Source organism: Thalia democratica, chromosome 9 (assembly GCF_965202585.1).
Source record: "Thalia democratica chromosome 9, ktThaDemo2.hap1.1, whole genome shotgun sequence".
Taxonomy (NCBI): domain Eukaryota; kingdom Metazoa; phylum Chordata; class Thaliacea; order Salpida; family Salpidae; genus Thalia; species Thalia democratica.
This window is the reverse complement of record NC_139173.1, coordinates 7714614-7786702: the sequence shown is the minus strand read 5'-3', so window position 1 is coordinate 7786702 and position 72089 is coordinate 7714614. Positions and strand designations below refer to the sequence as shown.

Here is a 72089-nt window from a genome sequence, read left to right as displayed (position 1 = left end):
AATAACTATTAAAAAGTTATGGTTTATATTTTTATAAAGATTAATTTTTTTAACAAAATTGCTCCGATTACATGGTTAGAAATATTTTTAAACTAATTTAAAAAACAGATGATCGTTCTCAAATAGAAGTTGTGACAACACTGGAAAAAGCCAAATCAACAGAAGAGATTTGTGAGAAGAGTGAAAAGATAAAGGACAAAGAACAAATCGGTAGATCTAGTTCCAACAGTCCAATACTCAAAGAGACCATTTCTGAAAGTGCACCATTAAAATTATCAGACTATGAAAACAACAAACCGGAAAATCTAACTGTAGATGACTCGTCGTACTTGGAAAACGATTTTATGACTGAAGATGACATTTTTGAAAATTTCGAGAAAGGGAGATCCCCGGAACCGAAGACGCCAAAGAGCGCCGATAGCTGCTACCACCGGAAGCGGGATCTTTCTAAAATATTCGATAAAACTTGGAACGAAAACGAAAATAGCTTCGAGGTGAGCTTCAACGAGCCGGAACGGATTCCGAGCTCTCCATTGGTCGATTCACCTTCGCCTGATGCAACAGATGAAAATTCTCCCGCGAAATCCGCAGGGTCGTTTGAGGAACCTGTGTGCTCGCCTGAAGAAGATAAGGAGACTGTTACAAAACAAAAACAATCTAAAAGTAAAGAACTTGCACCTCCGGATGCAAGCCAAGCAATTTCGAAATCAAATGAGAAGAAGTCAGTAAAAAACAAACTTACTGATTACGTATCTTCTTCCAATAGTTTAGAAAACTCTGAGGTTGAAGCAGAGAAGCCTGTAGTCCAGAAGAAGCTAAAAAGACAAAGTATCGATTTTGACCAAGGTACCGAAGTAAATGCTGAGAATGAAATTAAACTTGAGACTTCTGTGTCAGCAAGTAAAAACCAAAACATTAATAACTCTAAAAACAGTTCCAGTTCAAAAACAAACGAAAGTAAAAAGTTAGCAGATGTAGTTGAAAATAACCGAATGAATCAAAAAGAAACTAAAAGTACTGCAAAGGAAAAACGCAAAAGTTTTGTGAACAAAAACAACAACAACAGAACTTCTAGTGAAGAACAAAATGATTCGAGAAAGTTGATAGACCGGAGCTTTAGCACGCCCGTGAAGCCGATTGCAAAAATAAAACTGCCACGTTCCGCTGGCATCTCTAATAAGCAGTCGAGTCGGAACTTCAGATCTTCTGAAAATGTTAAAAAGAGCTCCGAGTCTGGCGAGCTTGAAGCAGCTTTCACCAAAGTCAAACTGAGGAGCAAATCTTTGAAACTATCCAGCGAGCTAAGCAAGACTGAAGAAGTATCGATGAAAGATTTAGACAACATTCAGAGTAAAATAGAACACTCTGATTCGGTAAAACCGGCCTTGAAAACGCAGGATGCCTCAAACATAGTTGTGAGAGAAGAAACGAGTTCGGTTGACGCGAAACCAACGAAACCGATCGTCAGGCTGAGGAGCATCAAGAGCAGGAAGAGCAGCAAGATCGTTTCCGGAGAAAGGAGCGGCGAGCCGGAGTGGGTTGCAAGAGCGAAACGACTTTCTCAAAACTTCTCGGCCAAAGTTGCCGAGCTTGAAATAAAAGACGATGAAGAGGTTCAAAAGGTTTGTGTATCAAATAAAAATTATGTATATTTTTAAACATTCGGTGCTTTAAGGGCAGTTTATAAGTTTTAATACTTTTTGTAATACTTTTTTCATACTTAGGAAGACTACTTTTTTAAGTTGTTACGTTTATCAAAAATACCGAAAAGTAATTTGAAAACTTTGAAGATAACTTAAAACAATTGTTTACCTCTAATTTTCAAATACAATAAAGTTAAATTGCACAATAAGTACTTAACAATGATTATTTTGTTTTACCGGAATTCACATAATTATGTTTAAAAAAAACGCTGTCGTAATGAATTTCCTTGTCGTGTTATTTTAAACACAAACTAAAACCAGCATATTCAGATACATTTATAAAAGTTTATTTTTCTCATACATTAACCCAACAAAATTTTAGAGCGAAGAACGAAAAATTGAAACAAGTTCAGCCGAACAAAGAAAGACGAAAAGGCTGTCGGTTCCCATCGTGAAGCTCACAGAGGTGATCAACCTGGACGCCGACGAGATCGTGTTTCAAACCAACGAGGAGCAGAAAGTCAAGAGGAGGAGCACGACTCACTCGAGGAGGAGAAGGAGAAGCGCGAAGTTCGAGGAGAAGTCTTCCGCAGTTCCCGTTTGGATGGAGATGGCGTTGAAGATACAGAGCGACAGGAAGAACGCCGTCGTGTGAAATTTTACGTGAAATTTTTGAACCATGTGCTTTACATCCATTGCGAGTTCAGACTGGTTACTAACTGTACGTTTTGAAACTTTTGTTAAAAGTTTCTTTAAATGTTTTATTCAACGTTTATTAGTCTCTTGAAAAAGTCAATGAGCTTTTTAAGATATTCAGAAGGAAACTATGAAAGCTATACACATTCCTTGATTTTTCAACTGTTTTTTAAATAAATAAACTAAAAAAATTTTAGGAAGTTTTCATATAATTACATTTAATAAAAACGTAACGTTTTTGTTGATATATTTTTCATAAAAACGAACTTTTTTATTAGTTTCTATAAAAAATAACATAATGCTTATTTTATAAATTTACAATTTTAATCATTTACAACAAAAAGATGCAATTTTCCTACTAAAATACTATGATCATTTTTTTAATAAATTTTTTGTGTTTTTAAAAATCTTTTGCAAAACTACAACTTTTATATTGTTTTCAATAAGAACCACTAGCATAGAATTAAACTAATTTCGAAATTTTTATTTATATTCAGAAAACTTATTAAAAACTGCTCATATTTTACTTTTGTTTGTTTTGAAAAAACAATCGTACTAACAATTTTATTCTATATTTGCTTATAAATGTTTTATTTTCAAATAAAGCAAGATACATAAAAAATAACCTAAGTTTGTTGTTTAATTAAGTCAAACTGTTTATCTATCTCATAACTTATAACAATTAGTTAAAAAAAAGTTAACAAAATAAAATTCAAGAACATGTTTTATACTTCATTATATAAATTTTAGAACTTAATTTATAAAAACATTTGTATACACACAACTTAAAATGAATAAGTATACAAAATTTTAAAACCTTGTTTAGAAAAAAATCAACAACTTTAGTGATCAGAAATTAATTAGACTAAAACTTCAGTGCTAAGAATAAAAATATTATTCAAATATAGTTGTTTTTAAGGTTTTGTACATATTATTTAAATTAGAAGTATTAACGTTCATGCCTTGCAGAATTTTTGTTAGTTTCAAATAGAAAGATTAATGCTTAATTAATCTATCGATTAAATACGCAACAGTGTTGATTTATTTTGTTATTAGTTTTGAATTCTTTTCTGAATGTCAATATTTGAAAGCTATTAAGAACTTAAATATAGTTTTTTTTTTCTTTTAACACATTTTATTAATAGCTACTTATTACATTTTAGTTTAAGCAAAGTACTTTTATTCGTAAGAGCAAGTACTAAACATACCCAATAAATTAAAATATGAAATGGAGTATTATCATAGAATTTTTAATATTTCTTATTTCTACACAGTACGGTTTTGACAAACTTTTTTTTATTCCTTTTGCTTATTTTTGTTTTCGAACTATATTAAATTGGTTAGTGAGTGATTTATTTCAAAAAATACACAAGACTCAAGTTTCATAACAATATATATTTCATGCTTAACTCATCAGTTGTTTAACTAAGTAATTAAAATAAAGTTTCAAATCTAGCTTATATAGTGAAAATGTAATCAACGTAAAAGTAATAATTATAAAGCAAAGGGTAATTAACAATACATAAGTACTTCTAATTACAATGCAACTAAAAAATAAATAAAACATACGTAACAACTTATAAAATGATTTATGAAAACAAAGAAAAGGTACAATCAAAGTATTTATGGTTGCACAATTTAGGTTTCTTACAAAAATACATATAGCCTCAAGTTTAATTAAATCAAAAATCTTAAATTTTCTTATATAATTTTAAATATTTTCAAGTTATAATTACTTGCACAATCAAAGCTATTAGCTAGGTGTTCTGCAATAGCAGATCTTTTTGAATCATTTACTACTCTGATAGATTTATTTTCCTTATTACTCGTTTTACAAAACTCATCAATACTTTTTTGAATATGCTCCTTAATCCTTTTTCTCCTTGTACTATAGTGAATGATTAGCAAAGCACTAAAATTTCAAAATAGTGCATTATACTGATTTTATAAATAAAATCATTAAGTATTCTGTAAGTTTTGATCAGTGGATACTGGGTATATTAAAAATATGCAATTTTTTTATTATTATAATTTTAATTAGCAAAACCAAACAGTACTAGTGTTTTAAAAACAAATATGTAATATGTAAGTATTCACAATTGTAGGTCGATCTGTTTCTTGAAAAATTATTTCAAACAAAAACTTAGTTAACTTCAACTAAATTAACCTGTAACATAAAACAAGCGAAAGAACATTCAAATGTTTGTATAAAGGTTTCTTAAAAACATGATAACTAAAACTGGTAGGCAAAAGCGGCAAACGAATAAATACTTTTGGTTATCATTAACAACTGTCAGCTTTTTAAAAAAAAAAAAAAATTGTTTAAGAAAAATATATTTACTTAGTATCTAATTTGCAACGACGTTTACTTCGTATTTATCAGCTAATAGAAGTTGACAAAAGCGCAATTAAACAACATTCAACATATAAATTTGATGATTAAAGTATCTTGTATATGAATTTGGCTTTAGTTACTTAGCTATTTAGTACTTAAATGTAATTTATAAATCTACAAAAAACTTTATTTTCTATATAATTTAATAGTAAAAACGTTTTCAATACAATAAAGTTAAAACAGAAGGCTAAGAAAAAACTTTAATGGTTTAACAACGAAAAAATTTTCTAACAAAACCTTATTCTATAAGTAAGACGCAGAAATAAATAAAATTGTCTAAATATCTGTTCAAAAGATAAAAATTTTTAACTGATCAAATTAATTTCTTGGTCTTAGTTCTATAACATCTACTTCAACTTCCCGAGTCAGTGACTCTCTCAGGATTTTTTTTTCTAAATGAAAAAAGGTGTGCTTTGTAATCTAAAAAGACAGCAAAGAGTCAAAGTAGTCACAAAAAAGCTGAATTGAGTAACTAGCCACTTTCTGTTTGTGCGTACGAAAAACGTAATTATAAGCCAAAGGTCAAAAATCATAAAAATAAAGTATAAAACAGTGATTCCTCTCAGTGTTTGTTTAAGTTTTTTTTATTCTGAGTGGCTTGACACAGTTGAGTCTGTTTGTATGCAGGCAAATTGGTTTCAAAATGTTTCCAACTACAATCGTTTGCAGCAGAAAGTTCATAAAAGAAATTAAAAACATTAATGTAAACGGAATTGTGTCTTGGATAAGATTGTAAAACGTTTTTTTGCAAACATCTTCTTTTATGAAAATATAAACGTACATGAAAATTTGATGTAAAACTTGAACAATAGAAGTCAGTATGGTGGCAACAAACACATATTTGATAACAAATTCGAGTTAATTTCGTTCAATTTTTTGTAACGCATAAGCTGCACGGCATTAAAAAAGTACTTGTTAATAAACAGGACTGTTATATTAATTAACAATAAAACAAAACAACTGTGTATTCTCAAGTCCACAACCTTTGAAACGTGAAGCCACGCCATAGTCTGGCTCATCACCAAGTCCATCGAAGTTATGAAGAAAATTAAATTTTCTTTCCGCTGGATGCCGCTCTTCCATTTTTTGCAAAGGTAGAACAGGCTTACTACAGCCAGGTACAATGAGACGCAGAAAAGTGTCACGACCACAGACCACGCCCTGTCTTCATTGAAAGGTTTCAGGGGGTCAGATTGTGTTGTTTCACGATCGAGGCGAAATTCGGTGACATTCATTTTAATAATATGAAAATATACAAGCTTTGTATTTTTAATCTTGGTTGTTAGTCTTTTAGTTATTGCTGCGTGTTTTAAAGGTCTTTTTCGGGTTAACTTTACACTTCGTTTTAGCTTTATATTTTATATAAAAATAACACTTTAAAACCTATACTTTTAGGTTATTGTATATACAGTGCTTATTCACTTATCTGGACATGTTGGGCAAGACTTTTCTGAAAACATGTCCGGATAACCAAAATTCCGGATAAGTACAAAAAATCATTTTTTTTATAAAATAATATAACTGCTGCATATGATGCAATGCATAATAAAAGTGTTATGGTAAAAACAAACACATAGTAATTGTGAGTAATATATAATAAAATGATAAAAATAAAAGCTAAACTTAAGGTTAATTAATTTATTTATTCAAAGGTAGAAAAACATCAGACTTACTAACCCTCTGCAACTATATACGCTTTTTGAGGGTCAAGCAAGTAAAATTCATCATTTACAATTCCACCTGCCCTCACTATTAATTTGAAAAAAAAATTTAATTTTTTTTTAAGAGAATATATAAATTAAATTTATCTTTAAAAACAAAAAATAATGTAAAACTATCTCTTTAAATAAAAAAAAAAACTTTTTAAAAAAAGAAAACGAGAAACTTTGACTAAAATTAAAGTCAATTTAACGGAAACATATCACTCCTAACAAACTAGTTTTTATTGGAAGTTTTATTAAAATAAGAAATAATAGACGTTTGTCTTATAGTTTTTCCACTTTTTTCAGCAGGAAACTCATGGAATTTTAAAAGTTGTGAAACTTTTTGAATGAATTTCTGTGTTCACTAATGAAAGTTTTTTGAATCTTCTTCTGACCGAAACTGTCCGGATAAGTGAATATGCACTGTACTTGATAAAATATTATTTCATTATAACCGAAATAAGAGTTATACTTAAAAATAAATAAAAGCAGTAACTAAAACTTTAACAACAAATAATTTAGTTTAATTGATAAAAATGGTAATAGACGAAAAGATAATACAAACCATATTTCAAACAAATATATTATACGTTGTAATAGTGATTTTTTATAAATTTAGATAGAAATTAAAAAAACACAATTAAATTGATTTCTGAACTAAATAAAACTTTAAAAAAAGGCTTTTTTTGCTTGTTTATCTAAAAACGTATACAAAAACAATTTTAAAATATTTTAGTATACGATTGGGTAATGAAATTTTATTTTAAAAAACAGCTAATAAATCTGTTTTAAGTCACATTTAGCAACTGTATAAATTAACGGACTTTTAAAAATAAAATTTTAAACCACAAACCTTAGACAATTTTTCCAACACACAAAACGGTTTCAAATTAAATTAACTGCTTGATAAAATAATTTTAACCGTAATAAATTTATGTAATGTTAGTTAAGCTTTATCATCAAAAAGAGCAGATTTACACAAAAGCTATTGGATCAGTTACCAATAAAAATATATTTTATGCCTTTAAATATAAACTAAACAGTTTTATTCTAAAAATTTATTGAATTTTATTCGTTTCAAAACTTAGCACTTTATTTGTTTCAAAATTTTAGAAATTTTATTTAAATTACTAATTTTTAAACTTTGATATTGTTGCATTTTTGTTAGATAAAGATTTTTGTGTTTAAAATAAAAGATTGCTTTTAATTATTTACTAAAAACAACACCTAAAACCAAATAATTCAAGTATTCTTGGTTAAGAATCAGTTTTAAATGTTTTGAAAATGCCATATTTGCACAATGAAAGCGTTGTAATACAAAAAACTTTAACAATATTTTAATTTAATTAAATAAAATGATTTAAAAAAATCAGAACTAAGTTAATACTTGGATGGTGTTATTTAGTTTTAAGTTTGAAATTACACATTTTTTGAAAGGTCAAGAATGTTTTTATGCATTTTGTTTTTATGTTTTAAAGAGGCTGGACAAGACATTAAACTGCATTTAAGTGGTGTTCGACTCGATAGCCGAAAGGTTTTTTCGTACACCAAGTCCTAGAACCAGTTATTTTAAGCTTTTTTCTTTTGTCTTTCAATAAACATTTAAATATTTTTTTTATTGAACGATAAAAAGTTTTGTCTATGGACCTGGTGTACAAAGGAACCTTTCCGTTGTCGAGTGTACACCACATATAGTTATATAAATTTTTCTAAAATTTTTGAATGGTATTTACTCCTTATCGTTTTATTTGATAATAAAACTACACAAAAAGCATTATTTTTTATCCAAAAAATATACTGTTTTTGTTAAATTAACATTTTTTCAAATAAATTAAATTACTATTTTAAATTTGAAATGGATAAAGTAATCACTTATCATCAATCTAGGTATCTAGTTTTTAATTTAATAATTAATACTTTTTCTAAGAATTTCTAAGAACATTTTGGTCAGTTTTTTATTTTCAATTACTCCAAGTACGTTTTAAATAAAAAAGGTCTTTTTAAAACAAACAATTACCATTAGTTTACAATAATACCTTATAGTTTTTAATTTTTAGTGTTTTTTTTTTCATTATTTTTATTATTTTTAAACAAACAAACAAACACATTCGTTTTCTTTTAATAAAAAAATACGTTTATGAAACAAAAAATAAACTATTACTTAAACGAAAAAAAAACAACTAAACAATACTTAAATCAGGGTTGCCAAAACGCTAATGAAATGCTATGTCAACTGACCATATAACCGTTAGTTTGTTCTAAATAAAAATAGCAGCCCGAGTAATTTTTGTAAATTTTTTTGTATTGACAAACGGCATGTCTGTCACAAAAAGAAGCAATTATAAAGAAGCATTTTAACATAGCAACTGTTAAGAAGCAAGTCTTAAGTGATTTTCGTTTCGATAAACAGAGTTTTATAAAAAAAATTACTTCTACATTTGCTGAATAAATAAAAGTATATTTGTTATTTTATTTCGCTAAAATAAAATGATGAACAGATTCAGTTGTATTTGACACTATTTGGTTCTATACAAACTTGTTTCTACATGAAAATAGTTAACTCAAATTTAATAAGATAAAAACAAAGCAACTGTTAGACAAGCTGATGTTTTACTTTATGCTAACAGTGTTAAAGAATTTAACTTTATAAAAAATTCTCGTGTTTAAGCTTAAAATCAATGAAAAGATAATTTCTTATGAAATTTTTCAATTGCGTTAGTCGACTTGTAACATAATTTGAAAAAATAAAGTTACGAGTTTAGTTACTCTTTGGTTACTGTTTCGCGTGAGAAAGTAAATAGAAATAATGTAATATGAAAATTTATATTTATTCTAATTGTTTTCATAAGCTTAATGCATATGTTGATATATACTAAACGGAATTGTAAAGTTGTATTAAAAATATTACAACTTGTTTGGTTAAAATTGTCCTTTTGAAATTTGTTTTAGCATTAAAGCTTTTAACAGACTGTTAAAGGGGTTTTCACTACATGACAACTATTCTAATCAAATATGTTTGTTTTAAAAGAATAATGTAACATTCCTGGACAAGATATCAGACTGTATCTCGATGGTGTACGACTCCATGACCGAAAGGTTTTCTTGTTCACCAGGATCTTGAACTAAACTTTTGTCGTTTGACAAAAACTAATATTAAACTTTGATTTTACGATTTAAACTTTGTTAACTTTAAAATCTAACATAATTTTTGAAGTCACTTTTAGTACAAGCAAAACAAACTATTAGTAAAATTGTTTTTAAAAGTCTAATGTTATACAAGGTATTTTGTATTAGATAATAACCTTTAGCTTTAAAATCAAAACTCATTTTGACTATGAAAGCTGTATCACTTTTAAATTACTGTACCTATATGTAAAAACTAGTAAAGTTAAATTTGTTTTCGGTGAAAGTTAACTCAGAAATTATAAATTTCTTACATTTACCTCCTTAAGTTTTTCTTGAGTGCTGAAATTGTTTAATATAAAATAATAAGTATAAAATTTACTAATTACGTAAAATTAAATTAAACGAAATATAAAAATACAATCAAAAATTACAAAAAAGTACCAAAAAATTTTTGCACACTAACAACTTAAAAAAAAATTGAGTTTTTTCATAGTATTGATGTTTTTTCAAACAGCTTTCTATTTTTTATATTTTTACAATAAATAAGATATCAAAATGTCAATACACACTATGTACGTATGTAGTCCTCAAGGGCCTATGGTAGGAACTGCCTTTATTTGGGGGAAGTCACCTTTTTTGTGCTAAACGCTTTGAGCGTTTAGCTCTTACGGCATTTACAGAATTTACCTTACTCATTAGGTTTAACTAAGTAATTAATAAGTATGTAATAAAGTTAATATAAATAATTCCTTTAATGAAGTGAGTTTATTGAATATGTAATTTTAATGTAAATGAAAGTAATAGTGATAAAGCAGCCAATATATCAGTAGAATAAAACTGCGAATAAAAACACAACAAGTAAACACCAAATTCTACAAATTAAAATGCCTTAATAATGTTCTTAAAGTGTCTGAATGTTACAATCTTAAATACAAAATAGGTCTTACTAATAATACTAATAATAATACAGAGTCTTAATATATGTCGTGCTTCATGCACAACGATGGCTAAACTAAGCACAATATAATACGATAATGCAAATAAACATCAAAATCTTATAAAATGAAAATAATAAAAAAGTTCTTATAATCAATTCGTGTGCCTTTTGCACGGTCTTATGGCTTAACTGAGCACATTACAAAACAGTAATACAAATAAACATAAAGTTCTTATAAAATGACAATCATAACTAGTGATGTACCGGACTCACTATCCGGGTCCGGGTCCGGCCGGATATTGCCATTTTTGTCTGATATCCGGATCCGGCCGGATTCTAATTTGAAAAAAAAGTCCAGATCCGGTTCCGGCCGGATTCTAATTTGAAAAAAAAAGTCCGGGTCCGGTTCCGGCCGGATTCTAATTTGAAAAAAAATGTCCGAATCCGGGTCCGGCCGGACCCGGATCTAGTTAGTAAAAAAAAGCATACTAAAAAGTATTTTTTCATAATCAAACCCTGTGTAAATTAATAAGAGTCATTTTCGTCAGTTAAAATTAAACACCTACCGTGATTGGCTCATTTTGTACACGTGACTAATTTACATTTGTTTACATTTAAACTATGAAATAAACATTTCATGAAATGCAACTCTTCACATATGTTGTAAAATTGAAAACTTTGGAATGAATACTTGCATTGTTTATTGTTTAAAGTTGAGCTCACAGAATATTTACAGTTAATACGGTTGAATGTACGAGCCAATGAGAATCATATGACGAAATTTTTCAAAATAAATACTGATGTAACAAAACATCAGAACATGACAGACAGTTTATATGTAAGCAGTTAGTTAGTTCGGTGTGTAGTTTGAAGCAACAAAATATCTTGAACGTTTTTGTGAATGCTTATTGTAAGTAGTGTTTTGTTTTAAAAGTGAATATTTCAACAGGTGTTTAATTGTTTAAATATTTAAGCCAGGTTTATAGTTTAATAGTTTATTAAAAATTTTACAGTTTCTTGTTTACTAAAAGTTTTATTTAATTTTTAGTTTTTTGTTTTAAGTCTATTGATATAGATTAAAATAGCTTCCAGTTTTTAAAGTGTTACCAAAGTAATTAATAATTTTGTATATGCTAGTATTTCTTGTTGTGTTTTATATAAAAGATTCATCACTCAAAACTGTCGTGTCTGATTATAGAAAGTAGTCTCAGTTAGAATTTAGTATTTGTTAGATATTAATTAAATAAGGTAGGATTAAATAATTGGTAGTACTAATAAGTTAAGTGTACCACAATCAGTCCACAACTTTACTACCAAATTGTCAACCTTTGCTAGCTGTTCTACTGATTATTAGATTAAAGTAATTTTTTCAGTTTTTAAAAACCTCATTCTGACTCAGGCTTTTTTATACTCACTCTAGCTAGTTTTATTGACTTAAACAGTGGAAACCCAGCTAGTTTGAAAATTTTTGGGAATTTTAGAAAATCTTGGACTGCCTCAGGCTAGTTTAGTTTTTTATAAAAACTCAGGCTAGTTTTCTTTTAGATTTTGAATGAGTTTGAGCTGATCCAGTTTTCAATATTTTGTAATTTTCTAGTGTATTTTGTTCAAGAACTTGATTTCAGATTTTTATTGTAAATAACACCTAAATTTGTAAACCTTGTGGCTAGCTGTTCTACTTATTATTAGATTAAAATTTTATTTTTTTCAGTTTTTAAAAACCTCATTCTGACTCAGGCTAGTTTATTCTAGTGATGTACCGGACTCACTATCCGGGTCCGGGTCCGGCCGGATATTGCCATTTTTGTCTGATATCCGGATCTGGCCGGATTCTAATTTGAAAAAAAAGTCCGGATCCGGTTCCGGCCGGACTCTAATTTGAAAAAAAAGTCCGGTTCCGGCCGGATTCTAATTTGAAAAAAAAGTCCGGATCCGGTTCTGGCCGGATTCTAATTTGAAAAAAAAGTCCGGATCCGGGTCCGGTACATCACTAATCATAACAAAGTTCTTAAATTCAATCAGTGTCTTAAGTTATTAAAATTAGTGTGCTTTATGCACGATCTTATGGCTTAACTTAGCCAAAAACAAAAATATTTAACAACATAATCGAGCTGCGCGTAGTGCGCGAGCTAGAGGCTAATGAGCGCAATAATAAACATTGATAAAGTTTTATCTTGTGATTTGATAAAAAATCGTCTAACGCCCCTGGCGGTCATTTAAAAACAACAAAATATACATTTTGTAACACGTATATAGTTTTTATTTCTTTTAATACTGTTACGTTCATTGGTTAGGTATAATATTGTTTCAACTTATGACCTCGTATATATTTCTTTAATTTTGTTTTTTTTTAGTATTTTAAAGTTTACGATAGTTTATACTTCAAAATAAAATTGAACTTGATAGCCTTTTTTAAGAATTAAACAGTGAAAAGATAATTATACTCATTTAGCTAGTTGTTTTGTTATACTTTGAACTAAATTTTTAATTAGTGTAGGTTTTATTGAACTTAGTATGACCTATATCGACAAATTATTTTCAAGGTAAGTATTAAAATTCATTAATTTTTACTAATGGGGGACTATGTTTTGTAAAGAAAATATTAAAATACTTAGTTAACTAAACTTTAGATTTGTTAAAAATCATCTTAATTATTTAGTTCTAAATGCTAAATAGTAAAACATTAGACGGTATTGTAAAACAATGTTTAAAGACTTTTAAATATTTTAACGAACTAATGTTTCTAAAATACTTATAAAACTCGTTTTAAGCATACCTCAAAATTTTTTTTTAATTAAAAAAGAAGTTTGTGTAAGTACTAATTTTTTTTTTGTGGTCCTTTAAAATGTTTTTTTTATAACTTACGTTTACAAATGTTTCTTGTTTCAAACATTGTTGCATTGTTTTTTGTCATTTTAACATTCTTTTTTGATATTCATGTTGTTTTATTTACTATAAAGAAGACTAAAAATAAGCAAATTTTTGTAATCCTTAAAATACTCAAATAAAAACACTTTTTCAATTAAAAAGTTTTTCAAGATTAACAATGAGTTCTACAAACTTTATGGTAGTTATAAAAGTTTTTTTTTTTCAATTAATCTTTGAGTTCTTGCATAATGACAACTATAATTTCAAATAAAATAATATGCGATTTTAGATGTTTAAAACCGTGTTTTTGCTTTCATAGTCACTATTTTAAAAAAACATTTTATATGGAAATGAAACTTTTATATTAAATACTCTAAATTTTTCTATCTTGCAAGGATTAAAATGTATAACAATAAACAGTAAACTGACAAAATAAACACAAAGGTTTATGTTTCTGGAAGCAAAGGAAATATTGTGCATGTGCTTTATACAATGTGGTATTCAAACTCTTAAGCTAACCCAAGTGTCGATTTTAAAATGTTTAATGGAGGTACTTTTTGATTTTATGTTTTTTTTTACTTTTTGTAAGTTTTCTTGAAATTCAATTTTTTTTTTCAAAAATCTTTCTTTAAAATATCTTAAATTGTGCACAATGTATTTTGTGATAATTTACATATGTAAAAAAATCCAGCTAAAAGCTCTAAGGTCGCTTTTTTTGGTCTCATACAGTTTATATTGAGGAGGTTTTCAAAAGATTTAATACTGTAAAGGTGAAAACTTATTTAAATTATTTAAAATTTTGCAAATGGTATCTTTGTGGTACTTGCCTAATTTAAGCTAAAAATATAAATATTGTCGTATTTATAAACACCTTAATACGCAATGCAAAGAATGTTATCTCCTTAAAACAATCAAGCTTGTTTATTAATTCGCCAATTCGTTTACAAAAACTTCAGAGACTATTTATTGTTAGAGCTACTTTTAGATTAAATAATTTTTTTTTTAAATACTTTAATACTACACATGCCATGAGGTACAACAATTCTCGTATAATGTATAAACATAAGTACAAATTTTTAAGTTACCAGTGGATTTAAAAAAAATCGCTTGTTCCCAGTAGCTTGCATAAAAATTGTTTTACTTGGCTAAAACAACTTATTAAAATAATTTTAATGTTACATTGCATTGTGTTAGTTAAAAGGTACATTTGATTGTTTTAAATTTTATTGGTAACGACATTTAAAATGTTTTAAGAATAAAATTATTATAAAGTATTTACTTTTTGATCTAGTGTGCTCAGATTTTGTATTCACTTGTCTTTTAAAGATTTAAACTGCTTCGACTATTGAATATATAGAACTAAAAAAAATATATTGGAAAATACTGAAAGCTCCTAAAATTTAACTAAGTGTATTTTAAATATTGAGAAAAAATTTATATAAAACCTTTTCTAACAAATAAAATAATAGAAATGTAAAAAAAAAACAGTTAAGTTTAAAACAGACAAAGAAATGTTCAAAATTAACACAAACTAAATTAAAACAAACATAAGTACAAGCTTACGTAGTACGTATTTGAAACTAATAACTTTTGTAAATAAACATTTTATAAGTTTTAATGAATATAAAATAAGTTATTTTAAACAGGTTTTACTGAATAGCAATTTGAAATTGATTTCAATTTATTGACAATAATGTTAATTTAATTATTTGTGAGTTGTTTTATTTTTTTATAAAAACTCTATATGTTGTTAAATTTCGAGAATTAACAATTGCTAAGAAAATTAGAAAACTTTAGCAATCCAAATGTCACTTAGCAAGAAAAAATATTTCTAAAATGCATTTGTGAGTTCAAAAATGAGTTCAATCATGCTTTCAAATAGTAACACAAAAAGCTCTAATCATTTGCTCAATGCTCAGTTGAGCAAACATGAAAAGAAAATCACATCTGATACCAATTGTTTGAATTAACTTACAGGTTTTATTAAATTTCTTATAAGACTATTTATTTACTTAGTTAGTCAGACACTTTAGTACCTGGACTAACTACCATAAAACAATTCAAGTTTTTTCATAAGTGTTACAAAGCTTCAAAATTACAAAAGTGTATTTTAGGTATAATTTTTTCAACTTTAACAACTGTGTATCTTAAATATAACACATGAGCTTCATATAGCTATGAAAGTTTGTTTAATGAATAATGATGAAATATTTAAATAAACTAGATACAATTTTTTTTAAGTATATTTTTGTTTGTTAAGTTTGTTGTTTTATATACAATGCTGGTGAAATCCCAATGAATAAACTGTAAACAATAAACAATTTTTTGTTTTTAGACTACAAGTTTGCCACTTGGTCTTTTTAACCTTAAAAATGTATCAAAATTACAGTTAATAAATGATTTTTAACTCTATCTAAAAAAATCAATTTATCTCTGCTATAGTGTTTTTGGTAGGACAACAAATATACAATAATAAAGTTCATGAAAAAATTATAAAATTACTCTAACTGTTTTAGAAACCCTTTGAAAAACTAGGTAGTACACTCAACAATGAATTGTAAACAAAGATATGTTTTATTACATTAGTAAATTATTTGGTAATTACCTAGGATGATGTTACACCAATATCAAACTGAAACTATACTATATTCGATGTCTTTTTTAACCATAATTTTAGGCTAAAAATCAATGTTGTAAGCCTACTGTGTTAAATGTAAAAAGCTATTTTTTTCAAACAAGCTGTATAAATCTAGGTAAGAATTAAACTTGTTTATTATATAGTAAATTATTTAATCAATTTTATTTTACAATATCATTTTCAATATAGATTATTGTATTATATAATTGCTTTATATTGTAAAATTAAATCGATTAAATATTTAAGTTTTATTAGTTTGTGATAAATAAGTTAATTTTTATTTCTGTTTCTATAAAGTATAAATTTTTAGCCTAAAGTTATGGTTAAAAAAGACATCAGATATAATATAGTTCCAGTTTGATATTGGTGCGACATCATCCTAGGTCAGGGGTTGGCAAACTGCAGCCCACGGGCCAAATGCGACCCTCAAAGGCAAAATCTGCGGCCCTAGAGCTACTTTTTAGACAATTTTTTTTAATAAAACTTAAAAACAAACAATAAGGCTTTTAATTATGTAAATACTCTTTAAAGGTACTATTTCACTTCTTATTTTGTTATAATTTTGGTTTAAAATATTTTTTTATATTAAATAATATATATTTTTTTTAATAATTGTGGCCCTCTAGCAAATTTTCTCTGAGAAAATTGGCCCGCGAGTTACAAAATGCTGCCGACCCCTGTCCTAGGTAGTTACCAATATTTTTTTTTTAATAAACAAATTGTGAGTTTTGTTGTGCTTTTTTGTTAAAGGAAGCATCAATACCAATTCTACGATAGACATTGTGCAAGAGTCAAGCAAGCAAGTTACAGCATGTGTAATATTATCTACCTCTTAAACAGTTTAACACTTAAAAATTTAAAGCTGAAGCAACTAAAAAAATTATACAAGCAGTTTCAATCTGTGACAGGTTTCACTGAAGTGAACCCATAGCCACAAATTTTTAATGATTTAAAATTAAATTAATAATATACTTACGACACAAAATGCTAAACCATTATAAGTATAATTACTTAAAACAGTCTTTTTAATTTTGATATTTTCATATCCACTTAAATATCAAAAAATATTGAAAAGTTATCTGCGACATAAAACTAATTCAGTTATTTAATATTAGAATTTAGAATAAAGTGTATATAAAACCAAGAAAACAAAAAATAACATCCATAGTCCATCATTTTCATATATTGTTAAACTTTTTAAAAGTCCATTGCTTTAACAACTTGACTTTTGAAGGCTGTATTACCACAAAAATAGTCAAATAATTATGAAAGCTAATCTACCACCACTAAACAAATCACCCTTAACATAAAATTTTAATAAAAACACATCAGAACTATTTTAAAGTATTGTAAAAGTTTTAAAGCAAAAATTCTTAATCCATTAATAAAGTATTTTAAACAACCTAATTTTTAAAAATAATAAAATCTTGTAATTGTATAACTAAACAAAGCCTTTAATAGGAGATGTTTGCAAAACTACTTTAGTTACAAACCTTATATAAAAACAGTCAACCAACAATAAATACAAAGGCTAACTAGTACTATAATTAAAGATAGTAACCAGAATCACAAAAGTAGATTTAAAAACAGACAAAAACATCTGGCACAAAATTATTAAACTGGTTATGGAAATGAAAGCTGTGAACACAAAATGTAACTAGAAATAGTGATTACTATTATAAACCATTTCTGTGAACACAAAATGTAACTAGAAATGGTGATTACTATTATAAACCATAAATTAGAAAAACAAAAAAACAAAAAAACTTTTTGCAAATTTAGTTGTATTTTTTACATAATTAAATAAGCTAGTAACTTTTGAGATATAAGCAGTCAAAGTTAGAGCCTTCAATAAGTTTTTTTATGAGAGGCACAAACCAAAAGGACAAAACTGACTATTTCGCTAAAAATTTATCTCCTTCTTTCAATTTTTGAGCAATTGTTTTGAAACTTTTTCAGAGTAGCATTTAATAAATTTTAAACAACTTGAAGGAAACAGATTTTTTTAATTAGAAAAAAAATAATAAATAAGAAATAATGTACAAAAACTAATTTTTGTTCGTAAATGTTTTTGTGACTTTTTTCAAAAATCTGCTTACTATAATTTGTTTGTAGTATATATTTTTTATTTTATGGTTTACTATTGACAAAACAATGTTTCACTTCTATATTGGGTTATAGGAGATCATCTCTTCTCATAAGTCCTTTTCAATTGGAAACAAAACCTAATTTTGTTTATTTTTTTTTATAAAATTTAACATTTTATTTATTTATTTTTTTCCTTTAGAATTTTTTAAGTATTGCAAAGAACATTTTCTGAAAAATTGAGGTATTTATCTTAAAAAACGTAAAAGAAGATAGATTAAAAAAAAGTTTTTTTTTTATGATGTTTTAGTTTGTGCCTCCCAAAAGGAACCTGTTGCTGCCTTTGACTTTGACTTGCTATAACTCAAAAAATTTTTTGAGCTTTTGAAATCTTTAAAAAGCATCCTGTAGTATAATTAGAACTCTATAAAATAGGATCAAGTTGTGAAAAAAGTGATTTCCACCCCTATACCCTTAAAGTGTTTTAAAGATTTTTTATAACTTAAGCTGTTTCAGGATAGTTTTTTTTAACTCTGGATAGTTTTAAGATTTAAAAAAAATCTTAGAACAAATTTTTATAGATTGTAAAGCAGATATAGTTGCCCCATTTTGTTACTTTGAAACTAATTTTGTTGAAAGACTTGAATTTTATAAACTTTGAAGAAAAAAAAAAGTATTTTAAGGTTTTGAAAAAACTCAAGGTAACTCAGAACAGTTTAAGGTCATCCTTGACAGTTTTTTGGCTCAAAGAGGGGCAACTATGGCTGTGTCTTGCAAAAAACCTACAAAGTTGGAGTGAGCTCTTTGTGCATAAAATTCATATTTTAATTGTTGTAACAATGTTGCCCATTCATCAGGATTAAAAAATATTATATAACTAAATTGTTGTTAATCCAAAAATAGTTATGATATAAAAATGTTTTATCTGAAACAAAATTTTTCATGCAGACAATTATATTTTAAAAATGTAATATAAATACAACACAGCAGTATTTTATAAATATAAGAAATTATAAAAAATATTTATTTAAAATCATTTAGTATTTTCACATGTAACATTGATAAAGTTTATTTGTATATTAAGTATCTTATTTTACAAGAAATAATGAAAAGTCTGCTTAAAAACGTGCTCTTTTTGTATAACTTAAATACGGAAAACCATTTATTTAATAATTTGTAGTTATATAAAAGCATAACATTTTATTAATTTTAAAGATTAAGCTATAATTTTTTGTATGTTAGTATATTAAATAGTATTTTACAAAATAACTTTACTTTATATTTTATCTACATACAAGGTTTTCTTTACACTTGTGAATATTTAAAATTGATAACTGATTTGCCTTAAATTTTACAAATGGGTCCGGAGCTTTTTAAAAGCTGCGCACATAAAACCTGAAAGAAAAAATAAATTTTGTGCACTTCAGATTTTAAAGAGATTACTTTTAGTAAAGTCATAGAGGGGGCTCCACCTTGGTTTTTACATGTTTATCTTAATTTTTATACAATGCCTCCTATGCCCTTATACAAAAACTAAAACTACTAGTGTTGTGTTCTAAATGTTTTTTCTAATACAAAATATTATAAAACTCTACATTTAGTGTCAAAAATAATTATTGAAATTTGTTTAAATTTTCATTTTCAAAATATATTTAAATTTTTCACATCTCAGCAAATACTTTATGCATAGTGAATCTTTTTTGAGAACACTATAATGAACACTGAAAACAACTGATCATTTTAATATTCACAAAAGGCAAAGATTAAAATAAAATTTTATCTTAAAAAATAAGTTAATAATAGTTCAAATACAAAATTTTTGTTTACAATAAACTATCTGTTTTTTACTTGACAATAATTTTATGCTAGTTGAATCCGAATTTGAAATTTTTCTTGAGTTGTTGATGTTTGTTTAAACTAAGTTAGATGACAAACATTCAACAGAAAATAATTTAATCAGCTTGTTTGTTAGTTAATATTTATGTTGAAACCATGCCGACGCTGCCCGAAAGCAAAGACAAAAGAGAACTGAAACTGCAGTTCAACTTGCTGATGCTGGGAAGTTTGGTGGTCAAAACAGGCCTCGATGAAGATGAGTACGTGGCTGAAGAGGCGCAACCAATTGACAAGACTTACTTTTGCTTCACAAAACAAGAGATAAGCTTCAGCTTCAAACTGCGTCACAACAGTTAGTAGTTTTATAAAGTAGTTTTTTATTAAATTTAAATCAAGTTTAAGTTTACAATATGAAAAAATTAGGCAGCTAAACATTTTTTTTTGTAAAAATTTTACATCATTGTGTATAAAAATACTATGGTTTTATAAAGTTAAGTTATGTTTTACTGTTAATATATTTTGTAGATAGTAGTTACTGTATGAAAAATTAAGGTAGTTACACAAAGTTTTTTTGGCATGTTTACATAATTGCTTATAAATTTGTTATAGTTCTAATAAATAATAGAAAGAAGTAAACAAAAAACAAGTGCTCAAATAAAATAATAAAGTTATTAATAAGAAATTTAAGGTCATAAAGGGGTAGAAGATTATCTAAAAAAATATCATTAGCTTTTAGATGTAAGCTATAAGTTATGACTACAAACCAGTTTTTTATAGAATATAAAAACTTTTTTTAATTTGAGATATAGTAGTTTTTGTAAACCGTTACCAATACAAAGGAACAGATTGCAAGTTTTTCATTGTCAATACCCTCTGAAATTTAAAATATCACTAAAAATATATATTCTCCTTCTCTAAGTGAAAAACCTCAAATTTTTAGAAAATTTTATAGATTCTAACACTTAATAAAAGTAAAAAATAAAATACATATTTTGTAAGGATGCTAAGTTTAGCTGCAAATTTTTGTTTTCAAAGCTTTATAAATATTTATGATGTAAAGTATTTTTTTGTGTTTTTAGACTTAAATCATGTTATTGTTTATAATTTATTTTGTTCACATTATCATCAACCTTCGTTGTTGACTATTAAAGGGCATTTATGTAAGGCAATTTTTTCTATCTATTTATTTTGAATATTTTCAACTTATATTACAGTTGCTTTTTACCTTTTTTAATTAATAATGTAACTTGTTTTAAATCAAACAATTTAAAGTTCTCGACTTAAATGTCTTTAAGGAGATTTATATCCAATATTTATTTCAACAGTTTATTACAATCAAAACAATGTTTCACTCCTATACTTGCATATAGGAGATCCTCAGTTGTTGTAAATAGGTCTGAAAAAATTTTTTGAACAAAATAAATGGAAGTGAAACAAAAATAAAAACTAAAAACTAATGTTTTAAGAGCAAAAATAAATCTTAAATATACTAAATTTAAGTAAAAAAATTTTTTAGTTTATGTTACGCTTTTAAGAACTTTGTTGGTAAGATAGATAAAAAAAAAAAAAAATATAGTGCTATATACGTTAAAATAGTAAAACATGACTCAGATTGAAGTTAGTTGCCAGAAAAAACAAATAGAATACTAAACACAACATTTGCAATTGATAATGCTATAAATTGACTGTTTAAACTTAAAGATAAAAATTTCAAAGTTAGGTTTATGACGTAACTGTGTTGGCGCACAATTTGAATTAATATACTTTAGTTACAAAGTTAGAAAATTTTTGTTAAATTGCCTTATTGAATAAAGATTGTGTAATCAAAAGTTTTAATTTGGTATCGTGCTTTGGTGTAAATAAAAAAGGAAACAATTTTTACATGGGCGATAAAAACTCTTTACAATTACAAATAATTTAACTTACTAATCAGCGGGTGCTAGTTTAAGTTTTAAAGCAGAGCTTTTGGAAATGTGGACAGTTTGCAAATAGTTCGTACCTCTTATTTAAGTTGACTTTTTTCTTAGCATTGGCTATCTCTATTTTTTCTAAAATACAGGTTTTGCAGATGCTATGTATGCTTTTAATTTCCCCAATGTGGTGAAGGATGCTCCTTCACCACATTGATTATTTGATTATTTTTTTAATTAAGATTAGTTTTTGAGATCACAGAATCACAGAGTCATTAAGTTCCTTATGAAAAGGCCTAGTTAAAAAGACAAAAAAAATACTTATTCATTATATATTATATAATTATTATATATTATAAAAACAGTTTTTTTTTGTTTTTTTATTATAAAATTTTTATTTTTTAATTTTTTTAAATTCTGTTCCGACAGAAATAAGTAATAATTAAGCACTAGTAAAGATTATTTATTTAACTAAGAGCCTAATTCTAAATTATTATTACAAAACCTTTTATTTTTAATCGTTTAAATGGTATGTAAGCTAAAAAGTACTTCGCTGGCCGCATATTTTTGCTTTTAGGGCCCATGGGCCGCAGTTTGCCGACTGCTGTCTCAGATCAAGTTTGGACCATTCTATTCCAAATATCCGAGCAAAACATCAAGCATATTTTGTTATACTTCTCATGTTTCAGATCAAGTTTACACTGTCGAGCTTCCCAGCAACGGTCAGGTGATCTCCATGAAAATCAAGAAGTCGCACCAGTTCACCCGGGACGACCTCGAGCAGCACAACATGAAGTTCGGCTGGTGCGAGAAGTTCGACTACCTGCAGATAGAAATCACTCCCGAGCACGCGGAAGTCATCAGGAAGCAAATTGGGAGCATAAGGGGAGAGTCCACTTCGTGGTTCAATCCTGAGCTTATAGGTTTGAAATTTTTTTAATTTATTGAATGATTTTTAATAACAAATGAGTTTTTTAAATAAAAATTGATTTGTTGTTAAATGGAATTATTAAAACCGAGTTCAAAAAAAATTTTAAAGCTTTTATTCATAAACAAGTTTTTGTAAGATATCTTAAAGGTATTTTTATTAAACTTTTTTTTTCTGTTACAGAGTTCAAGGAGCGATACATACACGGGTTCTGCCCGCCCGGCTCAACTGACGATTTATTGAACAAAGTTCATTTGCTGAAGAACTACAGCAACGCCACGCACAAAACAAAGTTCCTCACCAACTACTACGAAACCGACGATGATCTTCAGCAGCTGGTAAGCTTTTTACGCATTACAAAATATATTTAACACTATTTTGAAACTTAAAATAACTGAAGCTCTTTATAACTTTTTTTTACATTGTTTGAAATAAAAAATAATTATATTAAGTATTTAGTATAAAACTAAGTTTATTTTTATAATTGTTAGCTAGTGTTAAATTTACTAATAGATTCAACTTTTCTTTGAAAAATGTTCATGTATTTTTATTATTTAATGAGGGTTTGTAATAAAAACCACAAACATATGTAGCTGACTATCAGTAAAATTAATTAAAAAAAAAAACTATACTATTTAAAAATTTTATGTTCAACCAGGGTTTCCAATCTCTTTTTCATAATCTTCACTAATCAAACAAACCTTAGAATTTCGAATTTGCAGTATAATGTTTATAAGCCTTTTTTCTTCTTAATTACAAAAATATCTATTGCAGTGTTCTTCACGGTTATTGAAATCTGTGCACTCAAAACTTTTTTTTTTTGTATTTTGTAAGTGAGAATAAGCTACCCACCTTATCTTTTATTGCCCCCTTATTGCTAAAATTTTCTAAATTGTCCCTTTGCTAGTTATTGCCCACCAACTCACTGAGATGTGAACGCCCCCTCAAGGAAACCCTATTTATTTATTAGTCTGTAACACTTAGTTTAAAAATGTATTTTGTAAAAAAAAAATTAGTATATGTGCTGCACTAAAGCACAAAATTTGTGTGATTTGTATCAATTAATAAATATACATTAGACAATAGACTTTACACAAACGATAACATAAATAAATTAATCAAAGAGTATTTTGGGTATTGAAATAGTTCTTAGTGCATCATAAAACAAAGGTGTAAAATCAATGGTGAGAAAATTTGCAAACTTTAACAAAAACTTGTTTTAACTGTTACTTATGTGTTCTAAAAATTGTTTTTAAATTACATTCAAAGTCACACATTATGTTTTATTTTGTTCTTAAAATAAAACTAAATTACAGTAAAAGTAGTAATTGTTTTATAAATAAAAAATTGTATAAAAATAATTTGTGCTAATATAGTACTATCTTTTTTCAATAAATTAAAAAAAATTCAACTTAATGAAATCTCAGGTTAAGTGTTTTTATTCCTGTATAAGTCCATAAAAGTCTTATGAAGTATAGTTTATGAAATTATAACATACAGTTTTGAGGTCTCACATCTTTTCTACAATATTAATATGTTGTAGTAAATAGTTTATATCAAAGTTCTTATATTGTTAATGTTGCTGATTTTGCAAGAATATTGTTCCATCTCTTTTGTGGAAAGTCTTATTTTTCAACAAAAGTTTTAAAAAGATGCACTTTATATATTAAAAAGAAAAATACTAAGCCTTTGGTATTATATACAATTAAATACTGCTGAAGCTTTGAATTTGCTGTCAAACTACCAATAACATTTGCCACTTAACTGACCATCAACAATATTTCACACGACATTGTGGGACCTTGTCAGTAGTCATGACAAACCATGAATAGTTGCAACTGATGTAGTATAATTGTATTAAACATTATTTTTAATCACAGTTTACAGAGACTCTGCTGAGGAAGAAGCCTGACAAAAGCAAAGACAAAGCGCTCATTCTTGCTAAAAAATGCGATATGTACCAAAAACCAAACGTGAGTGTGATATTTTCAAACTTTATTTTAACGTATTTAGTATTTTACTTTTTTTTTTCTCACTTTAATTTGTTGGTTGTTGTTTTTACACAGTTTTTACAGATACTGACTTCAAATCAAAAAGCCGTGAATTCGAACAAAAAATCTGACATAACACTATCAACAGGACTTGAAAGAGTGAGAATGTTTATGTTTTATGATAAAAAAGAAATGTAAAGTCGTTACAGATTAAATTTATTTCAATATGTTTATAAAACAGGGTTGCCACAAAATCTGGAGTCCTGGAAAAACCTGGATTTGACAATTTAGACTGTAAAAACTTTGAATTTTGAACTTAAACCACTAAAACCCTGGAACAATTTTTACTTGTTAAGTAACAAAATTTTGGTTTGACACAAAAATATATCATACAAATATTTTTTTTGTCATCATCAATTTATTTATTTATTCATTAAAAAACACATTTTAAATAGCTTTACTGTTGTTTCAATGTTGTTATACTACTTAAAACAGTTTTTTACCGTTAACTTAGCTTTAAACTGAAAATAGACTCAAAAACGTGTACTTTTAGAATCGTGGAGTAATTTTTTTTAAATCCAGTGGGAAACCTGATAAAACCTGCCAAAGTTGTTTTCAGAATTTTAAAACTTTCAAGCGTATTTCAAAGAAAAGCTTTTTTATGTTAAAATAAATCAATCAAGAAAATACGCTAGATAGCTTAAGAACTTACGTAATTTAAATACATTAATTTATTTTAATATTATACTTTTATATGACAAAAGCAATGAATTTACAGAAAAACACCAATGGTAAAAGACCGGTCGCAATAAAAGGGGTTGGTTGATATGTATTTTTTTTGAATAGTTATTTTTTTGCCTATAATAAATTAACGAGTGCAAGTTATACACAAACATTTGAAAAGTATGTTAGTAAAAAAATAATACAATTTTCTGTAAATAGTTATAGAAACTTTCTGTAAAATATAAAATATTTATAAAAGTACTAAAACTTATATACGAATTAAGATTTCAAACAATTGTATATAAATAATCAAATACAAGGTTAGTAATTAAGATAGAAAATTAATAAAATTTAGTCTCCAAAACTAAGTTTGGTTATTATTATTACTCATCACTATAAAATTTGAATACAATGTTCTCTTTTTCTTGTTTTGTATTCAGGATGTTTTCGAACAGGCGAGAGACCCGATCAAAGAAGAGAGAGAAGATCCTGTCAAGAAGGAAGTTCCTGCGAAAACGGAAGAGAGACCTGTGAAAGAGGCAAACAAGCGACCTTCGAGCAAGTACCTTCTCGATCCTTCGAAAAGGGAGCAAGTTTTGGTAAGCTGAAGTATTTGAATTTAGGTATTAATTAGTATTTTTGCTCTGTGGATAGAATATAAAATATCAGAATTTGCTGATATCTATTGTAAGGTTGGGGAGCGAAAAGTTGATTTGAACGTTAAAAAACTGGATGTTTTTTTATTTGTAATCAAAAGTTTGTATAGCTGTATATAAAAACAAATCAAATAAAATTTAACCATGGCTGCGGTTATCTAAGAGTACCTCCGCTTAATTGATTACTTTTTAAACTTCGGCTGTTTATAGCTTAATAAAAAAGAGAGCTAAAAAAGAAACTACTCCGTGTTGTTGTAAGATAGATTTTTTTAAATAGTGTAACGGAACTTTTGTTGATAGTAACTTTTCTCTTTTTTATATCTACTGTACATTTAGTACTGTACCTATTTAAAGTTTTATTAGTATCTTTTTTATAGGGAAATTATGATAAGATATGATTTATTAAAACCAGCTTTGTATATCATTACTGGAAATTAAACGTGAAGATAACATATTTTTTAAAAGTTTTGTGAAAAAGTTAATTAAAATTAAAATATTTTTGTTTTGCTGTAGTATGTTTGTTATAAAACTTTTATATTTTTTAAGTGTTTTAGTAAATTTAAATCAGATAAAACATTATGCTTGAAACAATTTATTATTTTTAATAAAATTTTGTACTGAAAACAGAAAATAGCCGGTGATGAAAGACACAATAAAAATATTCACGTTAGTTTGCTTCTATTTATGATATTATTTAAGAAAATAGTTTACTCAACTATAAAGTTGTTTTTTTAATTAGAAGAAAAAATTGTCATTTGTTAAATTAATGTTAGCATCTTATAACAAATTGATAGTAAGTTTTGGCAATAATAATAAAATAGTAAAAAAAAGATTAAAATGTTCACAACAAAATAATTGTCACAGCTTCTTAGAAGTGACATGTTTACAACAAAATAGTTGTCACAGCTTATTAGAAGTGACATGTTTACAACAAAATAATTGTCACAGCTTATTAGAAGTGACGTGCTGCACATGCAAGGATTGTCACCATTATGCCAATGCTGCTTGAAACAGCCGCGACTTCTAAAAAAGTCCGACTCTGAGGGGTTGAAGTGCATGGCCAACGACAGGATTGGCGAGAGGGTGGGATTTTATTGATATTATTTCAACTTTATTTAATACATTTGTAAATTACTAAAATAATAAAATGAAACCATTAAAAAATGCCTGCCTGAATTCTTACATAACTAATTTTTATTCAAGTAGTTTTTTACAAAAAAAAAATAATTAAAAAAGTAAGTGACAATAATACCAATAAAAGCGTAAACTATTAGTTTGCATTCACAGGTGTTCGGGTGCAACAAGGTAGCAGAAAAAGCTTTTTCCTGCAATTCCTCAACTCTTCATCCGAAGCTCATGCTTTGCAAAGAACACATGTTAGTTTACATATTTGTAAACTAAATTTTTGCTTTCACAAGTTAGTTGTAATTGATGGTAATGTTTTAAGCTGAGAAGTAGTTGAAACAATAAGTAGCTAGCTATTATCAATTTGATTTAACATCAGTGGTCAGCATCCAAAATATATCTCTGTTTTTTTTATAAAAACTACTTGTGCAAATCAAATACAAATGGGTTTTTGATAATGAACAAGTTGAAAAATGCTCCTAGTTTATTTTAAGTACACATCTGTGATCACTGAATAATTATATTATTACGTTTTTGATTCTATAGAGTATTAAAAAGATTTTTTTTCTAATCAAACGGTACGCTATTTTTTTTTTGCTGAAAACAATTTACACGACCTGCAAACTAAGAATATTGCCAATCCAAATTGCATCATATTTTTTGAACTACTAATTTTTTGTTTTACAAGTTTTGTTGCTTTTAAACGCTTGCTGTGGTTAAGGGTTTTTGTAAAAATAGTAAGTTTCAGCATTAGAGTATGTGATCAATAGCTTGTAGCATGGAGGTAGCTTAAATTAATCTAAATAAAAAAAAAGCACATGGATTTATATATATCTGTTATTACTGTTATATATTTATATGCTGTTAAAGCAATATTAATGATCAAAAAATCTTTTTAAGTTGAAAGAACAAACCCCTAGTGTTAATTTTAGAATGGTAGCAGATTTTTCCAAGATACGTTTTTGGCTTGTACTGTATTGAATTTGTTTAACTTTTTTTTTAAATGAAAATAAACATTTCTTTTAATATTAATATTGATAAAACTATCAAAATCTATTGAGAGCTATTCAAGCTTGGCAGTTGTAAAAACTTTTGTTACGCTTACTAAGTTCTGCAAAATTTTATTTTATCTATAAAGAATATTTTAGAAATATTTGTTTTTAAAATTTTCAAAACTCAACACTTAAATTTATTTTATTATTTAAGTGAAAATTTATTTAATTAGTGTAATATTCGTAAACTTAAAGTTGTTTTGAAAATTATAAAACTAAATATACTACCATTTTTTTGTGTGTGGGCAAGTTAAGACAAAAGTATCATTTACACTTGTCAAAACTTAAAAACAAAAGTTTTTACACTAGAACAATTTATAAAGAACTTGAATTAAAATAAATTAATATAAAGAACAGTTTTTAGTAAAATTGGTTTTATAGCTACTTAATTTCCAGATATCTCACAACTTATCAAGTACGAATGATAAAAATCGTCATATTGCTTTTTATTATGAACTAAAAAATAAACTCCTTTTTTTAGGGCAAAATAAGCAATAATCTACTTTTTATAGTTAAAATTCAAGTTTTGAGTTACTTTAAAATAAAAAAAACGTTTTACTGAAAAAGCAAATAAAGCACGAATAAAAAAGTAAAGTATAAAATAAGCTCAATCAAAAAGTTGAATTATTATGATAATTTACAACATTAAAATTATAAAAAACTACAAAATCATTCTTTATGTTTTATTTTTTTAAGTTTTTAGTAAATCGTTCTAATTTTAGATGAATAAAATTTTCACTTTTTATAATTAAACATAGTTTCCCAGTTTGGGTAGGAGTCTAATATGCACTAAGGGACACTTTTGCATAAAGGGTCTTTTTTGTACGAAGAAACTTTTACACGACGTCAATTTTGCATGAGGGGTTATTTTTGTACAAAGACACTTTTGAACGAAAGGTTAATTTTACACCGGTTGAAAAAAATTGATTTATTTTACTTAATTTTTTTACTATCACTATTAACCCTAACTCTCGGTCAGTTTTTGTTTTCTATGATCTATTTTACTTCTTGTTTATTTTTTGATTAATAATTTTTATTAGTTTTTTTTTTACTTTTTTTTCTATCACTGTTACCCCTAAACCTTACCCTCGATCGGTAACTGTTTTTTTTTTTTTTTGTATTTAGTTTATTTTTTCTTATTTATTTTTACTATCACTCTTACCCCTTACCCTCGATGGTAACTTTTTGTTTGTTTTTTATTTATTTAATTTTTAATTTTCTTTTATTTTTTAAAACTTTTTACTCTCGTGCAAAAATGACCCTTAGTGCAAAAGTGTCTTCGTGCATATTTGACCCGTTCCCTCCCAATTCACCTGGTAATGTTAATTCGTTGGTGTTTTTATACCCAGTCTCATATTTTCGTTTTTTTTGTTTTCCAAATCTACCCTAAGCAAGTTATTTGCATGAAACACAAGGATTAATTTTTTTTTTTTAATACTTTTTAAAATAATATTTCTGCTTCATAAGTATTTTCTAAACTTGAGGCTCATGAGGTTTTATAGGGTTAGTGTAGTTTATATTAAACGTTTATATGAAAATAACTAGAGAAATAAAATTAGAGAAACCTTACTGGAGATTAAGATAACGTACATATAAATTTGTAAGGACACAAAAACAGTTTGAAGTATTAAAAGTTTTTTTTAGGATTTTTTTATATAAAAAAGTTAATAGATTTTAGTTTTTTTTTTAAAGCAAATAGCTATATCTTCCTCTTTTTAGATAAATTCACATATTAATCATACTGAAAAAGAATTCATACTAAATTTTAATATTATCAACTATGTTTATGAGCAGTCTTTCTAGTTTGTTATAAGCTTCAAACAAAAAACTAGTTTGTTTTTTTATTAAATTTATATTTGTAACAAATGTATATTTGTAACAAATGTATATTTGTACACACATGTTTTGTAATTAGAAATGGTGTTAAAAATTACAATGAACTTTTATCAAAGGTTATTTATCGTATATGACTTGAATTAGTAGTTTTTTTTGTTTCAATTTAAACTAGGACTTTCAAGCTGACAAAATCTTCTAATAAGATTGCAGCTGAATTTATAATTAATTTCCGCTGTCATTCTTTATTTACAAATATATCCTTGAGAGCCACATAAATGCTTGATTTTGAATATGTTTTTCGGATGTATTTTTATTGCCCTGATCATTTTTTGTCCTAAAACACAATTAAAAAAAAAGGCTTTAAAGTATAGGACACATATTGACTAGATTTGGGAATCTTAAGCTTGATTCAAATTTTGAATCTTAAACAAGGTGTTCTTGGTTTTGTGCTTTGAAATTTTTCAAGGGCAAAGTTTTTCAAAATCTAGCCCGCCTAATAAAACGTTGCTCACCCAATATAAACCAAGTTTTTCTACTAACAAGTAGAAAAAAGTATTAAGTTCACAGTTTTTTGATCGTAGTGAAAAAAATACATAGACGATAACAATTAATTAGGTACAATCATTCTTTTTATAAAAAAGAAGTTTTTACTGATATAATTCAAAGTCAACTAAAGTCCTACATCACGGTACTTTTTTATACTACTTACAGATTTTTTTGAATTTTTATAAATGTTTTGAAAATTTATTAAAAATGTGAAAAAAATTGGACTGTCTCGATAAGAGATGCCGACATGGTGTCTAATGTAACCAATCTATGTATTAAGGGTAATTAAATGGGGATAGATATTTTTAGATAAGATAAATTCATCTAAGATACTTAAAAGTCAACAAAAGTTTATTTACAAATATAAAATAGTCACACGACACACTAACTAAAACTACAATTGAACATAAGTAACAAGAGTATCTTAAACTAAAGAAAACAAAGTATTTCAGACTTAAACTTAAACATTTTATAATACGACATTTCGAGCTTTACCAAACACCTGATACTGCTACTGCAAGTAAATGCAAGTAAAATTCCGTTTTATAAGCACTGAAATAAATGTAACTCCGTTAAGTAAACAATATTGTTTATTGTTTTAGAAAATTGTTTTAAGAGTTATAAAAATTGTTTTGGAAAAGCTTGTTCTGAAAGTAATGAAAAATGTTTTGGAAAAGCTTTTATTGTTACAAAAAATTCCATATTTATTCACAAGCTTTAAAGTACTAAAATGAAATGTTAGTTTCATTACAGGACACTTACAAAATAATCAGTCAATAATCTATAAGTTTCTTAATGACAATTTTAGTAGCTTTTTTGATAAATAATTGGACAGCTTATATTGATTATATAAGAACTTTAATGGTAAAGTTCTGTTAAAAAACTGGTTCAATTATTCACAAAACACTCTTAAATGAACTTTTGATTATTGAAAAACATTTTCAATAATATTTATTCAAAGAGCAAGAAGTTCTGTTTGAATAAATATAGGTAAAATGTTTTCAATAAACAAAGATCTTTTAAGAGTTTTTAAGTAGAATTGAGAGTCATATAATTTTAACCTTGAATAGTTTTTCTACTCTTTATTTTCCAAAGTTTATTCTGTAAAATATGTTTTTCTAAGACGGAGTACTCTGAAATTGCACATATCCAAAAATCTAAAAGCTTCTTCCCTTTGAAACTCAATTTTAATTTTTTATTTTCAGATAGTTGCAGCAATTCATTTTCTGTATCTGTAGGAAGATTCACTTTTTCTGAAGCAGTATCACACATAAAGGATTCAAAATCCATAAATTTCCGATGCGAACATCTTCAGGAAAATAATGTTGAAACTTTTTAGACAAAAGATCAAGGTTGTTGTATATTTCGTCAGAGAAGTTGAATTATATGCATTTTTCATGGGCCTCATCAAACCGGTGAAACATTGCAAAATTACCATTGCTAACCTTTTTCTTCCAAAAGTTAATTCTATTTTTAAACGCCTCAATCTTGTCTGTCATGACAAAAATGGAATTTTGCTTTCCTTGCTTAAGTTCAAAGCGTTCAATTCTTCAAAAATATCGGTGAGATAAGCTAGCCTGGCCAAAAAAAACATCATCTTCGAAGAACTTCACTAATTCTAGGCCTTCATCTTTAAGAAAGGTGAACCTGCGTCTTTAGTTCAACGAGACGAACTATTTCAAATTCAATTTCTGTTAAAATTTTATAGGACTGGCCAGATTTTTTTTTAAATTAAAGTAGCATTTTTTAAGTAAAAAAATAAGCTTTTATACATATTAAATTTTAAATCAAGCTAATAGACATCTTTTTAAACATTTTTACAGCATTTGAAACAATATAATATACCAGAAATAAGTTTCTGATAAAGATTTTTTATTTAGTTTTATTGTGTAAAAATTTAGAATTTGTTTTGATTGCTCCTACATTAATGCTTTAGTTATAATACCAGTATTTTCATGACTTCACTAAAAATAGAAATTCAAAAAATTTGGGCAACCAGAACACCTATTAATAATAAATACATATTAAAAGTCCTACCGCTAGATACACAGGAAGCAGATTAATGAATGCTATAATTATATATATAATTATAGCATTCATATTATATATATATAATTATAAATGTTTTCCATTTTATGTGTTCCATTTTTTTGAAATTTTATGATTTATGTTTTTTTTTCTTTCAAATTTCTTTTTTAAATTTCGAAAGTCTTCGCGGAACCCCATTTCAGAAGCACTGGTATAATATATAGTTTCAATCTAACAAATCTATTATATGTTTTGATTTTTGAAAACTAATAAAAAGATCAAAAGATCTCAACTTCAAGAGGAGATATTATATTAATTAAATTCTTTTATGATAATTTAAAGCAGACTCAGTTTCGGTTAAAGACCTCAAAGCAGACTATTAAATAAGCACTGAAGAGGTCTCTAACAAATCTATTATAACTTAATTTTGGTGAATCGTACTTCTTGTTACCTGGACAACCGAAATTTTTATTACGTTAATTATAAGTTCAAATGTAGAAAACAATAAATCTGAAGAATTTTATGTTCGTTTGTTTGTAGTTTTTGTTTGTCATGTTTTATTTTTAATCCAACTATGCGCGAGAATGTCGGGCTAACCAAAAAATTTGTTGCCATATTTGGAAAGCAAAACTAGCCACAAAAAATGTTCCGAAAAACGTCCAAATTCCACACTCTGCCGGTGAAAGAGCTTGTGAAAGGCACTCCGTACAAAGAAGGCGATCTTGTGTTTGCCAAGAACAAGAAGGCCAAGGTGTACTGGCCTGCCAAGGTGATAGAGGTGCAGCAGAAGTCGTGCCGGATCCAGTTCTTCGCCACCAAGGAGGTGGAGAAGCTGCCGGTGAAGAAGATATTCCCCTACGAGGAGAACAAGCAGCGGGTGAAGAACCACGAGGCGGAGAGCTTGTTCTACCAGGCGTGGCGGGACATCAAGGTGGAGGCCGAAAGCGAGATTAAGATGAACAGGGAAGCCCCTAAGGTGAAAAAGACAAAGTGGCGGGAAAAAAGGAGGGAGAAGAGCCCGGAAACAAACTGGGAAACGACGACTTTTAACAAGTCGGATTCTGATTCGTCGAGCGAGGTGGTACAAAGAAAAAAGGTAAAGAAAAAAAAGTGCAGCAAGAGAAAGACTAAAGATGAAGACAGTTCGGAGTCGAATTACTCGGCGATAGTGCACTTCACACGTGACAGCGAGATGGACAAGCCGTGCGTGTCGGGGTACGAGGAGAAGAGAAACTACGAGGAAAACAGGGAAAAGATTCATCACAAGGCGGGTCATCACGAAAAACGCGGGAAAGAAAGAAGCGGGAAGAAAAAGGCGGGAAGCAGCAGCAGAAAGCATTGCCATCACGGAAAAAGCAGCAAAAAAAGACATCATTGAGTAACAAACACATAAACCTCTGTATTAGCTGAATGAAATGAAAGTTCTGTTCTACTGTCAAAAATTTTGTTATTGAATAAAATTAGCTTACTGGAAGTGGTCGTGTTTTTGTGTAGTTGATAAAATAGTTAAAAAATAAAATAGCTTATTTGAAGAGTTTCTTACACATTAAACAAACAGAGACCGGATGGCGAGGCATGAAAACTGCCCGGGATGCGGAATGTTTTGCACGGGTGGAACGTTCATGCTGTGCAAAGCCTGGGAAGACGTTCCACACAGATTTCACAGGTTTGTTTGTTTCTATTTAAGTTTCTTTGAAAAAATCAAAAAAAAAAATAGTCATATACATATGCCATTGTGTACCAACTAGATACTAGTTTTAGATTTATATTTAGATAAATAAGTGGAAATTTTTAGAGATTATTTAAAAACTTAACACAGTTCACAAAAAAAAGATCAATACTACCTAATCATATTTAATTGATTTTTAAGTACATGTTCACACCGATTACAAACAAAATCTAATTAAGCTTCACGCTTTCACCTAACATCTTTATATTGTGCCACAGGGATTGCGCGGCCAACTACCAACGGATGGACTGCCTGCACTGCGGGGTGGACGAAGAGGAAGTTTTGGTGGAAGTTTTCATGAGACCGGGACACGACGCGGACCTGGCCTTTCTGGCAAACGGGTACCCGACCAAACAGGCCTACCTGTTGAGGGGGCACCGGAAATTGTCAGTTTTTTATTGATTTTATGTTCAAATAATCAGAAAACTGTTTTGTATTTATAGAAATAAAATTTTGTCAAAATTAGGCGTGTGTTCATGTAATGCGTAAAATTTTTTTAGTGTTTCCTTTAAAAAAAAATTAAACAACGAAAACTGTTATTTCTACTTTTATATGGTTTTAAAAGATAACTAATATGTGGTAATTCAGTTAAAACACTTCTCTTGAAATCAAATGTAAAACTTTAATTGAAATCAACAATCACGTAAATGGTAGTTGTTGAGAGATCGCCACACTTTCAGGCCGGTTTGAAATTTTTCAGGTTATTTAAAAAAACTCAGGCTTATTTTTAAATTTTTTCAAATTCAGGTTAATTGGAGTTTTCCTTAGATCTCTGGTATTTTTTTCTTTAAAAACAAGCAGCCCTTTTGTTATTTTCAAAAAAATACAATCTAATTAACTTTATCATACACAATGTACATATATAATATGTATAACACCGTTTTTTATATAAACTTTTCATTAGAAATTTAATTAAAAAAGATTAAAACTACACAAAATAATTTAAAAATTGCTTTCATCTGAGAGAGAGAGTAAAGTATATTGATAAATTTTACAGCATACAAGCGCCATTAAAAGTTTTAACGCCGGACGTCGCCTACTACAAGAAATCGTGGAGTGAATTCCAGCTGGCGGAAGGAATAGTGGAAGCTTGTAAGAAAAGCAAAAAACTAAAATTCGACCTCTCAAAACTTCCTCATGGCCAGGATCGAGAGCAGATTTATAAAGCGTTTCAAGCCATGTTGGTTTTCAGTTAATTAAATTTTAAATAAGTACAAGTTAATAAAGTTTGCTAAAAAAGCATTTAAGTGAAATTTAGATGATTTGGTTTTTTATCTGAAACTTGATTATTTCGAGAAGAGAAGTAACTTCATTGTTATTTTAGTGATAACTACCCAAGCCCGACGAGAATTGAGAAGATCCGAAATTTTTTCAACGCAGAAAGGAAACTTGTCAATATGGTGGAAGAAAACAATATTGAAGGAGTTAGCAATAAATATAAATTATACAAGCTTTAAATTTTCATACAACTAAGGATATATTTTTGATTTTAAATATTACAATTTTGTAAATACTTGAGTAAGTTGGATTGAAACAAAGTTTACACAAAAAAAAACTTTAAAAAGGATGATTGAGCCGCTATTGTAGAATTAATATAATACACAATTATAGTGTATCAGTTTTAAATTTTACTACAACTTCTAGTCTAAAAGAGTATTAGAAAACTGTAAAAAAGATTTTCTAATACTGTTTAAAATATAGTTTATTTCAATAATTTAAACTAGTTTTATCCCGTTACAGAAATGTTAAAGGGGAGTAATAGGGATTAGTAAAGTAGATTAGTACAACAATCAAAACAACACTTATATTTTATTTACATAAACTAAACAACACAAAGATACAATTACATTACTCTATACGAGAACTAAAGTTAAACACACATGAAAACATTAGTTCTTAAATCGAACGTGTTTAAAATTCACCTTAACTTAAAGCACACTAATAACTGCCGAATGCTCTGCAGAAACTGCTACTGCGAGTAAATGCAAGTAAAATTCCGTTTTATAAGCACTGAAACAAATGTAACTCCTAAGAAGAAAATCCTAACAATAAAAAATGTTTTTGTTTTTTCAATACTGGAAGCACGTCACGAAATCTGCGTAAAACAGTTTACAACATCCGCTTTTAAATAAATTTGGAAAAGCTTGTTTTGAGAATAATGAAAAATGTTTTGGAAAAGCTTTTATTGTTACAAAAAATTCCATATTTATTCACGAGCTTTAAAATACTAAAATGAAATGTTAGTTTCATTACAGTTTGATAGAAATGAGAAGATGAACATTTTGTTACATAAAATCTAGTTTGGATTGTGTTTTATCATTTTCATACAAGTTTTCAAATGAATCATATTTAGTAACAAGTTTATAAAAGTATTTTCAAAATGAAATAAATGTTTTTTTCGATTAAAATACATTAAAAAAGTAATTTAAAAGGGAAAATTAATTATTCCTACTGCAACGACTGAAAAACTCAAAATAAAATATATAATCAAAGAGTAGTTAAATAATATTTGAAAAAAAAGTTTATGAGCAGTTATAACTATTATCAAGTCAACTCACCTTAAGCTATTGCACTTTTCACCTGTGCACAGTACTGCATTGAGATTTTACTGTGCACAATAAATTTAGTAAGGGGAAAAAACAATACTTAAAAGATGTTTTTACGAAAACATTTTTAGTAGACCATTAACTTTCGAATTTTATCCTTAATAAGCTTATGGTTTATGTAGACTTATTTTGTACAGGGTTCGTAAGCGTCAGGCTAAATAAGTTTTTTTTTTGGAAAGTTGGCAAAATGTCAGTTTAACTTCTTAAAATTTTAAGAATATTTTTTAAGTACATTAATAATTTGTGAACTTGTTTCAAAATAAGTCAGTACTGTCAGTACATTTGCTTGAAAATTTCACAGTTTCTAATTTTTTTTTGCATTGAGTAGATATTATAACTTCCTTACCATAAATTTAATTTTCAAATAACGCATTCAAGGATTTCTTGCAAATATGTCGGTGATAATGTTTTTAATTTAGTTTATAATTTAGAGGAAATATCATAAAGTGGGTGTATCAGTTTTGCTGTAATTAAAATTATTAAAAAAAGTTAAGAATAGGTAAACTAGCACTCTGAAAAAAAAGTTCAATATGTCTGTAGTTAGCAATTCAGTTCCAGAACTAAAAGTTTTATTATTATTTCAAGGGTCATTTCTAGTCAAATACATATTTTGATATATAAAAATATAAAATGTGCTAAAAATTTAAGTTATTAGTAGGCTACGAAGTTAGAGGAACTAATTAACAGTTGTTTCATTTGGTTATAAGCCCAACTGGGTGCCAACAAAAAAAAAAGTGAAAAATGTCATTATAAGTCGGTCAATTCCAGTTTCAGTTTTGCTTACGAATCCTGAATATGTCAAATATAAATACTTTAAAATTCTTAGAAATAAATTTTTGAAACAAGTTTGAGATTATTTTTTGTTTTGAATAGATATCATTAAGTTTCTTACCAGTGATGTATACTTTTCAATTGACGCGTTCAAGAATTATTTGCAAAGAGGTGAGTATATTTATAATTCAGAGGGAGTATCATAAAGTGAGTGTATCAGAGTTGATGTAGTAAAAATTATTTAAGAAATTTTGAAAGAAATGAGCTCTCACTCTGAAAAAGAAGGTAATTTTTTCTTTATGAGTATCATTACAATTCAAGTTCCGATTTTTTTAAAATTATATTTTCAAAAGGTTATATCTAATTAAATTATAAGAACTCAAAAAATAGTAATACGTAATAGGATACAAAGCTACAACTAATCTAGTAAGTTCGTCACTTCATCTGATTAAAAACCCAATAAAAGTAAGGGAAATGTCAGTTTAAATCGAGGAATGACAGTCTAAAATTGCAAAATTTGCGTACGAACCTGGTATTGTTCGCAGTAAAGAGGGCTTTCTGTTAACTACATACTTTTTTGCACTGGGAAGGTAATACTCAAGTTATCTTTTCCTTAGTACTAGTACAAATAATTTAACAAATGTATTTATAGTATCACGACAAAAGCCAAAATAGTTATCTATTGAATAGAAAATTATGTATGCTACAATTCTAACAAGTATAAGTAAATAAAATTTTCTTAGCTAAAAAAGTAAACTAGGTATAACGAAAAGAGTTCTTTTTACCAAAGCAGCTATCTAAACAGTGTCATGCAGTTCAGTGCTCTTTAATTTTTTCTAAAGACTTGAGTTTTATTTTCTTCATACGTAAAATCCTTTTGTCGGATAGTTTTTATACTGACTTACAATCGCCCAGTCCATTTTACTTTTCTGTATTTCATAAGATTCTTGTGTCTTCTTTCTGTTAGATGCTGCACGCGCTACAAATCTAAGGGGCTTTTTGTGTCTAAATGGTTAGCCATCTGTCACTAAAATTCTACAATGTTTTTTGTTCTGAGACCTAGTAGCTTAAGTTTTATAGATTTTCAAAAAAGTTGTGCTTAAAGATTATTGTTCCTTGAATACTGGCACTGAAAAATATTACAGGAAGTCTGTTAGTAAATAATGGAATAATTTCTCTTAACTGCTCTTTTTTAAATAAGCCAGTAACTTTGTTACTAACAGTCTTTTACAAGCTGAGTTTCCCTTATGACCCACAACACCCAACAATAGTATACAATAAAAAACCGCATGTTCAGAAATTAGTATTAATTCGTTTTAATCTTTACTTAAAATCGGGTCAATATTGTCATTTCTTTGCGACAAGCTTACCCAAAAAAAAATTGAGAAGCTATTCCTATAGCTTAATGGTAAAAAAAGTAAAATAATAACTTAGACAAAGAAAAACTCTAATATAGTACAGTTAGTGACTAATATGTTGTTTTATTAACAAAGTTACCTAATTTCATAGCTATACAATTGATATGTTCAATAAAAACTGTCGTTAAAGTTAATTAACTTAATAAAAACAAAGTTATGATCAACTTTTTTCAGTTCGTGCACACAATGATAACGCTGAGCAAGGCCATGCACAAAAGTCACGTGATCACGTCGATGACCATCTCGTTCCACTTGGCTTACCAGAAGCGATGCAAGCACGTGATGTACGTTCTGCTGCAGTTCAACCTCGACCCCGACGTGAAGGACAACTACGGGAAGACCGTCCTGGTATGTTTTGTTTGTTGTGAAATTTTAACACTCGTTTATTATATGTTTAAGAAAGCAAATCGTAATTTTATAATTGTTGAACTTTAAATTTTTATTTGTTTTTAAAACAATGTTGGTTATGAATAATTAAAGGGTTGGGTGTGTCAAAATTCATAGTAAAAATGTTTTACGTTAAAGTTTTCAAATGTTTCAATTTTTTGGACGGCTGATTATTATATTTTATTTTGAAAAACTAAAGTTAAATGGTTATTTTTTTGTTACTTTTGGTTAAGATAAACTAATCAACTGTGTAAAAACTCAATTGAAAATTATGTGAAACACTTAAACATATAAAAAACATTGCAGTACAAAGCAGTGGAAGAGGAGAATTATGAATTTGTTCACTGGATGATAATGAATAATGCCGATCCTACTTGTTTTGATATGAGGTGCAATAAAGGTAATAACTTCAGTTGAAACTTGTAGTAAATAAATATTTGTTTTGAATAAAAATTTCAAAGTTTTGGGTACCACCAAATTCACAAGTTTTTATTTAAAGTTTGTTTTGGTATTTACAAAAACTACATTTTTAAAGTTACAAAACATAAATGTGATTATTAGCATAAAAGTGTCTCTATTCCTATCAAAATGTAAATAAATAAATAAAAACAAACTAATAAACTAAAAGTAAACTTGATATTTCCTCCCAAGGACTTTCTCCGTTGAACCTGGCGGCGGTGAAGGGAAACATGAAGATCACACGACTGCTTATGACGTCATACAGGATCGACGGGGATGGCTACCCGTGGTCGCTAAGCAACGAGAGGGACGGCGACGGTTGGACCCCGCTGCAGATGGCAGTAACTAAGGGAAATACCCGAATGGCGAAGTATTTTTTGGGGCAAGGAGCCGACCAACACGTGAAAGCGACCGCTGTGAGAATTTGTTTTTTAATTTATAACTTTATTTAGCAATTTTTCAGGCAGCTACTTTTTTAACTTATGTTTCAAAACATACTAGAATAACTAGTAGTGGAAAATTTTTAAGTAAAATTTGTAAAAGAAATTTTATTGTATCTTTGTCAGTACAAGTGTTTTAGATGTCCTTAGATTTAAATTTAAAACTTGGATTTCTCAGATGAACAAACAAAATATTCTAATTTGTTAAAGACATTAGAAAAAATAATTTACTTGTATGAACAGCATTGAAGAAAAAAATAAAACTTAAAAGTTAAAAATTAAAATTTTATTATTCTTAAAGAGCTACAAAATATTAACACTAAGGACGTTTAATAAATCGACAGCAAAGGTGCTTTATTTATTTAGTTTTTTTATTAGTAAATCAACTTAGGTTATTTGTTGGTAAATAAATTTATTTTAACAACAATTTCCAACAGTCCACCCACAAAGGCTGCACGTTGGTCCACTTGGCCGTCCAATCGCGAAACTTGGACATGGTCAGGTTCTGCGTGAAGGAAGCTCGCTGTGACGTCACAATATGCACGGACACCGGCAACACCCCCCTCCACTTCGCCGCCATATTCAAGCTTTATGACGTCATAACGTACTTGCTGTCGGTCGGGGTCGACCCGCTGGCGGAGAACGACGCCGGAAAGAAAGCGAGCGACGTCAGTTTTTGTTAAAGTTTATATATATATATGTAATATTTTAAATGAATATATAATTTAAGTTTGTTCAAGAGCGCGAGGTAATGCCAATGACGTTTAATTTATTTATTTTGTTTTTAATCAAATATATTTAGTTATTAAATTAACTGCTTATATTCTTAAGGTTAAAGCTATTTTTTCAAGAAAGTAAATTCTAACCATAGAAATTCACTTAATAAGTTATTTTATAGTATTATGATAACTTAAAAACAAAATAATTTCAGTGATTTAACTAATGCAAATTAATTCAGTACTGCGTGGTAAACTCGATGGGCCTGCTGACGTTGCAGATGTCGGAGAAGTGCCGGGTGAAGGTTTCTTCCAAGCGCATCCTCCCGCTGGGCGTCGAAACGTTGCTATGCGACGACATGTCGCGGGGGCTGGCCCGCACCCCGGTCACGTGTGTCAACAGCGTGGACAGCGAACCGTGCCCCACGAGTCACAGTGGGGAGGGCAGTTTCAGGTATTTGCGTGATTTAGTTGTGGTTTGTTACATTTCATTATATGTTATTTCATTAACTATGGTTGGCTTTACTGATTGTTCCTTATATGAAACTAAATAAAATTGAAAAATTAAATAATTAATCAAATCAATAATGTTAAACATTCTTCAGGTACATTACCGATTTGGTGTGGGCGGAAAGCGACGTTGCCCCTAAACTCAAAATAAGTCACTCCCAGGTTTGATTTGGTTTAGTTTATAGTTTTTGCTCTATTAATCGTTGATAAAAGTTAATTTATTAAAAAGGTAAAGAAAAACGTGTTTTATGTTTGAAAGGTTTTAATCTAAATGTTTAAAGTTACTGTGAAGCATTTCTTTGTTTGACTAAAATATTTTCAGTCTATTATCACAGAGATATATTTATAGTACTCGTTAAGTACTTACTAAACTGATTGCTTTACTTACGAGTATCTTACAGTACTAAGCTTACAAATACTTGTCTTACTTAAGAGTACTTATTCCTAAGCTATGAAATAAAACACACTTTGAATTAATGTTTATTATAAAATAGTTATTTTCAAAACTCAAGAAAGAAACAGTAATAGTTAATAAACAAATAATCTGTTATAATACAATTCATGCAAAATACTTACAACCTTAACAAAGTATAATTTATTCTTCACTAGACAAGGTATACTTTCTTCAATGTAGATTATAATTCATAGGCTTGATATCAACTTGTTGATCAGAACGTTATTTTATCGCAACTTAGCGACACACGGCTTGCAGCACAAATAGAAGTAACGCTTATTTGAAAGACAATCGCCGACATATACGCGTCGTAATGAAATTAACTCCTGTGAATAAACAATGTTGTTTTGGGATTTGGGAAAATTGTTTTGAGAAAGCTTATCGAATGTTTTTATTGTTACAAAAAATTCCGTATTTATTTACACCCTTTAAATTTTAAAACGAAATATTGATTTCATTACAAGTGTTTTATTTTTATTAAAGGCTGATATTTACTAAAATTAAACTTACTTAGCTAGTATCCCATAAAAAAACTTTCAAATCCAACCAATGTATAACCTTAGTTAATATTAATTTAACAAGTTTTCACTAAAAATATTAAAAATTTCACATTTAATTTATAAACTTACAGTGAAAGTAAGCTTTTATCTTTGCTGTATTATAAAATGCTTTCCACTTTTTTATTTTTTATTTTAAAACTAAAATATTTTCAAACAGTACTGCGAATGCAAGCACGATACGTGCGGCAACACGTGCAAGTGCTGCAAATCGGGGTGCGCGTATGACGACGACGGGTTGCTAAGGAGCCACATATCCCCCCAGAACATGTACCCCATATACGAGTGCACCCACATGTGCGCCTGCTCCTCCAAGTGCGTCAACAGGGTCGTTCAGAAGGGATCCAAGTATAGTGTTTATGTATTATGTCGTATATTACATCACATATCACTTATGATGTTCCAAGATTATTGATTTTAAATAATATGTATGAGCTTTTTAAACAAACTTGTAATGAGTTGAGTTTTCAAATTTTGTTGTAATTTTTAAGAAAAATAGAATTGATAATTATTGTAAAGTAATAGCATTCTAAAGCAGTCATCAGTAAAAGGTTTAAAACTTTAATTTGATTTTAAAATTTATGTTTTTATATACAATTAAGCAGCATGCACAGGTCTAACTTAGACAGGTTTACCATTTTTTTTCTAACAGTTTTACACTATAAGATGATAGGTTCTGTTTTGACAAATGCTTTTAAATTTAAACTTATACTTATTATGACGTCACAAAAGTGTGAGCTTTTAAAAACCTGGAGGAAATCTTGAAAACCTAGAGAAATTTTCCAAATAAAATTGGCAACCCTGTTTTAAAGATAAACTTAAATTTTACTTATTATGACGTCACAGGTACCGACTCCAGGTGTTCAGGACGGCGTACACGGGTTGGGGGCTGCGTTGCCAGGACCACATACCGAAGGGGGCGTTCGTGTGCGAGTACGTTGGGGAGGTGATCAACGACGAAGCCGCCAACAATACGGAGAACGACACCTACCTCTTCGAACTACAAACCAGAGACAATTTGCATGTTGGTATTTGGTGGCTTTATAATGTGATTTCAAGAAATTATGTGCTTTTTTTTTTGGTAGTAATGTATTTTCTACATATTCTTGCTCGGGCAACGATTAAAACTGTATACAATAGATTGCCTCGCACGACCATCAACAACAGCCAATTTGACATTCTGCGACCTGATTAGCACGATTGGTTTGAAAAATAGAACTTCTCATTGAGAATGAACCAGGTCGCAAAATATCACATGGATTGTTGTTGTTTATGGTCGTGCGGTGCAATCAGAAAAAAGTCATACCTGATGACTTATAATGACCCAGGTCGCAGATTCTTACTAATTATTTATATTATTCAAATAAGTCATTACTGGTTTTCAAATTTAGAAAATAATCACCAACATTCCAAGTACAAAATAGAAACTAGGTTACTACTTACTAACCACTAGGACATACACTAGAGCTATTATGTTATAACAAACACAAAATCAACCTCATATTTTCTAACCACCAGGCGGGGGAAGAGAGCTACTGCGTGGACGCGTTGAAGTGGGGAAACTGCAGCAGGTTCATCAACCACTTGTGCGAGGCGAACTTGTACACGGTGCGGGTGTTCACCTCCCACAGGGACACATCCCTGCCCACCCTCGCATTCTTCGCAATCAAGTCCATACCTCCCTACACCGAACTCGGGTGAGCGGCTGAGTTGATTTTATTTGTTGTACAATTTTTGATGCTGTAACTTGCTTTTAATTAAACAAAAGAAAGCTCTCAACTTCTTGGTATTAGGGAGACGAATTAGGTTTTACTCTGCAGATTATTAAAAACAATACAATGCTTTAATCTTATAGTAAACTATAAGAGATCTTTAGTTGATAAATAGTTCTGAAAAAAGTTATTGGACAAATAAATGGAAGGTTATTAAAAAATAAACGAAACCTGGTATTAAAAAATTAAGAATATAACAAAAAATGAAAAACTTATGGCCTAAATTATTATGTTTAATTTTATTTAGTGGAATTTTTTGAATATACTGAAAAATGGTCACTATTACTTTATTTATTTTTACTTAGAAGTATAAAATGTTGATATAAAAATTAAGAATATAAAAAAAAAATTATAGCTTAAAATATGATGTTTAATTTTTTTTCAATTGAATTTTCTTAATATAGTTGAAATTATTACTTTTACTTACTTGTTTTTATTTGAAGTATAAAGTGTTAATACTCAAGTAGGTTTTATTATAAAATTTTTATAATACTAAATTTAAATATATTTATTAAATCAATAAAATTTATATAAGTAAAAAAGTTTGATATTACTATAGAATTTAAGTAAAAACAGAATTAATTAGTAAAAAAAAACATCTATTAATTTCATACGTGTATTATTTTATATTTATAAGCCATCAGATTGATTCTTCCATTCAATACTTCTCTTTATGACTCGTAGGAGAGTTTGTGCCATTAGTACTTTTTTTTTCTGCTATTTTGTACGTATATAAGTCAGTTTGACTTAGTTTGTATAATACATTATGAAATTTTTTTCTGTGTTTAGTGTTAGTTTTTAATTCTCAATTTCTTGATAAAAGCTTTTTATCTCTTATAAAGGTTATTCTAGAAATCGCATTTTAAAATGACTTTTCAAAGCTTATTTCGATGTAAAATTACATAAGGTTTTAGTACTATATGTATAAAATACTTTGAATCACTAATTACTAGTTTTATAACTTTTTCTGATTTGTCATTTTGAATATGAACAAGCTTTTTACAATTTATTGATATAATCTTGCAAATATTTCATCGTTAATTTATTAAACAGATTCGACTACGGGAGGGCGTTTTGGGACGTGAAGAGCAAAAAAGACTGCTTCTGCATGTGCGGATCTCCCAACTGCAAATATTCCGCAGAAGTTTACAATGGCGACGCGGAAAACTGATGACGTCATTGTTTGATGTCATTTTAACAATAAATTTTATTCCTTCTATTGTTTCAATTCGTGCTTGAGACATTTACGAAATTTTATTTTATAAATTGATGGCGTGTCAAATTTTGTTTTGTCGAAAAAAATTCATAAGAATGAACTGTTCTTTTATTCAACGGTTCATTCTGAATATTTCTATGTATTTATTTCATTTTTATAACTTATTTATATTTTTGCTGAAGATATTTACTAAAATTTGCCTTAATTCCTGACATGTTAGAAAATCATTGACAATTGTCCACTTGAATTCGTTTATGTTTGCTGATATGTTTTTGTTTGTTATAAGCTTTTGTCTTTTTTGTATTGTTGCTAGCTAATTTTGTTTAATTTCTTTAAATTAGTTCCTATTTTTAAAGTTTATGTTATAATTAATTATCACTTTATTGTTTTATTAGTAAATATTTTTTTATATAGGTAAAATATTTTGGCTTCTGATATGTTATACTTATTAACTTCAACAATATAGTTTTTTAGTAGTTGTTTTATAGAAAAATTTTATAACGTTTAAAAATAAAATGTAGTAATAAAAAATTTTGAAGTTATGTTAAACATTTTTAAATACTATGCAATGTTATATATATTTATTTTAATAACCAAAGTTAAAAAACAAATATTACATATGTTTTATTCAGCTTTTTACCACAATCATCAGCGATTTAAATTGAAACTAATATTTAATTATAAAGTAAAGGAAAAAAGCAAAATACACAGAATTTACAAACATAGTTTTTTATTTTGTTCAGGGCGTGTTTGTGCAAAAAATTAAATTTCGCTTCAAAATATTAACCTGTGACTTTAAAATAAGTTTACTTATACGAGTAGTTTTTGCTTCTTGTAAGGCATATAGGAGAGGTCATGCAAGTTGAGCTTCACAACCAGGTAGTTAGTTGTTACCATTGGTGATTTCACGGTGACTCATAACCAAATAGATTTGAAGAATGCGTTTTTTTTTCATTGCCTTTCAATTTTATAGGCTGAATGAACAAAAAAAGATCTTTTCTATTTCAAGATACCTAAAAACAGTAATCAGTTTTTGCTCAGTAACAGCTAAAACTTTTATTTGATTTTTTTAATCCTTGCTGTAACTGACTATCAATTGTTATATGCAATGAATCTTTTCCATTAATCATAGTTGACTTATTGTGAAACTAATTAAAGAAGTTTCGGATTTTTTGTTGCATTATCACATAGAAATAAGTTAATTTGTGCAGAGTTTTATTCATTTTCATACGACAATTTATGTTTAAGATCAAAATAATTTTATAAACGAACTACCATATACCAAACTTCGTATATATTTAAAAAAAAATCTACATATGCTATTTAAAAGTATATATGGTTTTCATATTTCAGCGTGTTTAAGTATGCCATTTATTAGATTTAGAAAACGTTATAAGTTCGGAGATAATTAGTTATGTAGTTAAAGTCGAAATTTTGTATTTATTTTGAAAAAGCTTTTTTTCATAGTTTCTGATACTGTTTTGTTTCTTATTTTTTAAGGGCAAGGTATATATATATATTTTTGTTGAAAAAAGCGCTAAAATGGTTTGGTCTAAGGTTCTGGTTATCCCCTTTGGTTATCGAGTTATACATCACGAATTCAGTTTAGTGTCTTGTATAGGACATGATACTATATTTAAAGCTACCAGAATGCTAATTTTGCTACGATTTAGGTTTGTTTATTTTTATTTATGTGGCTTTCAGCTGGTTAAAGACTAGCAACTATGCCATAAAACATCTGAAATACTTCATTTTTCATAAGCAACTTAATTAATCAACAATTTATCATTGTGCTTTATACGGGCAATCACGCTTGTCAAATGCTGTTAAAGTCTTGTCCAAATAAACTTTCAACAAGCGTCACTTAACTCTTACTTTAAAAAAATATCAATTGTTTTACTTTTAATGTAATGTACTATAAACGCTGTTAAGTCATACAGTGCCTACTATTTTTTAATGTTTCTAACAAGGCATATTTAATTTGTAAAACCAATTTAATGTTGCTCAAAAGACCAACAAACAGCTTATTAAAAGTGCCTAGCTCTCTATCAGTAACTTCTTAGATATTAAATCATAGTTTAAAAGGTAGTTTTGAAACATTAAAATTTTGCTTGTTAAAAAAATGAATTAATGCAACGTACGATCCACGGACCGGGTCCGGCTCTGGAAGTGAAAATGACCTACCCGAAGTTGTTAAAAAAATTTAAATGGAATGCGGTCAGCAAAAGATATACCAGCGGCCCACGAGCATGTAAAACTGGCTCTCTAAACCAAATTTTAAAACTTAAACTAGGTATCCAGTTTGATATAAAAATCAAAGTTTACAAGAACTTTCTTAAGATACAGTAAAAAAAGGTCATGTAGAGTTTTAATATTGTCATATTGTATAAAATGAAAGTTTATGGTAAAGTAAATTTCCTCAATTTATTGAGATTACAATGCTCCAGTCCGCCAAGGGCTAATTTTTTCCATATCTGGCCCATCAAGTAAAAACTTTGCCAACCTCTACTCTTTACTAATAAACCTTATCATATTTTAACTTTATTTTGATGTAATTTTTTAAAAACTATAAATCGTTCTGTATTACTATATTTTTGGTGCTACATTTTCATTCTAAAAACGAAAACTTTTTTTATTATTAATGGTGATAACACAGAGAAAGTAGTTCTGATGAAAGTTTGTGAGCAACAAAATCAGTTTCTATAATTATTAGTTTTCAAAATGTTTAAAACAAGGTATCTCACAAATGAAGCAAAAAATATCTAAGTTGTCAGATAAAATTTTTAAACTAAATTTGTTCCTTGAACTGTATTCTATGTTTGTAACAGTTGAAATGTAATTATATAATTCCAGGTTACCACATTTCTCTTTTTTCTTCTTCGCATACACCATAGACGTAGAAAAAGGTGTTTTTATTTTCTTTTCTAATTGGATTCTAAAAATATGTTTTGTTGAAGATTCTTGAATAAAAAATAACATAATTAAATGCTAAAGTAATTAAAACTGAAGCAGAATGTCTTGTAAAGTAATTTTCAAGCTTAATTGGTGTAAACTAAAATAATGTTTACAAATATTCGTTTTTTTCAATTTTTAAAGATCTTTAAATTTTAAATTTTAAATAACAAACATATATTTAAATTTAAAACAATATAGTAGATAAAAAGCTCTTACATAAACATTTTAAAGTTATTAAATGTAAGTTATTGCTTTTTTTAATTATTTTTTGTCCTGATTTCTTTTTCTAATAATATCTGTAATTTTTATCAAATATCTACCATGTATTTTCAAAAACATTTATCGTTTTAGAAAATAGTTTCATGATTTTTAAAAACTAACATAATTTTGTATAGGGACTAGCAAATTTACTTAATTTACAAAATTTACGCTTCTCAAAGCTTCTAGATTTTTCTATTGGCACTATGCAAGTCTTTAGGGATATGCATAACTCTACCGTTGTACACTTTACAAGTAGTTTTAGCTTCAATTAAATTGTAAGCATCATCTAAAAAATTCTAAACAGTTCTGTCCCAATTCGGTTTACTTTTTAAGCTGTTTATTTTTTCTGCTCATTTTTTAAAACCTGTAAAATAGTAAGTTTTATGTTTAAGTCTCAATTGATACAATTAATCATTTTATAATAAAAGTAACAGGATGATATTTTTATAAAAAACATTTTTATATCATTTTACAATTACTTTGCTGTCTTTTCAATAAGTTTGAATAAAAGTAAAGAAAAGTTCATAAATATTCAGGTATTTCAAAAACAAATACAGTAACATGCAAATATATCATTTTGACTATGTTTTTAAGCAAGTCATTTTTCTACAAACTGAATTCTACAGGTTAAGTAATAATTAAAAACAATAGAACAACTTTGTACTTAAAATTTATTAGTTTTCAACGTAGAAATATTGAAAATTACATTTGCATTCAACAAAATATATCACACCAAAACTAATATGCAAAATTACATAGTTTGACAAACTTTACAAAATATCAAAATACTAAATTAGTTTTACGGTCTTAAGTTTTTTTTTTTGTTTTTATATTAACTACTTATGTTGTTTAAATTAATTCATTAAAATTCCATGATTTTTATAGGGTTTATTTTAATTATCATTGCTTTTGCATGAAATACTGTGTAAAGTAGCAAACTCTGAGTATAAAATTGTTTTGGTTTTACTTACTTTTTAAATTCTAAGTAACTCTTTTTTTTCAAACTTTGAGCTTACTTAAATGAAATTAATAGTACAAATAAACAATCCAATTTATTTTACAAGCCAGATGTGAATACTGACTAAACAATTAAACTTAAAAAAATAAATAACTCGTTAATTTGCTTGTTTATTTGAAACAGTAAATTACTATACTTAATTAATTAATTAAATAATTTAAATATTTTTAATTTGCTTTAATATTTTGTTTATGTTTATTTTTTGTTGAACACAACTGTATTTTGTTTTTCTTCTTGTGTGTCCTGTTTAAGTGGCTCAAGTTTTGATACCTGAGTCCAACATTGCATAACAAACAATATAATGATAAAAACAGTTGGTATTGTAGACCACAGAGCAAACATATCTTACTTTGTATAATTTTTTCATTCCGTTTATAAGTAGTTTCTAAATCGACGTATTTTTGCTTTTGAAGATTATCACAGTTTTTCTTAGAGTAGTTAGATTTTTTTTTAATTTTTACAGTAGCAAAACATTTAAAAGTTTTAAAGAAAAACTTACTACATCATCTAGTATATTAAAGTTTTTTTTTTTTGCTCTCAGACAAAATTGTCGCTCGTGCAAAATTGACCCATCGTGCAAAAGAGTCTTTGTGAAAAATGATCCGTCTCGTAACTAGTACGTTGATATCATTTTAATTATTAACTTTTTTGATAGTAACTAGATATGGCTTTCATATATCAGATTTTACTGATTATAAAAATCAAATGTAATTATTAATCTTTATCGTTTTATTATATTTATTGGAGTTTATTGTGCAAAGATGGACTCGGGCATTAAATTCTGAGCCGCTTAAACAATACACACGAAAAAAGAAACAAACAAATTACATTCAATGAAAATTAAAATCTAAAAATAACATAGTAAAAAAATTACAAACAAATAGTCCTGTATGATAAATAATAACTTAGTGTGCACATAGAACAAAACGAAATAAACTCTTATATAAAAACTTATGCATAGACTAAAAAAGATTACACATTTACAAAAATTATATATAAAAACTTATAATCTGTAGGGGGAAGGCGTAAGGAAGAAAAATTAATTTTTAGTGATACTAATATTTCACAATGAATTTTTATTCGTTAATCACTGTATTTTACTTGTGTTTATATTATTTAAATCAATTTTTTTAGTTTTAATCGAAATTGTTCCACCCTCCCACACGAAACCACATCCTGCGGTAACTAATTCCACATATTTATTGTTCTGCAGAAAAAAGAGTTTTGCTACTGACTGTTATTAAAGTTATATTTACATTTTATTTTTTATCTTTTCCTTTCAAATTATAATTGGTCTGGGAAAAACAAAAAACTGGTTGAAAAATTCTTTATATTTACCATTAACAATTTTAAAGAGTGTTATCAAGTCAAACTTCCATCTTCTATACTCTAGAGACTCCAATCTGAGTTTCACCAATCTATCTTTGTATGAGGTATTTGAAATGTTGCATCTAATACAAACAAAACGGGTAAAATTTCTTAGCACGGACTCAATCCTAATAATGTCTTTTTTTAAATAAGGTTTATTGGGGTATTGTATTCGAGTTTAGGGCGAACGTAGATTTTAAATAATTTACTAAGAATACTAGCAGAACTGGTTTTAAAACTTTTAAGTATTTGATATGATGAGTTTTGAGCAATTTTATATAAATAACTTATATGTTCGTTCCATTTTAGATTTTCAGATATATGTGTTCCTAAGTCTTTAAAAGATTTTACTGCTGGTATTTTAGTTTTATTAATTAAAAGGTTAAAAAGGAAGGGTTTATTTTTATTGATGGTTAGAACTTGGCATTTTTTTGGATTTAAATCAAGTTTTCTTGTTTTTAGCCATTCGTGAATATTATTTAATGTTATTTGTAAAGAAGTTTCTGACTTGCTAAATATTTTTGCGTCATCTGCAATTAGACTTATTTCGCTTTGAATGTGAGTATTAAAAGTGATATCGTTGATGTAAATTAAAAAGAGAAGAGGACCAATGACTCCACCTTGTGGTACTCCACTGTGAATTTTCAGAGCATCTGATAATGTGTTGTTAATGAGTACACTTTGTGTCCTACTGTTTAAAAATACGCTTAGCCAATTCACTAAGTTATCATCAAAACCATATTGAGTCATAGTTTTTAATAATCTAATGTGTGACACAGAGTCAGTATAGACCAGGGTTTCCCAAACTTTTTTGCTAATGGCCCCCTTCAACATATAGATTACTCATAAACTACGATAAAATACACATAAGACCTTTTTTTTTTTTTTTTTTTTTTTGCTCTTCATCTGAAACTCAAAAATATCTAGTGTAAGTTTCTAAACTGCCATAAAATACACACAAGACCTTTTTTTTTTTTTTTCTTCATCTGAAACTCAAGAATATCTAGTGTAAGTTTCAAGTTATGGCCTCATGGCCCCCCTGTGGCTCTTTTACTGCTCATGGCCCCCCCTCTTCCCCCTTTGCTGCTCATGGCCCCCTGAGTATCTGTCATGGCCCCCTAGGGGGCCACTTGGCCCACTTTGGGAAACCCTGGTAAAGACCTTTATAGTGCTTTTTTGATGTCAGTATAGACCACTGTGACTGATTCATTGTTTAAGTAAGTTATTAGCCAAGTATGTAAACATGTTAATAGTTGAATTCCTGATGATCGGTGGGGAACAAAGCCAAATTGTTTTGGTGTTAATAAATTAAAGTCTAAGAGGTGGTTAAAAATTTTTGGGAAATAATGTGTTCAAAAACTCATGAAAACGTACTAGTTTTGGATATTGGCCTATAATTTAATGGGTCGTGTTTGATACCTTTTTTGTATACTGGAATTACATAAGATGTTTTCCATTGTTTAGGTATTTCTGACAATGCTGGGGAGCAATTAAAAATTAACAATAAAGGAAAAACTAATGATGGAATAGCATTCTTAATAAAATAATGTTGAGTTTTCTCTGGCGTTCTAATAATTTTATTTTTAAGGTGCTTCGTCGATGTGAAAATATCTTCAGAACTTATAATAAAACTTTTCATTTTACTGCATGTTTTTTTAGGTTGCTTAAAACTTAGATGATTTTTATCTTGTTTAAATACATTTTGAAAATTTTTACTGAAGAGTGTGGCTCTTTCAAAATCTTAAATTACTGTTTTGTTTTAATCGATATCAAAAGAAAACTTTTGCTTGGTATGCAATGTTTTTATTTAGAACTAACTTTTCATTGTTTTTTATATGTACTATGACTGAGATCACTTTAAACTTTGAAATTACTGTTAAACTTTGTTTTTTACCTACCATTGTGTGTTTTAATTTTATCTATTTTGCATGGTTTTTTAGTCACATGACAATTCAAATTTAGACACTTCAATTTTTTTTTTAATTATTCAAGAGATCAATTCGATGAAAGCGATTTTATGTTAAAAAGGTAAGTTTGTATTTATTTAAGTTGTCAGAGTTTTTTTTTTGTTTTTTTCTTGATAAATTAAGGGTAGGTAAGTATTTAATCGGATGGCCAGCCTTAGTAAGATAAATCTTCCACTGGCCAGACTTACTTAAAGAGTCCTCGCGGACCGCTTAATTAAAAGAAAAGCTGTAAAAAAAATTATTTAAAAAATTTAATCCTCATATATATTACAGTTTAAATTGAAGTTTGTCGACCATGTGTTTTGATTTTGCAAGGTTCAACTTAGAAAGTTTTCAAAGCCGTCATTAAGGATCCACGCCATCGGGCCACACATTATAGAAATTTTAGTTGTCATTAATTTAATTGTCGTTAAAGAAATAATGCTTTCTTTCTATATGGGTGTCCTAGTTGCTGCAAAAAACCCTATTATAAGTAACTACCAAGATAGATTTTCTTGTCGGTGAAAACTGTTCATTCATCTTTTCAGGTGATGTCATTTTTGCAACTAAACTTTTTGCAATGAAAAAAAAAATACTAAACTGAAAAGATTAAGAAACATAAATAATTTAAATAAGCTAAACATTCAAACTATCGGTTTAAGGTTTAATACTGATGTAAATAAAGTTTTGAATCGTTTTAAATTTGCTTAAAAATTACTTAAAACGTCTAATGGTGATTAAAAAGTAAAAGCCATCAGTGAGAGTTGATTTACGAACTAAAAGTAAAAAGTGCAGCTTACTTACAATAATTTTTTTTTATTTTTTTTGGTATGAAACAAAAAAAGTAATCTTAAAATAGAAAATTTTAATTACAATTGAAATTACACTTAATAACTATTAATTTAAAATAATGCAAAGTAAACTTAAAGTTACCAGTTCAAACTTAACGGAAAACAACATTATTTACTTGAAGCTTAACTGTTACAAAGTTACTTCCTAAAAAGGTCCAAACTACTTCAATCACTACTTCAATTAAAAAGATCAGCCTAAAATTCTAAGTAATATATATTTTTTTTTAATTCCAACCTAAAGCTAGTAAACAGTAGTTAATTTACTGTAATCATGGGATGAAAACATTCAAAGAAATTTTTTCAAAATATATTTGTTGTTTTAGCACTACCAGAGAGAGAGTTTTGATAGCTTATAACTATTTTTTACAAGCTAACATTAATCAGTTTCCGATTAATTTTATGCGAATTAGAAACTAAATTGAAATAAAATTCATGATCTTGTAAAAAATACTGTTGTATAAAAAATTTGAAAACATTTTTATACCATGTGCCTAACAAAGTTTTAAAATAAACTAAATAGTGCTACAAAATTTGACTAATATTTGTTTCTGCTGCCGGTTACCAAAAAGTATTAAATAAAAACTTACAAATTTAGATAGAAAGTTATAGAAAACAATGTAAAATTGTATAAACATTGACAAAATACTTTTTCTAATTAGTTGCAAAAAGTTTTTAAGTTTGTCGTAATTTTAACAGCATTGCCACTAACCCAGGACAATTTAAACATAAACTTTAAGTTATGACGGCTTTAGTTCGAAAAATTTACATTACCTAGGGATCTCTAAAAGCTTAGGCTAAGTTACAGTATAATCTGTTTAAATTGTGTTAACAATTTTATATTATTTATACTTAGGGATTTTTTTTATCTCTAGGGAGTTTAAAGTTTAGATCCTGACCAAATTATATTAGATTTATAAAAATTTTCAAGAGTTTAAGTATTTAACTTTTAATCATTAAGTAAAGTTTTTTTTGGCTAACGAAAGCATATAGTTAAATAAATTCTGAAAGTTTTCAATACCGAAAGTAAAAAAGGTCCTATTTATAATTATAAAAGATATTGATAGTTCAGCTCTAAATAATTAAGAGTCTAATTAGTACGGTTGCATTTTTTTACAGATTACTCATAGTATAACAACATTAAAACCAAGTCCTTTTTTAAGTTTTAGGCACAATCAAAGTGTTTTTAGTAAATATTTTTTATATATAGACATCTTATGATTGTTTAGGGTCAACTGTGCCAAGCAGACGTGATTTTTAGCTGAGAATAATAAAAGAACAACAAGCTTAAGCGTTTTACAATATAAGTTTACAAATATGCCTAAAATATAATTATGCTACATGTTTTTTATACTTAACCTATTTCACATTCAAGTTTATATCCTTTTTTTATAGTTTCTTTCAAAACACAATAGCTCAAGATTTTTTTTTAATTAGCAAGTTTTTCATAAAAGACTGCTTATACGGTTAAGCTACATCAAACGAATAATCCATTTGTAAGCGACGGGCTTCAATAAGAAATCTTATGATTCCGCAACTCTCATGTAACCAGATATTTTAAATTATATGTCCCGTTCGGCAAACTTATTCTAATCATCAAATAGTAACATATTATTTAAACAGCCTTTATTGTTTTCTTAATACTTTTTACAACTATTATTTGCTGTTTATTTATACAAAGTTTGGATAAATTGACACAACTCAAAAATAGCAAAAAGAATATTACTTAAACTTTATGACAGAAGAAAATACTGCTAATGTAAGACTTTTATAACTTCACTGTACTTTTACGATCATGTTACTGACGTATATTTATAAAGTTGAGCGTACAAAATTTTTTATTTGATTGCCTTTTTTTGTAATACGGCTTTTTTATTTATTTAAATCAAGTACCCTAGAACTATTCAGGACGATACTTTGTTTTTGATTAAAACTAAACCTTACAGACCAAATTTGAGAAGAATAAAATATTTTATTGATTAAAGCAACAGTAAATATTTCAGAGGTTTTAATAGAAACTATAAAAAATAGCAACTGGTTTCTTTTAAACATTTAACAAGTTGCAACAATTTATTACTAACAGTTATGTGCAGAGGAAATAAATAACTACTAAAAATAGTGAAATTCTAGTAATACACTTTAAATGGTGTTTTTTTATTCCTTTTTATTTAATATAGTATTATTATTATTTACGTTCACAACTAGTAGTTTAATTAAAATATATTAATTACATTTTATTTATCATGAGCCACAATATTTTTCCAAAGTTAAGATGCTAATATTTAAAAAAATATATACAAATTGATAAATGTGTAACTATTTGATGTATTTTTTGTTATTTTTTTCTTATTATATCACATTTTTAAACTGAAAAATAAAATTCTATATGCAAACTATATAACACTTAAAGGTAGTTATTACTGAGGCAGCTTTATTTCCTACTTATTCTTTACTTATTATTGAAACAACATTTTAAATGTAAAAAAAAAATTAACAAGTTGAAAATTTATGATAATATAAGGAGGAAAAGTGGATTACTTATGGTTTGTCTAACCTTTATTAAGTACTTAAAATATAAAATTAACTTTTGCAGATAAATATTTATATACTTTTAAATAAACTAAAATATAACAACGTAAGAAAAATTATATTTAAAAAATAAATTACTGCACCTTAGTGATTATTTTCAATATATATTTATTTCAACATAATTCTACATGTTTATATAAGTAAAATCTTAAAACAGATATCACAATTGTTTGAATTTTTAAAAATACCTAAAAGACATAGAATTAAATGTAAAAAATTATTATTTAAAAGTAGGAAAATTTTGCTAATATTTGTTACAATAACGTTTCTTACTATAAGTTATTTTGTTACAATGATTCACAACAAAAAAATATAACAAAACAACAGACTTGATTGAACAGCTATAATCAGTGATTTTTATTTTAGCAAGTGCGGCAGAGGTATCAAAAAAATAAGTGAGATATTACAGTGTTTTTAATTTTAATGATGAACACATTCTTAATGAATCCTTTTTTTTTTTTTTGATAGTTTAAAAGTAATATATTAAAACAGTTACGCATTATTTTGTTTTGATTTCTAGTCTGCTCTTAAGATTTTTCTTAAAAAATAAAATTTGTATTTACGCAGTTGACTGTAAACTTTGACAGGCATAGTATGAAACAAAAATCTTATTGAATTACATAAATTGCTAAATAAGAGTAAAATTTTGATTTAACAACGCAGAAACTTGTTTTAAAATAGGACTTGAATCTTGAAAAATTTCTTAAAAGTCACATTAACTAACATTTTTTCGTATGGGAAATCTTTGAAAAATTACAAAAAACCTGTGCTTTAACGAAAATAATGTAAACTAATGTAATTTAAAAAAAAACTGTCAAAAAATAAACTGAGAAATAAATTAATTTATGCAAAATGGTTTTAGAATTGCTAATATGTTTTATTTGGATTGTTCTTACAAATAAAAGTATAAACTAAAATAAAAAAACAATAATTATAAAAAAAATCAAAATGACTTTATTGCTTTGAATCAATCAGGGTTGCCACTCGTTTTTTTTATAAACTTTTCCAGGTTTTTCAAATTTCTTCCAGATTTTTATAAGTACACATTTTTGGGTCTATTTTTACTTTAAAGTTTCTAAGGTAAGAAACTGTGTTAAATAGTTTTAAAACATTGAAAACATATTACTACTTTAAATATTTTTTATAATAAAATAATTTTTAATGATGACAATTTTTTTTTTAATTTTTAAGATAGATTTTTTGAGTCAAATCGAAACTTTACTACTGAACATGTGAAAATTGTTAAATTCCAGATTTTTTTCAAAATTTCTCAAATTCCAGGTTTTTCCAGGTAAAGTGGCAACCCTGAATAATAATATAATAATTATGTTCATGGATAAAACTTGACATTTCCACCGGAGACATTCAGGTTGATATCTGGATTCTGAAGTTCTGAAATTGTACTGCAACAAGCAGCAGCTGGGTCTCCAGATTCATCCAAAAAACCATTCCAATATTCATTTCCTGGGTAAGCATTTCCATCCCATGCATACATTGCCACTACAAGTTTTCCTGTGTTCTCACCTTCTAATTTATCAGCAGGGTTTCTTCTTGAAAAAGTAACCTTGCACCTAGTACCATTTCTTGACAACACAACATCATTATTTCTAACCTTACCTGAGTATTCAGACATCCAAGAAAAGTCAACATTTGCAACTCTGGGTAAATTGTGCATTGCAATAAGCTCTACAACTAAATCAACAAACAAATTATGTTGGACATGTTTTGGTAGACCATCAGGTGACCAAACACCCATACCCAATCCAACAAAATGGCAAAACACATCTTTATTTTTTTCTTCTCCTCTGAAATTAGCATCCAAAATGAATGGTTCCAATACCATCTGCATTCGCTTTTTGTAAACAACTTTATCAAAGTATTTGTTATCAAAAGCAGCAAAGCGATCTTGATTGCAGTTGAAATTTTTGTTTACTTCATCCCACGTGAAGAAACATTTGTTTGGTAAATCATAAAACTCTGCCCAAATGTTCAGAACTTTGGTTTGTAATTGTTCTTGGTCTGCATTTCTTCCATAACCATTTTCACTTTTGTTTTGATCTTCTGTAATCACCATATGCTTCCATTCCATGTAGTCTGGTTTTTCAAGTCTAGGGCCAACACACCCAATATAAACACCTTCCTGTTCAATATCATTGCTTTCACTCAGTTTACCTCTGTTGTTCCTATTTCCATTGTTAATAAACAGAGTTGGGCTTGAAACCATAACTAAAGCAGATAACAACATTTCATCATAGCTAATGAGATTTTTGAGTGTGATTGGATCTCTTTCTCTATTTGTACCAATTGCTTCAAAACCACCTTGAAAACTTTGCTCATTTTTCAAAACTGCACCATCTCCCCTGCCCACAAAAACTAACGGTCTTTTCTTCAGGCAGCGATCAACAAAGTAATGTGTGTTCATGGATTGGTACACTTCCGAGTAGACACTGTTGTTTTTCATTAAGTTTATAAATTTTTTGACTACATCATCAAAGCAATTATGCACAAGAGGATAAGTTCTGGACGCATGGTCTTCGATGACAGACAAAAAGCCTTGTTTACTCAAGTTTTCTATGCGATTGTTGCCCACAGGAAAAAGGTCCTTGTAAGGAACACTCTTGGAACGCGTGATTAGGGAACTCATGTTTTATTTAAAAAAACTATTTGTGCTAATTCTACAAAAAAACTATGGTGAATAAGCTGTCATGATTGAAAAAATATTTTATAATTTTTTGGTAGTTAGAACTTAGTTTGAAACTAAGAATTATATTAAGGGCATCAGGGGGTCCACATTGATTTTTACAAGTTGATCTTATTTGATAGAGTTTTATCTGAGCTACCAGACATTTTTAACCGCTTAAAAAATTCAAAGTAATTTTTGAGATACGAGCGATCAAAGTCAGTGACCTCAATAGGTTCCTAATGGAAGGCGCAAACTAGAAAAGGACCGTTTCACTAAAAATCTATCTCCTCCTGCATTTTTTAATCAATCTTCTTCAACTTTTTACAGAAAGTGTATTATTAGATTTTAAAAAGATCAAATGAAGGAATTTTTTTAATTTTGAAAAATAAAATTTTTATTACAAAAAACCACCTATTTTTTTGTTTGTTTATCTAAATTTTTATATTTAAATATTTTATAAATTCTAACATTCAAAGTCTTTTAAACTATAAAAGGAACGTTTCCTGAAAGTTTGAGGTCTCTAGCTTAAAAATGAATGAGAAGATATATTTTTAGTGATGTTTTAAATTTCCGAAAAAATTGAACTTAAAAAATTTGCATCCATATATTTATATCAGAAACATTTTATTAAAATTACAATATCTTAAAAGTTATATAAGATTTTTTTATTCTATAAAAACAGGCTTGTATTTTGTACTTTAAGATTTCATATAAGATCCAATGTTATTTTCAGTAACAAAAAAATTCAATAGTATTTTCAGTAAATATTTTATCTTTTACCAGGTTTCAGTGGCAAATAAAAATAATAATCAAGTATAACAAAAAAGTAAACTGCACATAACAAAGAGTCAAATATGTACAAAGGGTAACTTTTGCACAAACGAATATTTTTGCACAAAGACAAGTTTGCACAAAAAATAAAAATAAAATAATTAAAATAAAATTACTGACTAAGGGTAAAAGTGAATTAAAAAAATATAAAAAGAGAGAACACATTAATAAGAATAATAAAAAACTGACCAAGGAGGTAACAGTGACAGTCAATAAACAACTTAAAAGTATGTAAAATAAACAAAAAATAAATGCTACAAAAGATACAAAACTGGCCAATGATAAAGGTTAGGGTAATAAAATAAATTAATATTAAATAAAAAAAGTTCCTACCCTTGCAAAAGCTTTTTTGTGTAAAAGTGACCATTTGTGTAAAAGTGTCCCTTTGTGCATTTTTAACGCCTACCCATTTATAACAGTTGAGTGTTTTCTATCTTTTAAATAGCTTTTTAGTAAATTTAACATTGAACCTTTTATATTATAATTTTTAATTTTCTTCTTGTGTGTCCCTGTTTATGTGGCCCAAGTTTTGATACATGAGTCCAACATTGCACTTTAAACAATATAATAATTAAAAAAAAAAAATTAAAATTTATGATTAAACATATTAAATGCTTTAGCCAAATCCAAAATACAGATCAATTTATCAACTTTTTCTTATCAGCCTCATTTAATTCATCAACAATCTGATTCAAAGCTAATTAAGTTGTACAATTTTCCCTAAATCTATTTACTGTTTCTCATGTAGTACATAATTCAAACAAAATAATTTTTTCAATTTCTCACACACTGAAAACACAAACTGATGATATAATAAATATTATTTATTAAATAAGTATAATATTGTTTAATGAATATATCCCTGAATTAATAAATTTGTGATTTTTATTTATTCACAGTTTATTTTTCTTCTCTTATAAACAACCTTTTTTACTCTCAGATTTTAACCAGCTATATCTCACAAATTTGTTTGAACATTAAAAAGCTGTAAAAAGCAACTTGTAGCCTTGAAAAAACTCTACAAAATAAGATTAAGTTGTAAAAAAAATAATTTCTACCCTTATGATCTTAAATTAAAAAACCCAATAAAACAAAACAAGTTTTATTTTAAATTAAATTAAGGTTATAATTTAAGTTAAGCCTAATGTTTTTGTACATGTTAATTTCATTTTTCCAGATATTTCAACAACTGAAAATCTTGTTTCAGTAAAACCTAGTTTTGTTTTTAATTAAAACACTATCTGTTACCTTAGCATACTACATATTATTATCTTATTAAATAACTGATTTTTATTTATATATGTGTTGTCAACCAGATTTGATCTTGCAACAAATAACTCAGAGAGTTTTCAAAGAAAGAAAAGGCTCTTATTGGGAGCCCAAGGTAATCAGACCACACACACATCCGAGGTACACTTTGTTTTCATTTGTGCACTTATAAACCTTATCTCATACTTCCTTTTTTTAATTGTTTTTGTAAAAAATTATCATTCAATGGACTTATGTTTTTTGCTTATGACAAAAATAAAGAAACATTTTGAACTTCTTAGCTTTCATATTACCTTAGAAACTAGTCAAGTCAAGTAAACAGATTGTCAAAACAGAAATACAGCCAAATAAAAATTTTAAATTAAAGTACTTAATTTGGCTAGCTGTAGAATATGCATTTTTTAGACATTTTAGAATAAACAAGTACTTTTCGTGTTTTTGAGAGGTGAAAGTCACCGTTTAAGATTCATTTAGCAAAAATCATGTGTGCTATTTTATCAATATTTGATTCTTTAAACGCTATACAACGGTCGTGCACCAGGTTCTAGAACTAAATATTTTGAGCATTTTTTTATCGTTCAATAAACTATAGTTGTCAAAATTAGTGAACAAAAATTAATATGCAAAAGATAAATAAAGATAAAACAAGTATCTAAATTTAAGGTAATAATTTATTGTAGCCGGCAGGCAAGATGAGAAATTTTAAAAACTGTGATCTGAATTAAACAATTAAGTTTTCGCAGGCTACGTAAATTTGGAATTTTTACTGTAAAAGTCAAAATAACCCATTTAAAGGTAAAACAAAGTCAACAATTGTTTGTTTATCATTAATGTGTTGTGTAGTATTAAGTTGAATGCCATAATCCTATAATATTAAAAATAAACTTCAAGTAGTCTTTTAATACTTATAAGAACAACTTAAGATAATATAAAGCAGTTTTAAGCTCTATCTATTGTCTAAATTAACAATACTTATCTTAGTTTACTGAGCTAATTCATAATACCTCTGAAAAAGAGATAAAGTTATGTGAATATGTTTAAATAAATATAAGGGTAAGCTTAACTTTTTTGAACAAAACTCTTTATTGCTTAGTTAAAATAAGTCATTTTTAAGATATTAAGTTTGACTGTCGCAAAAGTGCTGTAAATTAGAGTTGTCAGAACTCCATAAAACAAAAAGTTCTGTATACTTAATAACTAATAGAAGAACTTATAATACTCACAATCAGAGTTGCCAAAATGCTAACAAGTTGCAATGCAAACTAAACACAAATGCTTTATAAGCGTCAAATAATTTTTACTTAAAATGCTATGTTCGACTATATTTGGTAATTCTGACAAATTCCTGCTCACGTATTTTTTTTTCGTTATTATAGGCAACTCGACGTAGCTAGCTGACAATATTTTGCGAACCTGGTGATGCTTTTGTATGTAAATGAACAGGAAGCGCTTACAGCATACAAGCTTTTTGAACAACGCTCGTAAAACTGAACATTAACAACTAACATCAAAGGTGCTTTGGGCGGTGACTTAACGGCTTCGGGTAAGACAAACAAAAACAAAACTTTCGAATGTTATTTCTTATTTAAGAGCGAAATAAATAAATTTGAGAATAAACAAATGGCGTAAATATTACGAGGTTTACGACGTATGAGAGCAATGTTTTAACGTATTTTATCATAAAACTATGTTTTTGTGTTTCCAGGTAAAAATTTAATGTAAATTGTTCAAACCAAACATAAGCAAAAAATTTGTTATATGAGTATAATTTAAAAACTTTTAGAGGTTGTATTTTAAGAACAGAAATATACTCATTCTAATTGTTAAGTTTTAGTATGTTTTCATTAAAATTTTTAAGCTAAATTGTAAAAACACATACGTCTAAAAGTGTTTAAGACTGTGAAAACTCTAAATAAATAAATTTAAGATATAAAATTGTTCGATCTAGTTCTTTATGGTGAAAATGACCGGACCCCGACCGTTTTTTAAACTTTAATAAGATCTGGCCCCCAAGTGAAAATTACCAGCCTACGAGCGAAGTGACAGGCCCGAAAAAGGTTGATTTTTATAAAACTTTGTGTCATATTTTTACTAATACTTAACTGTAAGAGTCTAATGTTAAAAACATGCTAAAAAATTACTTTTTAAATTAATGTGTACTAATAATTACACCAACTTGTCCTAATATTTGATGTTGTTCTAATTTAGTTTGAATATATATTTTTAAATTAATACCCCAAGCAAAGTGTTTTTTTAAGTACGATATTTTACATACGTACCTTTGTCAATTACAATGTCAATTCTATTTTGTAGACATTATTTAAACATCTGATAACTCTCAATCTACATCTAAAGTTCTCAGACTTGAGAAATTTTACGGATTCAAAAAAGCGATCAACTGTATCAATAAAATTATATTCCGGCCGGACCCAACACTTTTATTTAAATTAGAATCCAACCAGATACGGATCTCGACTTAAAAGTATATCCAGTCGAATTCGAATCTAAAAAGTCATTATTAGTGATGTACCGGACTCACTATCCGGGTCCGGGTCCGGCCGGATATTGCCATTTTTGTCTGATATCCGGATCTGGCCGGATTCTAATTTGAAAAAAAAGTCCGGATCCGGTTTCGGCCGGATTCTAATTTGAAAAAAAGTCTGGGTCCGGTTCCGGCCGGATTCTAATTTGAAAAAAAAGTCCGGATCCGGGTCCGGCCGGATTTCTGTTAGGATCCGGCCGGACCCGGATCTAGTTAGTAAAAAAGAGCGTACTGAAAAGTATTTTTTTAAAAACAAACCCTGTGTAAATTAATAAGAGTCATTTTCGTCAGTTAAAATTAAACAACTACCGAGATTTGCTCATTTTGTACACGTGACTAATTTACACTTGTTTACATTTAAACTATGAAATAAACATTTCATGAAATGCAACTCTTTACATATGTTGTAAAATTGAAAACTTTGGAATGAATACTTGCATTGTTTATTGTTTAAAGTTGAGCTCAGAGAATATTTAGAGTTAATACGGTTGAATGTACGAGACGAGCCAATGAGAATCATATGACGAAATGTTATAAACTAAATACTGATGCAACAAAACATCAGAACATGACAGGCAGTTTATATGTAAGCAGTTAGTTAGTTTGGTGTGTAGCTTGAAGCAACAAAATATCTTAAACGTTTTTGTGAATGCTTATTGTAAGTAGTGTTTTGTTTTAAAAGTGAATATTTCAACAGGTGTTTAATAGTTAAAATATTTAAGCCAGGTTTATAGTTTAGTGGTTTATTAAAAATTTTACAGTTTCTTGCTTACTAAAAGTTTTATTTAATTTTTAGTTTTTTGTTTCAAGTCTTTTGATATAGATTTAAATAGCTTCCAGTTTTTAAAGTGTTACCAAAGTAATTAATAATTTTGTATATGCTAGTATTTCTTGTAGTTTTTTATATAAAAGATTCATCACTCAAAACTGTCGTGTCTGATTATAGAAAGTAGTATCAGTTAGAATTTAGTATTTGTTAGATATTAATTAAATAAGGTAGGATTTAATTATTATGGGTAGTACTAATAAGTTAAGTGTACCACAATCAGTCCACAACTTTACTACCAAATTGTCAACCTTTGCTAGCTGTTCTACTGATTATTAGATTAAAGTAATTTTTTCAGTTTTTAAAAACCTCATTCTGACTCAGGCTTGTTTATACTCACTCTAGTTAGTTTTATTGACTTAAACAGTGGCAACCCTGCTAGTTTGAAAATTTTTGGGAATTTCAGAAAATCTTGGACTGCCTCAGGCTAGTTTAGTTTTTTATAAAAACTCAGGCTAGTTTTCTTTTAGATTTTGAATGAGTTTGAGCTGATCCAGTTTTCAATATTTTGTAATTTTCTAGTGTATTTTGTTCAAGAACTTGATTTCAGATTTTTAATTGTAAACACCTAAATTTGTAAACCTTGTGGCTAGCTGTTCTACTTATTATTAGATTAAAGTTCTTTTTTTTTCAGTTTTTAAAAACCTCATTCTGACTCAGGCTAGTTTATTCTAGTGATGTACCGGACTCACTATCCGGGTCCGGCCGGATATTGCCATTTTTGTCTGATATCCGGATCCAGCCGGATTCTAATTTGAAAAAAAAGTCCGGATCCGGTTCCGGCCGGATTCTAATTTGAAAAAAAAAATCCGGATCCGGGTCCGGTACATCACTAGTCATTATTCGGATGGATCCAGTAAATCACAAGCTCGAAATGCTCCGGCTCACAAAAGACTAAATTTTTCCGGATCCGGCCTGTTGATTGAAAAACGTTGCCCAGCCCTAATCTAGATCAAGTTTTCCCAAATGGTTTTCAAAAGGCCCCCTTTAAAGAAATTAAAAAAGTTATAGCCACCTCCAACAAGGTCACTTTAAAAAAAAAAATTTGTTTTTCTTTTCATCAGCAACTTTAGAATACCTAGGGTAAGTATTGAATAGTTTAAATTATAATCTCATGGCTCCATGTAGCTCCTTTGCTGCTCATGGCCCCCTGAATATCTGTCATGGCCCCCAAGGTATGTCGATTCCTGATCTAAATTAAGCATGTTAGTTATTCATTTCAACGGCACAATAGTTCAATGTTTCTGCTGCCATTGCAAATAATAAAAATATTAATAAAAATTTTGAACATTTATATAAACTAAAATAAAAAAGTAATATTAAATACTAATAAATTGTGTTATTTACTAATTAATATTGGTAGTTGTCAAAATTGCACGAAGATACTTTTGCACGAAGACACTATTGCACGAGATTACTTTTGCACGAGCAATTTTGCACGGAGACATTTTTGCCCAGGTTGAATGTTTTATTTTTCGGAATTTTTTTATTGATTTTAATATTTTAGCTTTTTTTTACTACCACTGTTACCTCTAACCCTTACCGTCGATAGTAGCTTTTTTTTGATAAATGTTTTCTTATTTAATTAATTTATTATTTTTTTAACATATTTTATTACTATTTTTTGTTTTACTACTACTTAACCCTTACCCTCGGTCAGAAACTTTTTTTTTCTTTAATCACTTTTTAGTTTTTTTCTTATTTATTTATTTTTCTGTAATTTTTTACTCTCGTGCAAATTTGTCCTTTAGTGCAAAATCTTCTTCGTGCAACTTTATTCCCTAGTGCAATTTTGTGCCCTTGTGCAAACTTGACTTCGTTCAAATTTGGCTTTGTGCAAATTTGGCTTTGTGCAAATTTGGCTTTGTGCAATATTCTGCACTCGTGCAATTTAGACCCGATCCCAAAAAATATAGCTGTTTGGTTTGTAGATGCTAACTAACATATATTATCAAACACTATATATTTAATATTTGTTTTTAAATATAATAAGTATTCAAGAAATATAAATTAATAACAAGAACTTTAATTGGTATGATTTACCCAGGGCTTTCAAAAAACCTAGAATCCTTGAAAAACCTGGAGTTTGACAATTTAGACTAGAAAAACTTGGAATTTGAGAAATTTGTAAAAGTAACCTGAAATTTTGATCAAAAATTACTAACAAACCTGGAATTTCAAAAAACTTTTGCATGTTTAATAGTAAAATTTCGTTTTGACACATAAAATCTATGGTTTAGATTAAAAAAAATTTGTCATCATGAAAAATGATTTTTGTTACAAAAACACATTTAAACAACCTGTTAGATATATTTTCAATGTTAATTTACTCAGGGTTGCCACTTGGTCAGGAAAAGTCAGGAAATCAGGAAATGTCAGGAAAAATTTAAAAAAATGACAAAAGACAGGAAAAGTCAGGAAAAAATGGGAGGCTTTGAAAAAAAGTCAGGAAATTTGATAAAGTTAAAAAAAAAGTCAGATTTTGTCAGTTTAAATTTACAAAATTCCTTGTTTACCAAATTATGCCTTCAAATGGTAAAAATTGATTAAAAGTCCTTTAAAGTCAGAAAAAAATTCCAAAATTTCCTAAAAATTTACAAAAATATTTAATTTTATTTCCAATGCCTTCATCTGGTATAAATTAGTAAAATATCGTTTATAAAACTGCAAATTTTTTTTATTTAACATATTGAACAAGTACCCTACTTGAACAAGCAGATTTTGTAAGCTTTTTAGTATTGATGATCTGTAGCCAGGACACTTCCATAGTGAAACTTTGATATATAAACAAAAGTTTATCTAGTATAATATTAGAATCAAAGTGTTTTGTGTTTAAATAAATAATTGAGTTCTTTATAACTAAGCATTTAGTTTAGTATTTTATGTAACAAGTTAATGTGTATACTGAAGTGGAATGCAGACCAGATGAAGGAAACCATATCTTCATTAGATAAAGAGGTTGAAGTGCTAATAAAAAAACGGAGAAAATAAATTTTGGTTCATACATTTAAAAAAACAGTATTGATTAAGTTCTTTATTGTTTTAATGTTTTAACTGTAAATAATCGTTACTGTTTTAAGGTTTGAGTTGTGAAAACTCCTTATTGATTTAAGGTTTAATTGTAAAAGTTCCTTATATGCCATTTGTTTATCTAGATACATTTATGCTAGGAACTGCTAAAAAATTGAGTCTTTTTTTCGACAAGCTGTGTTTATAAGGTAATAATACAAGTAGTTTGCTAATAGAGCTGTTTATTACAAACATCAATCATACGTTTAAGTGATGTGCTGGAAGTTTGATGATAGAATTAAAGAAATTTTAAGTGTTAGATTGTGTATTTTAGAATAAGTTTAATTTAAGATTTTGATTTAGAAAAGTCAGGAAAATTTTTGTAAAAAGTCAGGAAATTTTTCTCAGCTTGATCAGTGGCAACCATATACTTGTAAACACTATTTTTTTACCTTGAACTTATTTTAAACTAAAAGTACACCAAAACGTGTAATTTTACAAACTTTGAAGAAATTTTGAAAACCTGGAAAATTTTTGCCAAAAACATTTGGCAACCATGATACACTCAGGACAATTCATAATATGAAATAAGAAATGAATCCGACTAAGACCAATCAGAAGTTTTAAAAAAGCTCAGCCTAACTCAAGTATGTTTAAAAAAAACTGAAAAACTTTGGACTTTCTTTTTGTAAACTTGAGCTAGCATGATGTAAATCAGACTAATAATTGATCACTCTGCTTTGCATTTTTCCTCAAAGAAATGCAACTTAAAAAAGTAAAATCATTCTTATAATAGCCACTCTTATAAGTTTTTGTTGCTTTCCTATTTTGTTTTAAAACAGATTTTTTGATAACTATATTCTTGTTAGAAATAGGTAAAAAAAGAGTTTTACATGTTCTCTTCTGCAATATATTTGAATGAACACAAGAAGTGTGTACATAATTCATTTAAACTTTCTTTTAGCCTTGTTTTTATAATAGTAACTATTATATAACTTATAAGTTATTACAGAACTTTAATGTTCAGGGTTGCCACTTTACCTGGAATCCTGGAAACACTGGAATTAGACAATTTAGGCAAAAAAATCTGGAAAAACCTGGAATTTTGAACAAAAATCACTAAAAAACCTGGAATCTTAACAATTTTTACATGTTCAGTAGCAAAATTTCAATTGGACTCAAAAATATATCATATAAATAAAAAACATTTGCTATCATCAAAAGTATTTTTTCAATGTTTTTATACTAATTAACTCAGTTTCTTACCTTAAACATAACTTAAACTAAAAATAGACCAATAAATTTGTACTTTTCAAAACCTGTAAGAAATTTGGAAAACCTGGAAAAAGTTTTGAAAAAAATTAAGGGCAACCCTGACAAAACTAACTACTTAATAATCAAATAATTCCGAATAATAGAATCATCCTTTAGGTAGTTCATCCAATTTAATAGAGTTAATCCAAAACAATTATACAAAATTATCCTTATTTTAATCAACTATAAAAAATCTTACAATATGAAAATTTGATTATATGAGTTAAGTTTTTATTATATTTATGTTTGTTAACTTAATAAAAGCTTACTAACCAGTCAACTGTAAAGTTAGAGCTGATTAAAATATAATAAAAACTAAATAATATACTCATAGAATTATAAAAGTAATTGAAAATTGACATAACTTAACAAGCTATTCATTAAACATAAGTAAATGTTTTTATTTCAAGTAAAGCTTTAAGCAAACAAAAAAAGTTTGGTCTACATGTACTTATCAGAACATTTGTGTAAAATTTACTTTGATTTATTGAAAATTTTTGTTGTAAATTTAACAACAGCTAGTTATGACATAAAACAGCAAATTTTTATTGCTATATGGGGTCCAACATTTTTTTTGGTAAAAATTAGCAAGTGCTTTCGTATGAAAGCTTTTAGTATAAACTACAAGTCAGTTTTAATAAAGTTTTGGAAATTATTTTACTTTTTACGTAATGTAATTTTGTGAAAGTTTCTGCAAATTTTTCATTGTTATATTTTCTTGTAAATTTAAAAGTTCACTTAAAATCTATTTTCTTAAGACCTCAAACTTTTAGAAACCATTCTTAATATTGTAGAGTGGTGAAGTTTAAAATGAAGTAGATAAAAGAACAAAATAAAAGTAGTTTTTAAATAAAATATTATTTTTTTAAATTAAAAAAATGTGCAAATAAAGATTTAAGATAATAGTTAAGGACTACTTTAAAGTTTAAAAATGAGTAAGGTGGTATATTTTTTGGGAAGTATTTTTTTCACAATTTTGAATCCAATTTTTTATTTGAAATCAATTGAGCTTACCAAATTTGATAAATTAAGTCTCAAAAATTACTTTAAGTTTAGTTTTGCAGTTGACAATAATTGATAGCTATGATGAAACTTATAAGATAATAGGTAGTCTCCTTAAGACATTGATAACTTAATTCAAGTTATGTGCAGAAATTGAAAGCTTGATATGTAAAAGACCTTTTGGCTCAGTTTAAGATTTAATAAATGTGTACATTTTATTAGATTTAATAAAATATTTGTAGAGTTTAAAATTAATATTTTTTTACAGTAACTTAAATAAATTTATTTTTACAGAACCATATTATAAAAAAAGGTCCTTAGCTTAAACTCCTACTCTACTACTTAAAATGAACTCTCTGATAGCGCGTTCTAATAGTGTTCCTTATAAAAATCTATTTCCCATTACTTCTAATCGCATAGAAAACTTGAGTCAACAAGGCTTGTCATTAATTATTGAAGACCATGCTAAAAGAACATACCCTGTTGTTCATACATGCTTTAACGTGTTAGTCAATAAATTCATAAATATAATGAAGAATAACAGTTGTTATGAAAAAGTATACAAGAATATGAATCCAAATAACTTTGTTGATCGCTGTTTGAAGAAAAGACCCTTAGTTTTTCTGGGTTGTGTTGATTTCTCAATTTTAAAGAGTGGACATGAACCTACTGGGATTTTTGATAGAATAGGAACAAAAGAAGAAAACCATCCACTTCTTCTTGAAAATCTCATTAGCTATGATGAAATGTTGTTTTCTGCTTTAGTTATGGTTTCAACTCCTACTCTGTTCATCAACAATGGAAACAGGTACAATCGTGGCAATTTAGGTGAAAATGATAGTTTTGAAAAAGAAGGTGTTTATATTGGGTGTGTTGGCCCTAGACTTGAAAAACCAGACTACATGGAATGGAAGCATATGGTGATTACAGAAGATCAAAACACAACTGAAAATGGTTATGGGAGAAATGCTGATCAAGATAAACTGCAAACCAAAGTTCTGAACATCTGGGCAGAGTTTTATGACTTACCAAACAAATGTTTCTTCACTTGGAATGAAGTAAAAGATAACTTTAACTGCAATCAAGATCGCTTTGCTGCTTTTGATAACAAATACTTTGATAAAGTTGTTTACAAAAAACGGATGCAGATGGTATTGGAACCATTCATTTTAGATGCTAATTTCAGAGGAAAAGAAAAAAGTAAAGATGTGTTTTGCCATTTTGTTGGATTAGGTATGGGTGTTTGGTCACCTGATGGTCTACCAAAACATGTCCAACATAATTTGTTTGTTGATTTGGTCGTAGACCTAATTGAAAAACATAGTCTGTCTAAAGTTGTAAATGTTGACTTTTCTTGGATATCTGATTACTCAGGTAGGGTTAAAAATAATGATGTTGTATTGTCAAGAAATGGTACTAGGTGCAAGGTTACTTTTTCAAGAAGAAACCCTGCTGATAAATTAGAAGGTGAGAACGCAGGAAAACTTGTAGTGGCAATGTATGCGTGGGATGGAAATGCTTACCCAGGAAATGAATATTGGGATGGCTGTGTTTCCGCTTCTGGAGATCCAGCTGCTGCATGTTGCAGTACAATTTCAGAACTTCAAAATCCAGATATCAACCTGAATGTCTCCGGTGAAAATGTCAAGTTTTATCCATGAAAAAAGTTACCAATTTAAATATTTTCAAAAGTGTTGAAGCAACAAAATAGTTATATGTTATTGACACTTTTTTCGTTAGTCTTAAAATAAAAATCTTAGTTTATAGTTGAATATAAAATATATAAGCTTAAACTATTTAAATCAAACTAAAGCAAAATAGGTTTATCACTTACTCAAGCTAGATACCAACTTTTGATCAACTTATTTGCG

General features: G+C 27.7%; 4 protein-coding genes across 4 annotated transcripts in view; 3 read left to right on the top strand and 1 right to left on the bottom strand.

Annotated features, from left to right (window-relative positions):
* Nucleotides 1-2790, top strand: part of LOC145844032 (uncharacterized) — a 9009-nt gene extending 6219 nt beyond the window's left edge. The window contains exons 7-8 of the mRNA XM_082951359.1: nt 109-1622; nt 2026-2790. Of these exons, the coding sequence (XP_082807485.1) occupies nt 109-1622; nt 2026-2298 (1787 nt within the window). The 3' untranslated portion in view covers nt 2299-2790. The remainder of the gene's footprint in view (nt 1-108; nt 1623-2025) is intronic.
* Nucleotides 2791-20055: 17265 nt separating this feature from the next.
* Nucleotides 20056-45803, top strand: LOC145844120 (histone-lysine N-methyltransferase EHMT2-like). Its single transcript, XM_082951477.1, has 24 exons — nt 20056-20279; nt 22527-22760; nt 22949-23103; nt 24646-24738; nt 24841-24915; nt 25535-25573; nt 25935-26078; nt 26763-26801; nt 27084-27218; nt 27423-27511; nt 34281-34388; nt 34670-34837; nt 35449-35631; nt 35776-35875; nt 39421-39594; nt 39940-40033; nt 40285-40508; nt 40970-41200; nt 41491-41702; nt 41854-41920; nt 42930-43117; nt 43616-43793; nt 44288-44466; nt 45595-45803. Exons 1-24 carry the CDS (start codon nt 20084-20086, stop codon nt 45710-45712), a joined length of 3423 nt encoding a protein of 1140 aa, XP_082807603.1. The 5' UTR covers nt 20056-20083; the 3' UTR covers nt 45713-45803.
* Nucleotides 45804-58072: 12269 nt separating this feature from the next.
* Nucleotides 58073-59386, bottom strand: LOC145844383 (ADP-ribosylarginine hydrolase CG3568-like). The gene has a single exon (XM_082951780.1). It carries the CDS (start codon nt 59384-59386, stop codon nt 58073-58075), a length of 1314 nt encoding a protein of 437 aa, XP_082807906.1.
* An 11401-nt stretch (nt 59387-70787) lies between these two features.
* On the top strand, nt 70788-71879 carry LOC145844382 (ADP-ribosylarginine hydrolase CG3568-like). Its single transcript, XM_082951779.1, has one exon. It carries the CDS (start codon nt 70788-70790, stop codon nt 71877-71879), a length of 1092 nt encoding a protein of 363 aa, XP_082807905.1.
* Nucleotides 71880-72089: the final 210 nt, after the last annotated feature.

Bases quoted from the DNA above. Each gene is read 5' to 3' on its own strand.
- LOC145844382 (XM_082951779.1), top strand. From the start codon at position 70,788: ATGAATCCAAATAACTTTGTTGATCGCTGTTTGAAGAAAAGACCCTTA.
- LOC145844120 (XM_082951477.1), top strand. From the start codon at position 20,084: ATGCCGACGCTGCCCGAAAGCAAAGACAAAAGAGAACTGAAACTGCAG. The intron at 24,916-25,534 runs GTGAGAATGTTT...ATGAATTTACAG, and splicing joins TATCAACAGGACTTGAAAGA to AAAAACACCAATGGTAAAAG. The intron at 41,201-41,490 runs GTCAGTTTTTGT...AAATTAATTCAG, and splicing joins CCGGAAAGAAAGCGAGCGAC to TACTGCGTGGTAAACTCGAT.
- LOC145844383 (XM_082951780.1), bottom strand. From the start codon at position 59,386: ATGAGTTCCCTAATCACGCGTTCCAAGAGTGTTCCTTACAAGGACCTT.